Source organism: Homo sapiens, chromosome 3, assembly GCF_000001405.40.
Source record: "Homo sapiens chromosome 3, GRCh38.p14 Primary Assembly".
In the NCBI taxonomy this organism is placed as follows: domain Eukaryota; kingdom Metazoa; phylum Chordata; class Mammalia; order Primates; family Hominidae; genus Homo; species Homo sapiens.
Window position 1 is genome coordinate 75,079,164 of NC_000003.12, and position 72,089 is coordinate 75,151,252.

The window sequence follows — 72,089 nt, forward strand, 5'->3', positions numbered from 1 at the left end:
GTATTTGCATATAGTGTACACACATCCACCTGTGTGTTTGTATGTGTGTTTGTGTGTATTTTTTTACTCAGCAAATATTTATTGAGCTCCAATTATAGCTCAGGCATGTGGAATAACAACAGCAGACACATAAAAATTATATTTTGGATTATATTTTAGATAGTAGAAACCACAGTAAAATGGAAAAGATTTAGTTATTCATTCTGTCAGTGTTTATTAAGCCCTACTGTGTGCCAGGCATTTTGATGAATGTTGGGGATTTTTGATTGAATAAGCCGGCTTTTGCTCTTAAATTACTTGCAGACTACTGAGAGATATACAAGTAGACATAGAAATCAAATGCCAAGTGGCATATAGAGGGGTCTTTTCTTTTCTTTTCTTTTTTAGAATAGGGGCCTTTTAAAATTATTATTATATTTTAAGTTCTAGGGTACATGTGCACAACGTGCAGGTTTGTTCTTTTCAAAGTGCTGACAGTGTCTCTAATTCTGCCTGGGAGAATCAGGGAGGGCTTCACAGAGGAGTCTTCTGTATATTTTTAATCACTTCTAGGTTACTTGTAATACTTAATATGATATAAATGCTATGTAAATAGTTGTTATACTGTTTTGTTTCTTTATTTGTATTTTTTTAAATATTTGTGATTTGAGGTTGGTTGAATCCACGGGATGTATAACTTACTGATATGGAGGGCTAAGTGTATATTCTTATATAGCCAAAACTCATTCAGGGAGAAACTAAAAAAAATAGAATTAACTATTTAAAAAATTATCATGAAAGAAACATCAGGTTTGTTTTTTTTTAGGCAACTTTTACCAAATAGTCAGTGAGGAGATAATTCCAACTTTATACAATTCTTTTTTCAGAGAATCAAGATTTCCACTCTTTTAGGATGTTACGTTAGCCTTGATAAACAAAATCAATGTGACAAATAATTATAATAACAAAAAATTCTATATGGGGAAAACAAATTATCCAGAATCTAATTTTCAGCACAGATACAAAAGTTTTCAATAACTGAATTCAGAAATATATAAAGAGGGTATACATCTTGACCAATTTAAATTTTATCCAGTAATAGAAGGTTAATTCTGCATTATCTATTTCTCAAAATTCCATAATGAAAAAAGAAAAATAAGATAACCATATCAATAGATTTAAAAAAATTGAATGAAATTTAATGACCATTTATGATTAAAATATCTTTTATATAGTGAATTTAAACAAATTCTTACTAAAGTTATCCACAAAAAAGCATCATTTTCAAAGAGGAAGCATAAAGCATTCACATTAAACATCAAGATCAAGACAAAGATGCATATTACTAACATTTTCATTCACTGTAAAATGGAAGTTCTAGGCAGCACAAATGGTTAAGAAAAAAAAAAACAAGAAAAAACAAAATAAAATTCATATGGAACCACAAAAGCCAAATCAATCCAGAGAAAGTAGAACAGAGATGGAGGCATCATATTTCCTAATTTCAAGATATATTACAAAGCTAAAGTAAACAAGATGTTATAGTACTGACATACAGACTAATGGAACAGAATCGTGAGCCCAGGAACAAATCAATACACATACGGTCATCTGATCTTCATCAAGGGATCTAAGAATATCTAATAGGGAAATGATAGTCCCTTCAACAAATTGTGTTAGAAAAACTGGATATCCACATGCAAAAGAATGAAATTAGACACTTTATTTTACACCAGACATAAAAATCAACTCAAAATGCATCAAAGACATAAATATAAGACTGAAACTATAAACTTCATAGAAGAAAACACAAAGTCTTCATGACATTGGTCTTGGGAATGATTTCGTAATTCTGACACCAAAAGTTCAGGCAACAAAAGCAAAAATAATCAAGTGGGACTATATCACACTAAAAAGCTTATGCACAGCAAAGGTGACAATCAGCAGAGTGAAAAGGCAACCTATAAAATGGAAGAAAATATTTGCAAACCATATATCTGATTGGGGGTTAATATCCAAAATATATAAGGAAGTCCTACACAGCTCAATAGCACAAAAGCTAACAAGCCAATTGAAAAATGGGCTAAGGACTTGAACAAATATTTATCCAAATAAGACTTACAGAGTTATATGAAATAATGCCCAACATTACTAATGTCAGGGAAATGCAAATCAAAATCACAATGAGATATCACCTCACACTTGTCAAGATGGCTATTATAAAAAAGCAACAGAAGACAAGAGTTAGAGAGGACGTAGAGAGATTGGAACCCTATTTGCTCCACTCTTGGTAAAATGTAAAATAGTGGAGCCACTATGGAAAACAGTGTGGAGTTTCCTCAAAAATTAAAAATAGAACCATATAACCCAGCAATTCCATTTTCAGGTATTTATCCAAAATAATTAAAATCAGCACCTCAAAGAAGACTTAGTACTCTCATACTCATAACAGCACTATTTACAATAGCCAAGAAATTAAAACAATGTAAATGTCAGAAATGAATGGATTTTTTAAAAATGTGTTGTACACATATGCAATGGGATATTATTCAGCCTTGAAAAAGAAGGAAATTCTGCAATAAGTGATAACATGTATGAACCTTGAGGGCATTATGCTAAGTAGAATTAGCCAGTCACAGAAAGACAAATACTGCGTGATTTAACTGTAGGAAGTATTTAAACAGTCAAGTTCATAAAATCAAAGAATAGAATGGTGATTTCCAGGGGCTGGAGAAAAGGGGAAAATGGGATGTTACTAATGAAAGGGCATAAAATTTTAGTCAAGCAAGACAATAATCTCTAGTGATCTGCCATACAACATTGTACCTATGGTAAACAATACTGTCTTGTGCAGGTAAAAATTTGTTAGGAGGGTAGATCTGGTGTTAATTGTTCATACCACAATTTTTAAAAAATGTACTATAAAGCAAATACAAATAGTAGCCAACACTCTGGGATAAGATATGTGTGACTATGTATAAATACACAGATATGTGTGTGTATGTAAAATACACATGATATATATAATAAATATACATGCAAAATGAATCATGTATTTAAAAACTTCTCAGTTGGGCATAGTCACACGTGCTTGTATTCCCCTGCCCTACTTGTAAGGCTGAGGTGGGAGGATCTTTTGAGCCCAGGAGTTCATGGCTGCAGTTAGTTCTGATCATGCAACTACTCTCAGTCTGGGTGACAGAGCAAGACTTCATCTCTAAAAATCAATCAATAAGTAAGTAAAAATAAACAAATAAAAATTCTCTGACAAATCGAAAAGGAAGAAGATTTAAAAGCACACATAACAGACAACATGAATTACCAATAATGACTTAAACACATGGTTGATCTTATTAGTAATAACTGTAATGCAAATTAAAACAGCAATGTTACATTTTATATCCTCAAGATTGGCAAACATGCCAAAAGTTGTAAAATATGACAGTATTAGTATAGATAAAAATGAGGAACAAAGAACACTCATCCTCAAATTGTGCATATTCAAAATTTACTTGTCAAGCAATTTGAAATTATCCAGTAAAGCAATAATGCATGCACCCTCAGAGCCAGCAATTTCATTTCTTAGCATGAACACTGAGGAATCTCTTCTGTATGTGTACCAGAAAACATGCACAAGAACCTTCATAGATGTCTTTTTTGTAGTCCTTGTTTGAGAAATAATCCAAACATACATCTGCAGTAAAATTTTCATATAAACTGTGACATATTCACACAATGGAATACAGTATCACAATACAAGTGAATGAACACAGTCTACAGGCATCAACATGGATAGGTCTCACAAATTTAATTTCAATGAAAAGAAGCAAGTGGTAAAAATATGCATATATCGTGCTGTCTTCTATGTAAACTTCAAAAAATGTTTTGCGTAAATTGCAAACCTAAGCAATATATTTCAGTACGTATACTATATCAGTGACCCAATAATGTTTTAAAAGGAAAGAAAGTGATAGACACAAAATGTTGCAGTGTTTCTCTCTGTCATAGAAGGATGAGGTAGAGGAAAGCGAGTGGGGGAGGAGCAGAGTGGGCTTCAAAGTTGTTGATGCTTTATTTCTTAAATAAGGTGGTAAGGACATGAATGCGTGTTTTGGTCATTATTCTTTGAAGCATGCAAACACATACATCCTTTTTAATGAACAATTCATATCTTAGTAAGTAGTAAAAAAAGAAATTTGTTAAAGAATTCAAAGAAAATTATTATTCCTTTCTTCCTTCCCACCTGTCTTTCCTCTTCTTCATCCCAAAACTTCCTTCTTTGTCAAACAATGCATTCAAATCTTTTTCAGTCAACTAAAACTTTAAACCTCTCTAAAAAATCTACAGTAAATATGAAGACTTTTTACATTTATTGGACTCTAATAATTTTTTTGTTATTAAATGTGTCTTCTTCCTCCTGGGTGGCTGCCGTTAGTCGTGGAGAGTTAGGACAGGTTCCTTAGGCACTCCCTCTAGCAGGCTGCAGCCTGGATGCTAGTACTTCCCAATGGACTGCAATGGATGTGATGGACATATCAGCGCTGGTGGGGGTGACCCTTGCAGTCTCTGTGGCTGCATGTGAGCCTAGGTGACCTAGGGCTGGGTGGTAGAGGGAAAGCTATGTGGCAGCCTGCCAACTGGGGCCAAAGCTAAACAGCTAGGATTTAAAGCTTTAAATGGGAATAACAAGTAATGTTTACGATGAAACGAAAGTAAATAAGTCACCTCTAACCTCTCCCAGCTGTTTTCTCAGGAGAGTGTCCATATTAAATTTACATGCTCTCCCAACTGTGATTGCCCTTCAGTTACAAGAGCTTCAGTTCCAAGGGTTGAAAGTGGAGAATTCCCAGGTCTGAGAATAGCAAAGAGTTCATTCCTTTTAGGACATTCTCACTGATGTTCTTTCTCTTTTCAAACTCTATGAAGATGGAATCATCCTTCCTTCAGTACTAACAGTTTTTCTGTTTTGTGGTCAATGTGATTCACAAGAACCTCTAAAGTAACAAATGAAATAAGCCAGGGGCATGGAAAAGATAACTTTTATATCGGTCTGGGATTGGCTATGAGCTCTAATATTTTCACTGGAGGGAGTTTCATTTTCCAAAAGGAAAAAAAAATGGTCTGCGACTTGTGAGAAAAGCCTCATGACAACTGGTCAAGGTGGTCATACACATTTTAGAGAATGGAGGTTGTAGATGGAATTCTTGTTGATGAGAGCTGGGGAGATGGCCAATGTTACTGATGCATTTGCACGAGCCACATCAGTGATTCCATTAGGAGTTCTTGGAGACTGAGAAAGTGCTACTCTTTCTTCATACTTTTTAAATGAATGACTTAATCTCATGGGAATATTGGGTAGTTGCTAAGTATTCTAGGATCTACAGTTATGGTCAGTCTGCCATGCTTTAAAAGAAGAGGGGTTAGAGAACTTATAGGAAATGTTTCACAAGCTAGGTGATTCAGGTTTTGTGGTGTTTGCAACACTCGTGGTCATTGTGTCCCTGATTATTAATCTCTATAGTGGGACTTTGCCATGGACAGATAAATGTTCTTGTGTATATAACCATTGACTCTGTAATTGGAGCATTTTCAGTCTTCTGTGTGAAGGGCTTAGGCATTGCTATTAAAGAGTTGTCGCCTGGACTTTGACGTGCCCTGACATGATTTCGCTGCTGAGCTTTGTTGTCTGTGTGAGCCCACAGATTAATTACCTAAATAAGGCCCTGAATATATTCAACAATTTTATAGTGACTCCAATACATGAAGTATTTTTTACAACATTAGTTTTAACTTGTTCAGCTATTCTTTTTAAGCCATGTCAAGGTATGTCTGTTGATAATGTCATTGATACTTTGAGTGGCTTTTTATAATCATTGTGGGGATATTCTTGTTGCAAGCCTTTAGAGATGTCAGCTTTAATTTAGCAAGTCTGCCTCTGCCTATCCTAAAAGGCGAAAAAGAAAGGAATAGCAACCTCTCTAATATCTAAAGTTTTTAATAATAATGAAGAAGGCTTAACCTGTGGAATTGAACAACATACTGGTGAAAATAACTCCTGAATACATGGAAATCATGGAACTCAGGCAGCTTTTTAAGAAAAATCTAATTAAAAGGTTATCCCATAAAAAGTAGATGATTGTATTATTTTCATCTCATTGTCCATCCTATTAGATCTGGTTGGATATTGATTCTTACATGATGTTGAAAGCAAATCAAGGGCATACTTATTGATGCTATGAATACTATGAATATATGTGGTACCATTCAGAATTCTGAAAGACAGTCCCAAATGTTGGATTTCTGAAAGATAAAATCCCTCAAATCTCCTAACATCTAAAATTCTAAACATCACAGTCCAAAAGATTAAAATATGAATGTTGAAATCTTGAAAGTTGAATTCTGGAGAAAGGATGAGTGGGTTTGGAGTTATACAAGGTAGCTTCATCATATCAGTTTCACCATGTTAGGTGGAACTATTACTTTGTTATTTTCCTTATTGGAAATTAAGTATGATGGAGGGAGATGTATACAGGTGCCAAGTTGAGAAGATGTAAATTTGTGGACTTAATTTTAAGTGTCAACTTGACTGGATTAAGGAATACCTAGAAACCTTATATAGTATTATTTGGGGTGTGTCTGTGAGGGTGGGTCCGATGGAGATTAGTATGTGAGTCTGAGTGAAGTAAGTGGGAAAGATCTGCCCTCAATGTTTTGAGTGTTTCTGGGATCACAGAAGGAGAGAAAACACAGGCAAAACATACAAGAAATCTTCCCTGATAAATTATTCAATCATATGTGACTTCTGCCTATTCACGCATAGTGCCAGGCTTGCCCTCAAAAAATGCCCTTCAAGACAAATGTGGTGGCTTGCGCCTGTAGTCCTAGCTGCTCCAGAGGCTGAGGCAGGAGAATTGCTTGAGCCCAGATCAAGGCTGTAGTGTGCTACGGTTGCACCTGTGAATAGCCACTGCTCTTCATCCTCCAACCTGGGCCACATAGAGAGACCCTGTCTCTAAAAGAACAAGACAAACAAATACCCTTTGTCAGAGGATTAAAAAAAACTTTAAAGCTCAGAGACCTTCTGAAGCAAAGACATTTGATGATATAGAGGTTCCTCCAATGTTACAAAACACATCAAATGGCGACCTATTCTTGGTAAGGAATTAGACTGTTGAAGAAGGTAGACTTTGTATTTACCACTAAATCTAACTTAGAAAAGCTAGTGCATGCTGCATTCACTTTTGCTAATGGATGGCACTTTCAAAACTGTTGCTGTTTTTTTAAATCAACTATATAAGTGATATCTCTGTTGGATCGAGAAATTGTAGAACTTATCATCTCATTTACATATGAATGACTAGGAAAAATGTGAAGCACTTTATAAATGTTTGTTTGAAGATTTGGTGGACAGTGCAGAGGAAAATAGATTTCAGTTGAATTCCCAAATCATGATGACAGATGTGAAAGTAGGTTTGAGCTAGCTTCTAAAAGTGAATTTTGAACCAATCATCAGTAATTATGCTGCCTTCTTTAGGCAAATGTGATTTTAATTCATTAAAAGTTCCCAGAATTTCATCAGCTGGAAGAAATGCCAATGCAGAAAACTGATGCATTGTTACACTGAAGTATTCACTGTTGCCATATTGCATGGCCAATCCACTAATTCAAATTTTCCAACAAATGCATGGGGCTGAATGGAAAAAACAAAAAACAAACTTTATTGGTAACAACTTTTATGAACTACCTCCATATAATTGCCCATAATATATTTCTGTAATACATGTTCTCATATTTCAAATTTTTTATTTTTTTGTTTTTTTCCCACTATTTTAAATTGTCATCATTATTTTCTGTAGTTTGCAATGGTACGTATTTTGTCTTCGAATAATTTCTAATACTTGGGGTACAAATTGTTTAAAGACTTTTAGAGAGTTCTAATTTATCCCATGCGTTTTTTTTTTTTTTTTTTTTGCAAATTTGACTCTATAAAGGGAATGATCTTAACGTTTACTTTGTGTGTAAGCATTGTGTATCTATGTAAAAATATTGAAGATTCCTCAATAAATGAAGAGATGTCCTTTTGTAATTCCGCATTTATGAAAGATAGAATTTCTTGAGATCTCAGCTCTTTGGGTGACTGCATATGCAGCGGTGGCCCATTATGTTTTTTGATCCATCTCATCAAAAGACAATGACAGTATTTCAGATGATCACAGTTATAGAGCTAGGAGCACACAATTACCAACCACAGTGATATGTATTTATACCTCCTGCCTTTTGATCCATTTCTTTATGAATATGGTTTGACTACTCATAACTGTCATACCCGTGGGACTGACATTAGTATACCTGAGTGTTTATGCCAGCAAAAATATGTATATTATTATTGCCTTTTTTATGTGTCAAGTGGCCTATGACATATTCTGCTGTGTCTTTAAATGTCTCTCAAATAAATCTCCTTTTAAAAATTAAAATAAATGTCTTTGAAAGAATTTTTAAAATTATTTCTTTCCAGAATTATATTTTCAGGATTTTGATCATTTGGAATTGTGATTTTCAGGATTTTGGAACTTAGGGATTTTTATCCTTCAGGATTTTAACATTGGAGATTGTATCTTTCAGGATTATGGCCCAAACTCAAATATTTCTTGACAAGTTCTGGCCTGAAGTAGTTTTCACATATGCAACATTTGATTCATTGAACTTCTTCGGCTTTATTTTTTCAACAAGTATTAGAGTTTCCTGCTACCAAATCCACAGATCCACTTCTCAGTGATATCCTGACAAACTTTCTATCCCTGAAAATGTATACTCAATTTCTTATAGAACAACAATGTCATTATCACACCTAAGAAAGTTAATAACAATGTCTGGGCATTTTAAAATATTACTCAAAACACTGATCAGCTATAATGACAGATTAAAAGAGAAATAAATCTGCCAAAACAGCTGTAAATACACCTTGCCTCACAATTGCTGGATAATAATAATTTTATATTGAATAATATTTGTTACCTATATGTCACTGTTTTCCTGTCAAGTTTCTATTTTCACAAGAAGAAAATTTCTTTTTCTCTTTGGAAAGTAAAATCTATTTGGCTTTTACTCAAATGGCTATCAGAGTGTGTGCTACGGAGACAGGTGTGGGGTACTGGAGTGAGGAGAGAATGAGAATGCCACTGGACATGAGGATATGCCAATTACGATGATGAACAAGGTTTTTCTTAAAAGCTAGTTTGATATATTATTTTTATGTGGATCTTTTAACAATTGAAATATGTCAACGAATAATAGGATACAATTTTCTTTCATATCATATTTCACGTTTCGTCTTTTGCCATTTACATGTTGAAGGTCATAGACATGGTAAAGGGTTTTAAATGAAAATTAAAAGTATTTTCCTGCAGATCACTTAGGCTAGTGAAAATACTGCTTGTATTGCTTTTGGAAGCACTGATCAACTGAAATTCGAAGTACTTTATTACATTGTGATTTACAGTGCATTCTTTCTACAACCATTATTGCTCATGGTTATTTACTTTGCAGGTGATAATGTTCTTGGATGAAAGATGTTTGATTATAATTCGAATACCTCTTCTTTCAAATTTATATGCCAATCAAAATGCTTTATTAGTACAGGGTGTTATGTCAATCAGTCCTTCTTTCTGATTATTTTCAAATTTTAATATAAAAATTTTTACATAAATGCATTTGAATAAATATCCATATTTTAAAATCATAAATATTTTTATAACACCTCTGATTAATTTTTATATACATGTGAAGTATTTTCAACAAACTAACCTGAAATTGAAACATTTTTTAAAACTTTTAAAATGGCATTTTTTTCTAAATTATTGTCAATTTTAGACATCTGGCTCAAATAATTCACAAACTTTCTTTGCATGATAAATTTATTTTTACCTTAATTCCTTTTCAAGCTCTCAGGGCATGACTTACAACGCTTTTTAAAGTAACTCAGTTCATTTTCTAGACTCTTTTAGAAGTGCCCTTTAATTTTATGAAACGGGTCTTTCAGTATGGTACCTTCTTAATTAGAACACCAGTCATCACATAAAATATCACCTTTCTTCCCCCTCAGTGAAATCTTGAATTACAATGATTGCTTTGTGACTGCTGCAGTTTAAATACTTGCTGCTTCTACCAACAATTCCAAGACCCTTGTAGAGAGCGGAGAATTGATTTTACCACTGCATTTTCAGCATGTTCTCAATCGCAAATGATTGTTTCTTTCATAGATGATATTTAATATTATGATTCTATTATCGAATTACTAATTGGTTCCTAATTGATTCTTCTTCATCTTCTTGCCAACTCACCTCTCACAATGTTAACAGTCTTGTTTATTCTGGATTTTGGGAAAGTTCAGTTGAGATGTACAATATCACTTTTCTCAAAACTCAAATGTTAATTCTAGGAAAGTCTTAAAAGTAGATCATTACACTTGGTTTAATTCCTGAACATCTGGATATTCAATGTATATTCTTTAGAAGACACAATTAATGCTAAATGTAAGACATTTCATAATGTAGTTTTTATTTAGTTATAAAAAGTATCCAATATTTTCTATGGCATTTTTTAAAGAAAACCCAGTGAATCAGAATTTCCAAAAAGAGCATCAGTAAACCAGGTATACTGCCTCTCTTAAAATAAACTGCATGGATGTTTGAGTATTTAAATAAATTCTGACTTCTGGTCAGCAGGGCACAAAAATGTTGTGCTTCAGTCATGTCCTGAAGATCAAATATGAAATAAAACACATTTTGAGAAGACAGCTTGCAACAAAATATAAATAAAGTAGAACAAACCTTTCACTGGTGTAAAAACCAATGCAGTCACCACTTGAGCAAACATTTGGGCAAAAGACAGGTTTGTTCTATTTGAGGAAATTGGCCTAATGCCTCAGCTAGCAGAGCAAGTCACTAAGGAATTGAATACTGCCTTTGGCTGACATATCAAGCATTAAATAAAAAAAGAAACCGTCTAATCAAATTTAGCCGAACCCTTCTCTAGACGCTAAAAAATTTCATCTATTAAATCTGCTCTTCTTGAACACTTTAAAGATATTTCCTGAGAGAAAGCTGCATCCTGGGCTGAGGCTGAGTGCTTCAATATGGATCTGAGAGAGTTGATATGTATGCAAAAACCTCAAATGTTTCCTTATCTTTAGGACCGTCTACCATCTTGTTTCAGTTGCTTCTCCTTAAATCCACCAATTTTACATATTCATGGAATGGACTATATTCTATATATGTCATCTCGGGTGTCCCCACAACACTGTCACTATGCTGCTAGTATTGTTTCAAATATCCATGAACTTCCATCTATGTTATATACAAATAAAAAGCATAAGTGCTTTGAAGCAGTGGGAATGCCAAATCTGAAACCATCGCATGGCCCCAATTGTGTGTACTTGAAATTCAAGTTTGAAGGCCCAAAGTGGCCATCAAATCAGCACTCAATTTTTGTTAGGGCAGTAATCAACCTCAATGAGAATGTGACAAATCAATGCTGTAAGTCAGAAATAATCAAGCTCCAAATTCCTGGTACTCCAATGTTATGCAATTGATTTTCCCATACATTTTGTTTGTTTTTCTTTTTTAAACTCTATCTTTGCATGTAGCATAATTTCATTGAGCAAAGCTCTTTGCTACTAAGAACTTTACCTAGGGTTTAGGGCTAATGGGAAAGTAGGGTGGAAAGTGCCAAGGAATATGCACCCAAATTTGCACATATCCCTTTTCTTAGAGTAGAAATGGTAGTGTTATTAGAGCTTAGTTCTTGGGCACATACAGAGTAGATGAAGGTCCTCAGGTAATAATTTCTAATTTAACCACTCAATGTTCTTACAAGGACTCACCCCCTCACATATCCTTTCTGGTACCATTAAAAAAGTTTTCTTCATGCTCTACTCTATTTATTTGTTTCCAATGTATGTTGTAACAAATTACCACAATCTTAGTGACTTAAAATGACATACATTCATTCTTTCATAGCTCTAAAGGTCAAAAGTCTAGAATAACTTTTACTGGGCCTAGGGGAGTGTATTAGTTCATTCTCATGCTTCTATAGAGAAATATCTGAGACTGGGTAATTTATAAAGAAAAAGGTTTAACTGACTCAGTTCTGCATGGCTTGGGAGGCCTCAGGAAACTTACAATCGTAGCGGAAGGCACCTTTTCACAGGATGGGAGGAGAGAGAATGAGAGCTGAGTGAAGGGGGAAACCCCTTATAAAACCATTAGATGTCATGAGAACTCACTCACTATTAAGAGGACAGTATAGGGTAAACTACCCCCATGATTCAGTTGTCTCCACCTTGTCCTGCCCTTGACATGTGGGAATTATAACAATTCAAGGTGACATTCCGGTGGGGATACAGAGTCAAACCATATCAGAGAGAATCTATCTTTGTCTGTTCCAGCTCCTAAACTGCATTTCTTGACCCATAGATCCTTCCTCCATCTTCCTCCATTTCAAGATGCAGCAGTGCAGCATCTGGCTTTAGTCTTAATATTGACTTAATCTTCTGTAGTCAAATCTCTCTCTGATTATCTCTTTAAAAACAACTTTATTAATTTTATTTCATTGTGGTAAGTACGCTTAACATAAGATCTACCTTATTAATGCGTTTTTAAGTGTACAATACAGTATTGTTGGCTATAGTTACCATGTTGTATAGCAGATCTTTAGAACATATTCACCTTGCTTGATTAAAACTTTATGTCAATTGGTTTATAACACCCCACCACTCCCCCTGGTCCCTGGCAACCACCATTTCAGTCTTTGATTTTATTTTTATTTATTTATTTATTTTTTTTTTATTATACTTTAAGTTTTAGGGTACATGTGCACATTGTGCATGTTAGTTACATATGTATACATGTGCCGTGCTGGTGCGCTGCACCCACTAACTCGTCATCTAGCATTAGGTATATCTCCCAATGCTATCCCTCCCCCCTCCCCCCACCCCACACCCCACAACAGTCCCCAGAGTGTGATGTTCCCCTTCCTGTGTCCATGTGATCTCATTGTTCAATTGCCACCTATGAGTGAGAATATGCGGTGTTTGGTTTTTTGTTCTTGCGATAGTTTACTGAGAATGATGATTTCCAATTTCATCCATGTCCCTACAAAGGACATGAACTCATCATTTTTTATGGCTGCATAGTATTCCATGGTGTATATGTGCCACATTTTCTTAATCCAGTCTATCATTGTTGGACATTTGGGTTGGTTCCAAGTCTTTGCTATTGTGAATAATGCCGCAATAAACATACGTGTGCATGTGTCTTTATAGCAGCATGATTTATAGTCATTTGGGTATATACCCAGTAATGGGATGGCTGGGTCAAATGGTATTTCTAGTTCTAGATCCCTGAGGAATCGCCACACTGACTTCCACAATGGTTGAACTAGTTTACAGTCCCACCAACAGTGTCAAAGTGTTCCTGTTTCTCCACATCCTCTCCAGCATCTGTTGTTTCCTGACTTTTTAATGATTGCCATTCTAACTGGTGTGAGATGGTATCTCATAGTGGTTTTGATTTGCATTTCTCTGATGGCCAGTGATGATGAGCATCTTTTCATGTGTTTTTTGGCTGCATAAATGTCTTCTTTTGAGAAGTGTCTGTTCATGTCCTTCGCCCACTTTTTGATGGGGTTGTCTGTTTTTTTCTTGTAAATTTGTTTGAGTTCATTGTAGATTCTGGATATTAGCCCTTTGTCAGATGAGTAGGTTGCGAAAATTTTCTCCCATTTTGTAGGTTTCCTGTTCACTCTGATGGTAGTTTCTTTTGCTGTGCAGAAGCTCTTTAGTTTAATTAGATCCCATTTGTCAATTTTGGCTTTTGTTGCCATTGCTTTTGGTGTTTTAGACATGAAGTCCTTGCCCATGCCTATGTCCTGAATGGTAATGCCTAGGTTTTCTTCTAGGGTTTTTATGGTTTTAGGTCTAACGTTTAAATCTTTAATCCATCTTGAATTGATTTTTGTATAAGGTGTAAGGAAGGGATCCAGTTTCAGCTTTCTACATATGGCTCGCCAGTTTTCCCAGCACCATTTATTAAATAGGGAATCCTTTCCCCATTGCTTGTTTTTCTCAGGTTTGTCAAAGATCAGATAGTTGTAGGTATGCAGCGTTATTTCTGAGGGCTCTGTTCTGTTCCATTGATCTATATCTCTGTTTTGGTACCAGTACCATGCTGTTTTGGTTACTGTAGCCTTGTAGTATAGTTTGAAGTCAGGTAGTGTGATGCCTCCAGCTTTGTTCTTTTGGCTTAGGATTGACTTGGCGATGCGGGATCTTGTTTGGTTCCATATGAACTTTAAAGTAGTTTTTTCCAATTCTGTGAAGAAAGTCATTGGTAGCTTGATGGGGATGGCATTGAATCTGTAAATTACCTTGGGCAGTATGGCCATTTTCACGATATTGATTCTTCCTACCCATGAGCATGGAATGTTCTTCCATTTGTTTGTATCCTCTTTTATTTCTTTGAGCAGTGGTTTGTAGTTCTCCTTGAAGAGGTCCTTCACATCCCTTGTAAGTTGGATTCCTAGGTATTTTATTCTCTTTGAAGCAATTGTGAATGGGAGTTCACTCATGATTTGGCTCTCTGTTTGTGTGTTGTTGGTGTATAAGAATGCTTGTGATTTTTGCACATTGATTTTGTATCCTGAGACTTTGCTGAAGTTGCTTATCAGCTTAAGGAGATTTTGGGCTGAGACAATGGGGTTTTCTAGATATACAATCATGTCGTCTGCAAACAGGGACAATTTGACTTCCTCTTTTCCTAATTGAATACCCTTTATTTCCTTCTCCTGCCTAATTGCCCTGGCCAGAACTTCCAACACTATGTTGAATAGGAGTGGTGAAAGAGGGCATCCCTGTCTTGTGCCAGTTTTCAAAGGGAATGCTTCCAGTTTTTGCCCATTCAGTATGATATTGGCTGTGGATTTGTCATAGATAGTTCTTATTATTTTGAAATACGTCCCATCAATACCTAATTTATTGAGAGTTTTTAGCATGAAGAGTTGTTGAATTTTGTCAAAGGCTTTTTCTGCATCTATTAAGATAATCATGTGGTTTTTGTCTTTGGCTCTGTTTATATGCTGGATTACATTTATTGATTTGCGTATATTGAACCAGCCTTGCATCCCAGGGATGAAGCCCACTTGATCATGGTGGATAAGCTTTTTGATGTGCTGCTGGATTCGGTTTGCCAGTATTTTATTGAGGATTTTTGCATCAATGTTCATCAAGGATATTGGTCTAAAATTCTCTTTTTTGGTTGTGTCTCTGCCCGGCTTTGGTATCAGAATGATGCTGGCCTCATAAAATGAGTTAGGGAGGATTCCCTCTTTTTCTGTTGATTGGAATAGTTTCAGAAGGAATGGTACCAGTTCCTCCTGGTACCTCTGGTAGAATTCGGCTGTGAATCCATCTGGTCCTGGACTCTTTTTGGTTGGTAAACTATTGATTATTGCCACAATTTCAGAGCCTGTTATTGCTCTATTCAGAGATGGAACTTCTTCCTGGTTTAGTCTTTGGAGAGTGTATGTGTTGAGGAATTTATCCATTTCTTCTAGATTTCCCAGTTTATTTGCATAGAGGTGTTTGTAGTATTCTCTGATGGTAGTTTGTATTTCTGTGGCATCGGTGGTGATATCCCCTTTATCATTTTTTATTGTGTCTATTTGATTCTTCTCTCTTTTTTTCTTTATTAGTCTTGCTAGCAGTCTATCAATTTTGTTGATCCTTTCAAAAAACCAGCTCCTGGATTCATTGATTTTTTGAAGGGTTTTTTGTGTCTCTATTTCCTTCAGTTCTGCTCTGATTTTAGTTATTTCTTGCCTTCTGCTAGCTTTTGAATGTGTTTACTCTTGCTTTTCTAGTTCTTTTAATTGTGATGTTAGGGTGTCAATTTTGGATCTTTCCTGCTTTCTCTTGTGGGCATTTAGTGCTATAAATTTCCCTCTACACACTGCTTTGAATGCGTCCCAGAGATTCTGGTATGTCGTGTCTTTGTTCTCGTTGGTTTCAAAGAACATCTTTATTTCTGCCTTCATTTCGTTATGTACCCAGTAGTCATTCAGGAGCAGGTTGTTCAGTTTCCATGTAGTTGAGCGGTTTTGAGTGAGATTCTTAATCCTGAGTTCTAGTTTAATTGCACTGTGGTCTGAGAGATAGTTTGTTATAATTTCTGTTCTTTTACATTTGCTGAGGAGAGCTTTACTTCCAAGTATGTGGTCAATTTTGGAATAGGTGTGGTGTGGTGCTGAAAAAAATGTATATTCTGTTGATTTGGGGTGGAGAGTTCTGTAGATGTCTATTAGGTCCGCTTGGTGCAGAGCTGAGTTCAATTCCTGGGTATCCTTGTTGACTTTCTGTCTCGTTGATCTGTCTAATGTTGACGGTGGGGTCTTAAAGTCTCCCATTATTAATGTGTGGGAGTCTAAGTCTCTTTGTAGGTCACTCAGGACTTGCTTTATGAATCTGGGTGCTCCTGTATTGGGTGCATATATATTTAGGATAGTTAGCTCTTCTTGTTGAATTGATCCCTTTACCATTATGTAATGGCCTTCTTTGTCTCTTTTGATCTTTGTTGGTTTAAAGTCTGTTTTATCAGAGACTAGGATTGCAACCCCTGCCTTTTTTTGTTTTCCATTTGCTTGGTAGATCTTCCTCCATCCTTTTATTTTGAGCCTATGTGTGTCTCTGCACGTGAGATGGGTTTCCTGAATACAGCACACTGATGGGTCTTGACTCTTTATCCAATTTGCCAGTCTGTGTCTTTTAATTGGAGAATTTAGTCCATTTACATTTAAAGTTAATATTGTTATGTGGGAATGTGATCCTGTCATTATGATGTTAGCTGGTGATTTTGCTCGTTAGTTGACACAGTTTCTTCCTAGTCTCGATGGTCTTTACATTTTGGCATGATTTTGCAGCAGGTGGTACCAGTTGTTCCTTTCCATGTTTAGTGCTTCCTTCAGGAGCTCTTTTAGGGCAGGCCTGGTGGTGACAAAATCTCTCAGCATTTGCTTGTCTGTAAAGTATTTAATGTCTCCTTCACTTATGAAGCTTAGTTTGGCTGGATATGAAATTCTGGGTTGAAAATTCTTTTCTTTAAGAATGTTGAATATTGGCCCCCACTCTCTTCTGGCTTGTAGGGTTTCTGCCAAGAGATCTGCTGTTAGTCTGATGGGCTTCCCTTTGAGGGTAACCGGACCTTTCTCTCTGGCTGCCCTTAACATTTTTTCCTTCATTTCAACTTTGGTGAGTCTGACAATTATGTGTCTTGGAGTTGCTCTTCTCGAGGAGAATCTTTGTGGCGTTCTCTGTATTTCCTGAATCTGAATGTTGGCCTGCCTTGCTAGATTGGGGAAGTTCTCCTGGATAATATCCTGCAGAGTGTTTTCCAACTTGGTTCCATTCTCCCCATCACTTTCAGGTACACCAATCAGACGTAGATTTGGTCTTTTCACATAGTCCCATATTTCTTGGAGGCTTTGCTCATTTCTTTTTATTCTTTTTTCTCTAAACTTCCCTTCTCGCTTCATTTCATTCATTTCATCTTCCATTGCTGATATACCCTTTCTTCCAGTTGATCGCATCGGCTCCTGAGGCTTCTGCATTCTTCACGTAGTTCTCTAGCCTTGGTTTTCAGTTCCATCAGCTCCTTTAAGCACTTCTCTGTATTGGTTATTCTAGTTATACATTCTTCTAAATTTTTTTCAAAGTTTTCAAGTTCTTTGCCTTTGGTTTTAATGTCCTCCCGTAGCTCAGAGTAATTTGATCGTCTGAAGCCTTCTTTTCTCAGCTCGTCAAAGTCATTCTCCATCCAGCTTTGTTCCGTTGCTAGTGAGGAACTGTGTTCCTTTGGAGGAGGAGAGGTGCTCTGCGTTTTAGAGTTTCCAGTTTTTCTGTTCTGTTTTTTCCCCATCTTTGTGGTTTTATCTACTTTTGGTCTTTGATGATGGTGATGTACAGATGGGTTTTTGGTGTGGATGTCCTTTCTGTTTGTTAGTTTTCCTTCTAACAGCCAGGACCCTCAGCTGCAGGTCTGTTGGAATACCCTGTCTTGTGAGGTGTCAGTGTGCCCCTGCTGGAGGGTGCCTCCCAGTTAGGCTGCTCGGGGGTCAGGGGTCAGGGACCCACTTGAGGAGGCAGTCTGCCGGTTCTCAGATCTCCAGCTGCGTGCTGGGAGAACCACTGCTCTCTTCAAAGCTGTCAGACAGGGACATTTAAGTCTGCAGAGGTTACTGCTGTCTTTTTGTTTTTCTGTGCCGTGCCCCCAGAGGTGGAGCCTACAGTGGCAGGCAGGCCTCCTTGAGCTGTGGTGGGCTCCACCCAGTTCGAGCTTCCCAGCTGCTTTGTTTACCTAAGCAAGCCTGGGCAATGGTGGGCACCCCTCCCCCAGCCTCGCTGCCGCCTTGCAGTTTGATCTCAGACTGCTGGGCTTGCAGTGAGCGAGATTCCGTGGGCGTAGGACCCTCCGAGCCAGGTGTGGGATATAGTCTCGTGGTGCGCCGTTTTTTAAGCCAGTCTGAAAAGCGCAATATTCGGGTGGGAGTGATCCGATTTTCCAGGTGTGTCCGTCACCCCTTTCTTTGACTCGGAAAGGGAACTCCCTGACCCCTTGCGCTTCCCAGGTGAGGCAATGCCTCGTCCTGCTTGGGCTCGCGCACAGTGCATGCACCCACTGACCTGCGCCCACTGTCTGGCACTCCCTAGGGAGATGAACCTGGTACCTCAGATGGAAATGCAGAAATCACCTGTCTTCTGCGTTGCTCACGCTGGGAGCTGTAGACTGGAGCTGTTCCTATTCGGCCATCTTGGCTCCTCCTCCCAGTCTTTGATTTTATAAACTTGACTGATTTGTATACCACATTTAAGTGGAATCATGCAATATTTCTCTTTGGATTATTGGCTTAATTCACTTAGCACAATGTCCTCATCTTTCATTCATGTTGTCTCATATTACAGAATTTCCTTCTATTTTAAGACTGAATGTTACATGATACACACACACACACACACACACACACACACACACACATATACTATAATTTTCTTTTTCCATTCATCTGTTCGTGGATATTTAGATTTTTTCCCCCATCTTGGCTATTGGATATAGTGCCACTATGACATAGGAGTGCTAATATCTCTTTGAGATCCTGCTTTTAATTCTTTTAAATAAAGAATACCCAGAAGTGAGATTTCTGTGTCATGCAATAGTTCTATTATTAATTTTTTGAAGGACCTCCATACTGTTTTCCATAGTGGTATAAATGTTCCAATTTCTCAACATGGTCTCCAGTGCTTGTTTTCTTTGGGGTTTTAAAAAAATAGCCATCCTAACAGTTGTGAGGTAATATCTGGTTGTGATTTTTTAATTTTCCCTTTTTGTGGGTACATAGCAGGTGTATATTTTATGGAATACATGAGATATTTTGATAAAGGCTATAATGCATAACAATCACGTCACGGTAATGAGATATTTGTTACCTCAAGCATTTATCCTTTGTGTTACAAACGATCCAATTATACTCTTTTATTTTAAGATATACAGTAAATTAGTGTTGACTGTACTTACCCTGTTGTACTATCAAATACTAGATTTTATTCATTCTAGCTAACTGTACTTTTGAATCAATTATCATCCCCACTTCTCCCTGAGTCCCTTCCCAGCCTCTGGTAGCCATCATTATATTATCTGTCTCCATGTGTTCAATTGTTTTAATTTTTAGCTCACACAAGTAAGTGAGAAGAGGTGAAGTTTGTATTTCTGTGCCTGTCGTATTTTATTTAACATAATGTCCTTCCTCAAGTTCCATTATTGCTGCAAATGACAGGATCTCATTCTTTTTCATGACTGCATAGTACTCCATTGGGTTTTTGTGTTTATGCACACACTGTCTTTATCCAGTCATCTGTTGATAGACACTTAGGTTGCTTCCAACTCTTAGCTATTGTGAATACTACTACCACAAACATGGGAGTGCAGATATCTCTTCAATATGCTGATTTTGCTTCTTTTGGGTATATACCTAGCAGTGAGATTTCTGGGTCATATTTTAGTTCTATATTTAGTTTTTTGAGGAACCTCCAAACTATTCTCCATAGTGGCTATACTAATTTACATTCCCACCAACAATGTACGAGGGTTCCGTTTTCTCCACATCCTTGCTAGCGTTTATTATTACCTGTCTTTTGGATAAAAGCCATTTTAACTGGGATAAAATGGTATCTCACTGTAGTTTTGATTTGCATTTCTCTGATGATCAGTGATGTTGAGCACTTTTTTATATTACTGTTTGCCATTTGCATGTCTTCTTTTGAGAAATGTCTATTTAGATCTTTTGCCCATTTTTTAATCAAATTATTTGAGTTTTTCCTGTTGAGTTGTTTGAGCTCCTTATATATTCAGGTTATTAATCCTTTGTCAGATGGTTAGTTTGCATATATTTTTTTCCTATTGTGTGGTTTGACTCTTCACTTCGTTGATTGTTTCATTTGCTTTGCAGAAGATTTTAACTTGATCTGATCGCATTTGTCCATTTTTGCCTTGGTGGCCTGTGCTTGTGGGGAATTACTCAAGAAATTTTGTCCAGAGCAATGTCCTGGAGAGTTTTCCCAATGTTTTCTTTTAATAAATTCATAGACTGTGGTCTTAGATTTAAATCCTTAATCCATTTTGAGTTGATTTTTGTGTATGGCTAGAGATAGTGTTCTAATTTTATTCTTCTGCCTGTGGATATCCTATTTTCTCAGCACTGTCTTTTCCCCAGAGAAGAGACTGTCTTTTCCCAGTGTATGTTCTTGGCACATTTGTCAAAAATGAGTTCACTGTAGATATATGGATTTGTTTCTGGGTTTTCTGTTCTGTTCTATTGACCTCTGTATCTTTTTATGCTAGTACCATGCTGTTTTGTTTACTATTGCATAATTTGAAGTCAGGTAATGTGATTCCTCAAGTTCTTTCTTTTGGCTCAAGATACCTTTTGTTTTCTGGGCCTTTTGGGGTTATATAGAAATTTTAGAATGTTTTTTCCATTTATGTGAAAAATGTAATGGGTGTTTTGATAGAAATTGCATTAGATTTGTAGATTGTTTTTGGTAGCATGAATATTTTCACAATATTAATTATTCCAATCCATAAACATGGATTATCTTTCCATTTTCTTGTGTTCTCTTTAATTTATTGCATTAATATTTTATAGTTTTCATTGTAGAGAGCTTTCTTTCCTTAGGTTCAGTTTAGTGCTGGATATTTTATTTTGTCTATAGCTATTGTACATAGGATTACATTCTTGATTTTCAAATTGTGTGATGTTAACATATATTAATTTGTATATGTTTTTTAATCCTGCAACTTTACTGAATTTATCAGTTCTAATAGTTTTTTGGTGGAGTCTTTAGGTTTGTCCAATTATAAGATCATATTACCTGCAAACAAGTATAATTTGTCTTTTTCCTTTCCAATTTGGATGCCGTTTATTTCATTCTCTTGTTTGATTGCTCTAGCTATGGCTTCTAATAATACGTTGAATAACAGTGGTGAAAGTGGACATTCTTGTCTTACCCAAATGATACGGTTTGGGTTCGTGTCCCCGCACAAATATCATGTTGAATTGTAATCCCCAGTGTTGGAAAAGGGGCCTGGTGGAAGAAGGGACTGATTTCCCCCTTGCCATTCTCATGATAGTGAGTGATTTCTCACAAGATCTGGTTGTTTGTGAAAGTGTGTAGCACCTCCTACTTCTCTCTTTCTCCTTCTCTAGCCATGTAGGACATGCCTGCTTCCCTTTTGCCTTCCGCCATGATGGTAAGTTTCCTGAGGCTGCCCCAGTCAGGCTTCTTGTACAGCCTGTGGAACTATGAGTCAACCCATTTTCTTAATAAATTACCTAGTCTCGGGTAGTTCTTTATAGCAATGGGAGAACAGACTAATACACAGATCTTAGAGAAAAGGCTTTCAGGTTTTCCCCACTTACAATATTAGCTGTGGGTCTGTTATATACGGCTTTTATTATGTTGATGTATGTTCCTTCTATAACCTATTTTTTGAGGGTTTTTAGCTCATGGTGAATGCTGCCAGGCCTAGGTCTTCCCCTTCAAGGCAGTGACCTCCACTTCACCCCAGGGGAGGTACAGAAATGTCATCCAGAAGCCAAGCCCTGAAATTAGGGACCCCAGGAGCATGCTTGGTGCTCTACCTCACTGTGACCAAGCTGGTACCCAAGCTGCAAGACTAAATCCCCTTTACTCCTTCCACTCCTTTACTCAAGCAAAAGAAACCTCTCCCTGTAACCACAACAGCTGAGAATGTGCTGGGTCACACCTGAAACCACGGCCCACAGCAAGTACCACCTGGCCACCACGTGCTGATTATTCAAGGCCCAAGGTTTCTTTTATTCAGGAAGTGGTAAATCCTGACAAGGTGAGGTGATTACCTTCAAAACAATAGGTTGCTTTCTGGCCTTGGGTGTATCTAGAAATACCCTCTGGGAGCTAGGTCCTGGAATGAGGACTTCAGGACTCTGCCCGCTGCCCTATTCTACTGTGGCTGAGTAAGTTGTAAGACAAAGTTCGCTGTACTATTGTCCTTTCCTCATGCGGAAGGAGGGAGCCTCTCTTGGAACTGTGAGCTGCCTGCACTGCCCGCGGTTGGGGGAGGGGCGATGCAAGCACTCACTCACTTGGCTACTCCTGGCTAGTGTCTTGCTAGTTTGCGCGCACCCCAAATTCTCCGGCTCTGAGCCCAGCACAGCAGAGCACTTTAGCTGCTGCTTGTAGGGCTTGTTAGAACTCAGCTTCTGACTACTGGAATGGGTGATTTGCCTCTGTCTAGGGCTTTTCTAAATGCTCCCTCCATGGGCTCCAGCTAAGCTGTGCCCCATGTTGCTTTCTGCTGTGAGAGGCAGCAATTAGTTCCAATGCAAAGTGCCACAATCACTGCACTCTCCCTCACTGAAGTGCACAGATTTTCTCTGTGCCACATAGCCACTGCCAGGGGATAAAGGAGGGGTGGGGTTAGTAATTCAAGACTGTCTTTCCAATCCTTTTCAGTGCCTGTTTCCTTAATATAATGTTAAAACCAGGTACTGTGATCACTCACCTAATTTTTGGTTCTTATGAAAATGCTTTTTTGTGTGGATGGTTGTTCAATTTGGTGTTCCTGTGAGGGAGACGATTGCTGCAGGCTTCTATTTGGTCATCTTGCTCTGCCTCTTCCCTCTCATTGTGATTTTGACTTGCATTTCCCTGATGATTAGTGACATTGAGCATTGTTTATATACTTGAGACCATTTGTATATCTTCTTTGGGGAATGTTCGCTCAAATCTCTAGCCCATTTTTAAATTAGATTATTAGTTTTCTGTTATTCCCTTGTAGGAATTAAAAAAATACTTTGGAGACTAATCCTTTACCAGATATATGGTTTACAAATACTTTCTTCCATTTAATAGGCTAACTTTTCACTCTGCTTATTGTCTTCTTTGTTGTGTAGTAGCTTTTTAGTTTGATGTAATCTCATTAGTCTGTTTTTGCTTTTGTTGCCTGAGCTATCAATATCATATTCATGGAATTGTTGCCAAGATTAATGTCATGAAGTTTTTTCCCTGTGTTTACTTTGATAAATTTTACAATTTCAGATGTTACATTTATGTCATGAGTTTATTTTGAATTAATTTTTGTGTGTGGTATGAGAACACAGTACAACTTTTTTGCATGTGGATGTCCAGGTATTTTTGCATGCATATATTCCCAACACCATTTGTTAAAGAAATGATCTTTCCCCATTATGTATTATTGGCATTCTTATTGACGATCAGTTGAGCCTATATGCATTAATTTGTTTCTGGGCTATTTTGTTTCAATGGTTTATGTGTTTGTCTTTATGCCAATACTATACTGTTTTGATTACTTTAGCTTTATAACATATTTTGAAAATAGGAAGTGTGATGCCTCCAGTTTTTTTTTGAAAAAATCAATATTTATTTGGTATACAAAGTTACAGTTAGACAGGAAGAGTAATTCCTGTTGTTTTATTACACAATATTGTGACTATAGCACATAACAACATAGTGTATATTTCAAGATCGTTAGAAGATTTTGAATCTTATCACAAAGATGTGAAAATGATTTAAAGTGATGAATATGGTAATTACTCCACTTTGATCATTGTACAATGTATGCATGCATTGAAACATCACATCGTACTCCATATATATGTGCAATTATTATGTGTCAATTATAAATTTAAAGGTTAATTTAAAAAAATAAAATGCCTTGGAAAATGAATACAGAGATAGAAAGCAAACACCACGTAAAGATGTTCTTAAAAAGTAAATGAATGAATGAATAAAGAAACAGAAACTGCATGAGAGAGAAAAGAGATATTTGGCTATTTCTAGTCTTTTGTGGTTTCATATAAATTTCAGAATTGTCTTTTCTATTTCTGTAAAAAAATGCCATAGGGATTTTGAGGAGGATTTCATTGAATTTGTAAATAATTTTGGAAAGTATGAACATTTTAACAATGCTAAGCCTTCCAATCAATGAACACAGAATGTCTTTCCATTTGTGTTTTCCTTAATTTCTCTCATCAATGTTTTGTAGTTTTCTGCACATAAGTCTTTTGCTTTTTTAGTTGTTTTATTTTTAAGTGTTTTATTCATTATCATGCTACTGTAAATGGAATTGTTTTCTTAGTTCCCTTTCAGATAGTTTGTTCTTTGCGTGTAGAAATATTTCTGAGTTTTGTATGTTGACTTTGTATCCTAACTTTATTGAATTTCTTTATTAGGTCTAATAGTGTTTAAGTGGAGTTTTTAGGGTTTTCTATTTATGGTGTCATTTCATCTGCAAACAGAGATAATTCTACTTTTTCCTTTCAAAATTTGATTTATTTTGTTCCTTCTTTTTGCTTACTTGCTCTGGCTAAGACTTTCAGTAATATGTTGAATAAAAGTGGAAAGAGTGGGAATAATTGACTTTCTCCTGATTTTAGAGGAAAAGCTTTCAGTTTTTCACCAGAGTATGATGTTTATTACGGGCTTTTATCTATGGCCTTTGTTATATTGAGGTAGTTTTTACTATTCCTAGTTTGTTGAGGGTTTTAACAGTTTTAACAAATTGTTATTATTTAACAGTTTGTTAAATTTTGTCAAATGTTTTTTCTTCATCTGTTAAGACAATAATCTGTTTTTACCTTTTACTGTGTTAATGTGCTGCATTACATTGATTTTCATATGGTGAACCATCCTTGCATCCCAGGGATAATCCTACTTAGTCATAGTATATGACCCTTTTAATGTACTGTTGAATTTTGTTTGCTAGTATTTTTTGAGAATTTTCGCACGTACATTAGTCCTCCCTTACATGAGGTTTCACTTTCTGCGATTTCAGTTACCCATGGCCAACCATGGCCCAAAGATATTAATGGAAAATTCCAGATATAAGTAATTGATGAATTTTAACGTGTGTGTCATTCTGAGTAGTGTGATACCTGTGCCGACCTGCTCCATCCTACCTGGGACATCCATCATTCCTGTTTTCAAGGTAACCATGCAGTGTATGCTACTTGCCTGTTAGTTATCAATATTATCTGCTCCTGACATCCTAACATAAGGATCATCATGGCTCAGTGATCCAGGATCACCTCAATCAGATGTTCCTCCTTCTGACATATCATCAGAAGGTCAATAGTAGCCTAACACTAAGTCACAATGCCTACACCATTCACCTTACTCATCTCATCATGGAGGCATTTTATCATCTCACATCATCATAAGAAGGGTGAGAACAGAACAATAAGATGATTTGAGAGAGAGGCCACATTTATACAACGTTTAATATAGTACATTGTTATAACTGTTTTATTTTATTATTTGTTATTGTTGTTCATCTTCACCTCTTACTATACCTAATTTATAATTTAAACTTTATCACAGGTATGTATGTACAGGAAAAAAAATTATATATAAAAAAGAACTCTCTCTGTATAGTTCATTTATATATATAATGTCATACATAAAATGAACTGTATATATATATATATATGCATAGTCCAGAACTATCTGCAGTTTCACACAGGGACTCTTGGAATATATCCCTTGTGGATAAGGGGGAGGTACTATATATTGGTCAGGGATATCAGTCTGTAATTTTCTTTTGTTGTAGCGTTTTGTCTGGTTTAGTATCAGAACAATGCTGGTCTCACAAAATGAATTTGGAAGTGTTACCTCCTCTGTAATTCCTTTAAAGAATTTGAGAGGGCTTGGCATTAATTCTCTACATATTTGGTATAATTCACCGCTGAAGCCATCTGGTTCTGGGATTTTCTTTGCTGAAACGGTTTTGATTACTTATGTAACCTCCATGTTAGTTACAGGTCTGTCCAGATTTTCTTTTTCTTCATGATTCAGTCTTAGTCAATTGTATGTTTCTAGAGAACATTTCATTTTTTCTAGGATTTCCAGCTTATTGGCTTATGATTGTTCCTAGTACCTCTGCCTCCCTGTTATAAGAATGCTTGTGATAAAATTCAGGGCCCACTGAGGTAATACATGATAACCTCTTCATCATCAGATCCTTAGCTTAATCACATCTGCGAAGCAACTTTGATTTATAAGGTAACATTCATAGGTTCCAGAGATTAGGACTTGAGTACTTCAGGAGCCAGTTTTAAGCCTAAATACTCTACTATGCTTTTTGTTAAAAAAAAAGAAAAAAATTAAACTGAATGGAAGTGATAGAAATCCAGTTAGAGTTTTCTAAATCAAAAATGGAATTGATTACAAAGAGATGGGAAATGACAAATACTCACTGCCCTGGAAGGGACCTGGGGATAACTAGAATCAGAGAGATGAACAATGTCAGAGCACTTCATCTCTTCTTGTTTCTTTCTACACATCTTTATTTTTAAAAATAACCTCCCTCTCTGTCTCTCTCAACCACTGTCTCATCCTCTCTCTGTCACTATCTCTATCTCTAGCTCTCCGTAGAGTGGTTATCTCTGCTTCTCTGGCCCACAGGTTGCCAATTTTCCTGAGGTTTGCTCAATGGGGTAACGTGACTGCTGAGAAACTGACATACATGTCTATCAATCCAAAGTTCAGAAATTGCAGGAAAGAAGCTATTGTTTAGCTTAATACAAGTGATATTTCTTGGACTAATCAATTCCAGCATTAAGGAAGGGTCCCATTTAACAAAACTGGTCCTTCTTCAGCCATTTGGAAAGGCAAAGGAAGCATAAAGGGGCAGTAACTAGAAAAGTGGCAAGATAAGTTGCTGGGCAAACATTGTCATAGGTGTCCTCTGCAACTTTATTCCTGGGGAAAAAAAAGATCCTTTCTCATGCGGTTAGATGGGGTGGAGAAAATACTGTGCAATTGATAACAGGATTTCACATAAAATTATTCTTCAACTATCTAGAAAATAATCAAAATTATTATTTTTAATAAATGAGGATAGTAAGGTTTAGAAATGTTATTATATATAGCTTGTAAAAGTTGGCTAACATGAATTATCCAGCTCTAAGATTATTATTCCTTCCTTCAAGTAACTGCATTACAGTTGAAATAGTACTAGACTAAGAGTTAGAAGACCTGGGCTTATGTCTTGCCTCTGCGATTTATTAGGAACCATCTTTAAAAAGTTATTTAAGTGTCCATAGCTCAGTTTCTTTCCTCTAAAATGGGGATAAAAATTCCTAACCCAGAGGGTCATGTTTTCAAGTTTAAAAGGGATAATTTAAGTAAAAGTCCTTTCATAATTGCTATTTTATTTTTTTAAAACCTAAATAAATGTCAGATAACCTTTCTCTGATTATTTGTTGTCATTTCTCTCATTTGAACTATTTTTAGAAAGGATTAAAGTAGAGTTTGTTACTAAGGCTAGTATTCACTAAGAATTGAAATCTGATGAAAAGTTTCAGTTTGACTGTCGATGATCAAGATATGTCCTCCTACTTATTGGATTATAAAAGATAACATTTTCCAGGAATAGGAACCACTCCTAGAGGTTGAGGTGGCAGGGAACATTCTCAAAGATCCCAACTTCTGGATGAAATCCAGAAGAATCTCCTTGATTCGACCTGTGTATACTTTATACTATCCTTAAATGAAATTTTTTCAATGATTTTTTTCTTGCCAGAAGGGAAAATCAGCCTCTCTGTGTAATAGAACCATTGGCAGCAATGATTTGAGAGCAAAATGGTATGTGGGGAATAAGAAGGCAAGAGTCAGCATCTGAAGTATTATGATAAAAAGATAATGTAGGTAATGTTTTATTAACAATACCAAAATGCATGACTCTTCATTTAATGGAAATTTTAAACCAGCATGGGGATATTTCTCTACAAAATAAACATTAGCCACACTGCTTACTGAAGATACTTCCCTCTGCTCTCTTTGTAGCATGTGTACTTTGGATATATAAACTGAGAAGTTTAAGAATAACCTTGAATGTGGGACTAATTAATATACTTTAGGCTGGGTGTGCTTGTGGGAAATATTTTATAAAATTATAAAAGTTAAAATTACTGAAAGACATGAAAATTTATCCCCCAGGGTTGAAAGTAAGTACCACAACTAGTAGCTTTTAAAAAGCTTTTTGTTACATGTTTCCTTTGAATTCTCTCTATATATTCAAATAACATTATTATTATTATTATTATTTTTCTCATAAAGGCAACTATAATTGCTGTTTCATTAAACCTGCCAGCTATGTTTTCTTGTCCGGTGAAGTTGTGTCAGTTTAAATCACATGCATTCTTTCCACAGGAAAAAAATAAATAAAAGTTTAAAAGTTTTCTAAAGTGATTACTTAAATTGTTAAATAAAAGTAATAAGAAAAAAATCCAATCAATATTAATAAACGTATGTATTAGTCAATTATAGCACTGCTATAAAGAAATACTTGTGGCCAGGCATGGTGGCTCATGTCTGTAATCCAAACACTTTGGGAGGCCGATGCGGGCAGATCACTTGAGGTCAGGAGTTCAAGACCAGCTCGACCAACATGGCAAAACCCCGTCTCTACTAAAAATATGAAAAAGAAAAAATTAGGCTGGTGTGCTGGCACATGCCTGTAGTCTCAGCTAGGCTAAGGCATGAGAATTGCTTGAACCTGGGAGGTAGAGGTTGTAGTGAGCAGAGATCATGCCATTGTACTCCCTTCTGGGCGACAGAGTGAGATTGTGTCCAAAGAAGAAGGAGGAGAAGGAGAAGCCCAAGGAGAGAGAAGGGGAAGGGGAAGGGGAAGGGGAAGGGGACACTTGAAACTGGGTAATTTATAAAGAAAAGAGATTTAGTTGGCTTATGGTTGTGCAATCTATACAGGCCTCAGGAAACTTACAATCATTGTGGAAGGGGAAGCAGGCACATCTTACATGGCCACAGCAGGAGGAAGAGAGAGAAGGGGAGGTGCTACACACTTTTAAACAACCAGATCTTATGAGAACTCACTAACTAACAGGCGAACAGCAAAGGGGAAATCTGCCCCAATGATCCAATTACCTCCAACATTAGGGATTACAATTTGACATGAGATTTGGATGGGGACACAAATCCAAACCATATTAATGTATAAATTTTTAAAAGACAAAACTTAAAATATTGAAGGTACTTAATAATTTTACAAACTCATAATATTGAGAAAAAGCTTGGGCTCATTTACACATTTTAAAATATCTGGCTGGAAAAAAATAAAATAAGTTAACATTTAAAATGTTAATTACCTCTATATTTGGCATCTTGAAAAATAGTATATTTAAACAACTGACTTGCTTATTCATTTTTCATTCAATTGGTTTGTTCTGTTGTAGACACTAAATTTTTGTAAAAGAAAATATTTTAAAATATATTAATGCAATGAGGTAGCCCTCATATACTACTGATGGGAATGTCGAATCCTTTGATTTATCATATCAACTTTTAAGAATCACTTGTGGAGCTTTTAATTCCAGACCAAATGAAAAAAGTGCATTCCACCGCATTCCTCTTGCTGACTGTGGCTAAAAATCTTGACAAAATACATAAGGCAAATCTGAGGAGACTCAAGGAGGTGAAGAGAAGGATGCCAACTGGCCTCAGGACTTGAGCAATTAGCAAGTAGTGAGTTTCCTGGGATTTTTTTTATGCCTCCAGTATATCTCAGTCTGGGTGCTAGAAAAGCTTGCCGCCCAGAAACCCTAAAGGATGTGCAGCCAGTGCAACAAGAAAAGTCTCCACTCTCTCACCAAGGATCAAAAAAAAAAAAAAAAAAGAGTAGAGCTGAAGAGCAGAACCTTTTGACTAAATCCACCCTACTCCAGGCGAACACCAGAAAGAAAGCAATGGCCCTGCCCATTCACACAGTGGGTGCTGTAGAGACCATAGGGCAGAGCCTTATCAACAATCCCTGCCCTAGCCTTTCTGTACCATATTGAAGGAAACCTTTTTGCAGTTTCTCTGTCCTTATCTTAACTAGACTACTATTTATCCCATCCAATGAGAATTTCTTTTGATACCTATGTTTTTCATTGCTCTAAGTGTTTATTAAACAGACCTGGTCTTTTTAAATAATGTCTTTTAAAATGAACAATATTTATTTTTTTCTTTTTGAAATATCCTGTTAAATGAATGTTAGGTACTTTATAATTTTTGTCTGTGAGCTTGTCTTCAGCCAGAAGTAATCTTTTGTGTTTGTGTTCCTCATGGCTGGGGTATGAAAGCAAGCATACCTATGACATTCTCTCAGAATGTCATTTATTTTAGTTTTTATTTCCTGGCCATTAGAGTTCAGGCAGATCACCTGGATCTAATAAAAATTTAGCTGATTTAAGATTGTTGGGTTTCATGGGAAACCCTGCAGCTTCTCCTTTGTGGCAGGCTCTGAAGTCTAGTATTTGTCTTCTCAGCATGTTGAACTGCTGAAATTTTACCTTTGCTTTTAAATAGCTATTTTCTTCTGGTTTAGTTTTCTTTCTTCTTTTCTTTTCTTTTTGCTTTATGTTGGTGAATATTTGCATGAAATATATTTCTATCATATTGCTCTCAACCTTTCTGTGCATTTATATTGAAGGTGTTTCTCAGAAGCTGTATGGCTAGAGTTTTTTCTAGCATAATATGGTATTTTTCTCTAATGCATAATATGATCATATTTATCTCCTTAGTTTTAATTTTACCATGCAATATTATCTTCAAATGCAAACTACATGTCACATAATTATGTTATAAAGCAAAAATGAATACCTCTAAGCCCATCACACAATGAAGTACCAGAACATCACCTAATACATTTGAAACTATTTTTATGCCCTTTCCTGATCCCATCTCTTTGCCGCTCCTCACTCTTTTATTTCTTCAGTAATGGCATATATGGAATATTTAACTGAGTTATGGCACTAGACATCTCTTATATTTAAAAGCAGTCTGAGAAATTTCAATTCTGTCTTAGCATATTAGTTAGGATAATGTTTCAAATTTTTACATGAAGGCTTTCCATGAGAAATTTCCAAAAATTTCTCAAAATGGTTTTGTATTTCCCTTTACATTGTTAAGGTACCATCTACTTAGAAATTAAAAGGAAATAAATAATTTATAAATGTTTCCAAGGTACACCACAAAAAGAAGTTTTTTATAAGCTCTTTAGATAGTATATTTTAAGCCATTCATGATATTAATATGAATAGAGCAATTTTTAAAAAGATACATATTCCAGCTTGGTTAAGACATGAGTAGTATTCTCTCAGCCATTTTTTTTAAACTCTAGCAGTTGCCGTGGCAACCAGCTGCACTCAGGTATAACCTGACAGCACCACCCCTAGCTGTATTTAGTATTTTTCTTGCTTTCTACCCTGGGTGTTTTCTATTGCTTCTTACAGTGATGTCAGTAAGAAAACCACTCAACTATTCTGAAGTGTTCAAAATCAGGCAGTATGAGGTAGTTAGTGCTCCCTGGGATAACTCTTGACCAATGGGGTCTAGAAACTAGTGGATAAATACTTTATTCCTTCCCTTGGATGGACAATTCTAAGGTGAATTTTAAATGAATCACCGAGGTATCTCCACTGGGAACGAGCCCGGTTGCACGCTGTAGTTCGATATGCAAACTTATATTGCCTCTCACTCATTCCCAGTTTTACTTTTCCATCTCCCCTGTCCTTTTCCTTGGGATCACTTCCCCAAACAAGCAATCATCACATGATCCCTTGTCTCTGGTTCTGCTTTTATGGGGACCATAGTGGAACTTAGGCCAAGACACAGCTCATATGAATCATTTTCATAGTCTCCTAAATATTTTAAATACAAGTACATTGCTTTGACAAATTTGAAAATGTATGGTTAGTAACTACCGGGGATGGCTTGAATCTTTATAATGAAATAAGTTGCTGTAGCAGTTGTCTAAATAGTAATTAATCTATTTGTGTATGTGTGTGTTCTAGCATTGTCTTAATGCAAGGTAGTCAATAAAACTATATCAAATTTGTAAAAGTGCAATATTTTCATTAAGCTAATATTTATTGAAAAATTACTCTCTGCTCTGCTGTGTCAAGTATGGAAGTTAAATATATCAAAGACATGGCCACCACCTTCGAATTTTATTACTTAATGGGAAACACTTGCCAATCAGCCAGGGATTCTAATCCAGTGTGATAGGTATCCTCATGATGATATGGGATGTTATGGGATCACTGAGGAAACATACACATGGGTATTAGACAGGGTTTATGAAAGAAAAGGATACTTTGGTGAAGTTATAAAAGGAAATGATAATAATAAGAGCACGTATTTATTCAGAGTTTGCTAAGTGCTGGTAGGTGATAATAATTTACCTGCATTATTTGGTTTACTAACAACAACCTGATATATGGCATCTATTAACATCCCCATTGGCAGGTGTAGAGAGACTTAGTTCAAAGGCTTTCCCAAATATGAGTAAGAATTAGCTGAGCAGAGAAAGAGGAATGGAATGACAAATACAGGAAGAGACTATAAAAAAGATATAAAAGCTTGAGAAAACGTGCTACTGAGGGGAACCTAATGTAGTCTGTTCTTAAGGTTATACCCCGGGGGTATACCAGGAGTGGAGGAAGAGGGAAAACCAGGATCCAGATCATAAATGGTCATGTATATAATATTAAGTAGCTTGAAAGAAATGGAAATCTTCTGAAAGATATTGAGCAGGATATTACCTGATCTGATTTGTGTTTTAGGGGAAAAAAATCACCCTTTAATGAATTACAAAGACGCAAGACAAGATTCCATAAGACACAGTTATTTGTGTGTTTTTTTCCCATGTATTAACCTATTTTCGCTCAGTCCCAGACCTATACTCTATCTGTTTCTTTGTGATACTGGACTTAGGATGCTGAAAACTATAATTCTTTTTTTTTTTTTTCCAGCTGGTTCCCTGTTAGGTTTTCCAGTAGAGAAACAGAGTCTGACATGCAGGAAGAGTTAAAAGTGGCTTGTTACCTCCTGCTTTGTTCCTTTTAGTGTTGTCTTCTCAGCAATGGACCTTCACCCTGGCAGAAACAGTTTGTTACAGTCTCTAGCTTGTGTCATTGCTTTCAGAAACCAGGCTTCTCATGATGAAGACTGAAATTAAGGCAGAGGCAGCAGATGCTCTATGTCAATTTTCTATGAAGAAATTATATAAATCTCTTTTCTTGTAAGTTATTAAGAAAGATAATTAAATTTTTAGAAATCCAATAGCCAGTAATGCAACCTGAATGAAGTTTATAACATCTTAGTCATTGGACATATAGGTAAGCTATTTTACAAATTCGTTTACTCACATATACATTCATTCATTTAAAATGATTTGTTGGCCGGGTGCAGTGGCTCACACCTGCAATCCCAGCACTTTGGGAGGCCAAGGCAGGTGGATCACCTGAGGTCAGGAGTTCAAAACCAGCCTGGCCAGTATGGTGAAACCCTGTCTCTACTAAAAATACAAAAATTAGCCAGGCGTGGTGGCAGGTGCCTGTAATCCCAGCTAATTGGGAAGCGCAGGCAGAGGAATCACTTCAACCTGGGAGGCGGAAGATGCGTTGAGCTGATATTGTGCCATTGCACTCCAGCCTGGGCAACAGAGTGAGACTCCATCTCAAAAAAATAAAACAAATAAAATAAAATAAAATAAAATGATTTGTTGCAGCCTTCAATGTGCCAGAGCACTTAGGTTGTGTGGATACAGCCGTTAATAGACAGAAAATAGTCCTTCTCTTGTGCAGCTTATGTTTCAATGCACAGAAAGGCAAAGAAACCAATAAGCAAATTTATAAATAAAATAATATACTCCCATATAGGAAAAAATGTTATGACAATAATGAAAGAGGGAAATAGGATAAACTGTGTATCAGATGGGAAAGTGTTTGGCTGCAAGCTACAAAATAAATGCAATTAAATCATAAGGATATTTATGGTTTACTTTATAAGACATTGGTAGGTAATTAGCCTCGGGGATGTTCTGAGAGCTTAGCAATGCCATCAGATTCAAGCTATTGCTAACTTTTAGCTTCATCCTTTTTGTGTGTGTTAGCCACTGGTTCTCATACATGTTCACTTCTGGCTACACAATGGCTCCCATACCTGTAAACAACACATTCTCATGCAGGATGTAAAGAAGAAATAAAAAGGCAGAGGCAAAAATCTAGGTGAGAGTCTTTGCTTGGGTGGTTGAACCAACAGGACTGGTTGAAGGATAAGCTATATCTGTGTGTTTGTGTTTGTACTGTGTGTGTGTCTGTTTTGTTTAAAAATGAGTATACATAAATATATTCAGAATTCTTTCTTGATTTTCAGATGATTTTAATAATTTTAGTGTATTTTTGCAAAAATAAAAAACAAAACAAAAAACAAAATAGCATTAGCCTGACACTTGATTCTTTTCCTCTAAAAGACTATGAAATAGCTGTTGAATCATAGAAGATTAAAGGTGTTAATAATCCTCCAAAGATATGATTACTATACTGCTAGTGGTGACATTCGACTTTATATGTGTGCTGAAGAAATTGGCAAAACCCCAAGTCTGACAATTCACTTCCATATGTGAGCTCTCCACTGTAAGAGGTATGGCTATCCCCAGCAAAATGACCTTTTGGTCCTGATTATCTGGATAACCTTGAGTTTGTAGATGAATAGTTTTTCAGCATACTGTCTTTCTGGAAATGGGTATAATTAAACTTGTCACTCAAGAGTACCGTATGATTTAATCACTCAATATTAAGTAAAGCTCTTTGAGATCTTTAAGCAAAGGATCCTATGCAATTGCAGAATATCATTACAAAGATACAACTTTAGCATCTTGCTGATCTCTGAGAAATTATATACAGAGACCATTTCTAATAACCAGAGAAAGCGACCCTGTAAATTGTAGTATTTATAAAGCATTTCAATATACATTAAATAAATTTTAAGGGCATTTAATTAAGTTATAAATTGGGCCATTAATAAAAATACCATTTAACAATTTGTCTCTGGCAATGGATAGCATTAAAGCTCTTTAGATAGGTTGTTTATTTAGAAATAGCATCATATGCACATTTCATTTAATAGTGATTCATTCCACAATAATATTTGGAAAATTTGAAACATGTCAATCTTCTACATCTTTTGGAGTGAATTCATTGTCTTGTACCTCCAAATAAATCTCTATTTTTATTTATTGGTACACATATGTAGGGATTCTAAACATATATCTGTAAATCTCACAATTGAAACATTTAAAGCCAAAGGCTATAGTTTATTTTAATAAAATATTAGAATAGTCTAGCAAATATTTATTTCTTGAAGTACTTGAGAGAAACCTCACCAGGGATAGAAAACCCTACCCAAGATCAAAGACTGTGGGGGAAAGGAAAGAAAACACTGGTGAATGGCAATGATTCCTTACTTCTTCCCTAAACCACATGGCTTCCCTGTATGCTAACAGCATTCATAATGATTTCCGCAGGCTTTGAAAGCTTAATAAGAGTACAACCATATTTTATGTCTATGGTGAGTAAGTAGCTTTATGTACACAGATGATTACAAATGTATCATTTCTAACCTCTATTTCAAGAGAAAAATATAACTTTTTTCCTGGCAATTTGAAGAGCTGTGTTGTATAGTGAATTACAATAAAAAGTTGAAGTACAAAAACATATCTCTTACTAATGCTTCCATGAACCATGCTGTTTCTCAGTGAGTGTTTGACATTTTTGTATCTATGGTACATAGATATTCTACAAGGCTAGACACTGGGGAAAAATATACTCAGTAGGTGTTGCACATATATTCTCTAGTCTGTTTATAAAGAGAAGTGACATAGTAATATTATATCTTGCTGTAGTAATAAAAACACATTTACACATTTACATCAGAACTGTTCAGGATAATGGTCATCACTTGTGTATATCAGCCCTGACACTTTTGTCAATTTATTTATATTGGAGACTTTGATAGATGGAATAGGGCATTAGTTCTCATTATTCATTCAATTTTTGCTCAAAGACATTTAAAATCACATCATGTGCCAGCAATATCTATGTCCTGAGGATTCTGAAAGTTATACACCTCAGCTCAGTGAGTTTGTAGTCATATGGAAAGAAAGGTAATTGATCAATTATGCCCCATAATTTGAATAAATAATCAAGAAAATGAGAACAAAATATTAGAAATTTCAAAAAATTAAAAGGAAAAAATGCAGTCACATCTGTCCCTGTATTTTTCGAAAACAAGAATGTCTATTCAGCAAAAATAGGAAAAAAAATCAGCTATAATCTTATCACTAGACCAAAACTATGTTGACCTGAGTAGATATTTCAAAAAATATAAAATCTTATCAAATTTGGGGCTATTTCTTATTCTTCATATCAAATCTTGCAAAATTCTAATTATTGGCTTGCATTTGGCACACGGACATATTTTGTTTCTTCCACACTTTGTTGAATAGCAATAAAATGTTTTTTAAAAATTCCTTGTCAACAAAATTCTCATAAAAGTTAAAACTTCTAACTATACTTCTCAGACAATTCCAAACCTATATTTCCTATGGCAACAATCTGCTGGAGTTGATCAATATCCACAGCAGATTCCCACTGCCCCGCATGCCTCCCTGTTATCTCCCTAACCTGGTTCACTCCACTCACTGACATTCTCTATGTAGGCCTTGGAGATGCCTGTGTTTGGGACCTCCAGTTTATAGAAAACTGCCAGTTGTTTCCAGATGTTCTCTCTGTTGCACTCTATCTATGCTGGAGAATTATACATTTCAATTTTTATTCAGGTGTTTTGATGTCCTAACAATTGTTACCGTGTATTGGGCATTATCTATGTCAGGGGGTCAATAAATGTTATCCATTAAGGAACAGATAGTAAACATTTTACTATCTGTTTTGGCTTTGTGGGTCATTGGGCCTCTGTCACAACTAGTCAACTCTGTGAAAGAAACTATAAACAAATCGTAAATGATGGGTGCAGTTGTGTTCCTAATTAAACTTTACTGAATGGATGCTGAAATTTGAATTTCATATAATTTTCACATGTCACAAAAATCTCATCCTTTTATCTCTTTCCAATCATTTTCAAATGTAAAAGCCATTTTGTTATAGACTGAATGTGTCCTCCCAAAATTCATATGTTGAATCCTTAACTCCCAATGTAACTGTATTGGGAGACAGGGCTTTTAGGAGTTAATTAAGATTAAATTAGGTCATAGGGTGTAGTGCTAATTTGATAGTATTGGTGGATTTGTAAGAAGAAAGAGAGAGATTCCTTTCTGTAAGCTAGGAAGAAAGACCTCACTAGGACCCAATCAGCTAGCAGCTTGATCTTCTCACCTCCAGAACTGTAAGAACATAATCATCTGTTGTTTAAGCCACCCAGTCTATGGTACTTTGTTATGGCAGTTAGCATGAGTGGACTAAGACATTCTTTGCTTGCAGACCATACAGAACAGGTGGTAGGCTGAATTTGGCCTGTGGGCTTTAGTTTCCCAAGCCCTTGTCTAGGTGCCAGTATTCTATTTGCTATTCCTCATAATCTTAGTAATAATATATATATTTTTTTCATTTTACAGTGAGAAAGGTAGAACTTAACTAATACTGTAAATTTAGTCAATGTTGAGCCACATCTGAGAGAGAGAAACTGGGTCTTTTTTCTCCTGAAAACTGTGAGTTTTTAGGTCAGAACACAGTGGATACCTTTAAGAATAAATTATGCAGCCAGTTAAATTGTTACATATCGGTTAAAAGATAGTATGAACTAAAAGTCCTTACTAATAATGTCTAAATCTCCATTCTCTTCCATTCTTTGCTTTCCAGGTAGCATTCTGATGTGTTTAGTTGTTTCCCAGAAGCATAGAAAGAAAAGCTCTTTTAAATCAAGAGTTTTTCTATATTTCTTCTTGGCAAACTTGGCCATGGTAGAATGACTTGCTAAAAAGATAGCCCAGGCATGCTGCTGGGTTTGAATTCTCTGTAGAAATGACTGCTTATTTTTAATTATTTCAGCCCATTTGTAATGTGTATGAGTGTGCATTGTTTACATATGGAGAACTTAATCCTTCAGAGGTAGTAGTTTTAACAGTGGGAGTAGGAACGGGAATTAGTGGACCTGCAACTTCCCTATCCTATTACCAATACTTGTTCAAGGATTTTATGGAAACCTTGGAAGACATTGCCCAAGTATCATCAACATACAAAATCGGATTATTTGGCAGCAGTTGCTTTACACAATAGAAGGGGACTGGATCTCCTACTAATGAAAAAAGTGGCTTATATCTTTTTCTAGAAACATTAAAATGCTCTTTTTTTTTGTTTGTTTTTTTGGTTTTTTTTTTTTTGTCAACCAATCCAGATTAGTAAGGAATGCCACCCAGAAATTAGATGTCTGGGCCTCCAAAATACAACAACAGCTGTCTGAGCCATGGGGCTCCTGGAGAAGGGCACTAATTTGGGTTTCATGGCTCCTTCCCTTGGCTGGCCCATTATTAATGATTATACTTGCCTTGGTTTTTGGACTGTTTGTTAAGTCTTACCCAAATTCATTTCCTCTTACCTAGAGACCATCAAGCTTCAGATGATTATGTGACATGGTTTCTAGCCAGTTCCAGGTGAAGACACCACCCCAGGCCATCAAGAAGCTACCCTGTCACCACTGGACAGAGCAAGGAGAGAGTTCCGTGAGCCCCAGTGGGTAGGGACTGCACCCCAAATTCAAGTCAGCATAAAGCAGTTACAGAAAAAAAGACCATCAGTCCCTATGCCTCCCATAAAGATATATGAGAATCTTGTCTCTCAGGGGGGACATGAGGCAGGACAAGAATGTCTGGAGGCAGGAAGCCTAAGGCCAATTCCCACTGACTTCCTGGAGCTCAATCCAAAGGAAAACCCCACTGGATTAGTCCATTTTCATGCTGCTGATAAAGACATACCTGAGACTGGGCAATTTACAAAAGAAAGCGATTTAATGGACATACAGTTCCACGTGGCTGGGAAGGCCTCACAATCATGGTGGAAGGTGAAAGGCATTTCTCACATAGTGGCAGACAAGAGAAGAGAGCTTGTGCAGCGAAACTCCTGCTTTTAAAACCATCAGATCTTGTGAGACTCGTTCACTATCATGAGAACAGCACAGGAGGGAACCACCTCCATAATTCAATCACCTTCCACCAGGATCCTCCTATGATGCATGGGAATTACAGGAGTTGCAATTCAAGTTGAGATTTGGGTGGGGACACAGCTAAACCACACCATCAATCTCTCCATAACAAAAGGATCAGAAACTACTCCTTTTATACTGCGTTGCAGATGAAAAATGGAAAGTACCTCTGAATGGTTCCCTCCCACAATCAGTCAGACTAGTCACAGGCCAAGTCTTCTTTTACATTGGGTGTAACCAAGTAACCAAAGGGAAACTTTTAGAGGGTATTGAAACCCCAGAAAATGTTTCAAGGGGTGCTCTTTGCCACTTGCTCAATCCTGCTCCCACTCTGTTGCAGTGTAATTTCATTTCAATAAATTTGTGCTTTCATTGCTTTTTTCTTTCATTGCTTTGTTTGTTCATTTTGTCAAACTCTTTGTTCAAAACGCCAAGAACATGGATGACTCATCGTCAAGACCCTCCACCGGTTAACTGTCTTAGTCATAACCTTCATGATTCCTTCAATGCTGAAATCTTCCAATACAACTCAATTAAGAATCCATCTCACATGATGCTCAGGAAAAGCACTAAACAAAACCCATACTCTTTACTGTGGAGCCCATCACCAATATCATGACAAAGAAAACAATTGTTTCTAATATTCCTTTGTCCACAGTGTATCAGGAAAGGATAATAGACATGAGCCAAGCTTTCTCACTTACTACTCCAGAGCCAACACCAAGTAACCACTGTTTGGAAGAAAAAAGTAGAATTATTTTTGAAGTTTTCTGTTTTATCATGAATCAAACCAGCTGGCCTGTTTATTTCTCATAGATAATCCAAAGAAATCAACAACCCACTTCAGCAGTGTCAGCTGTGCTTTTTTAACAGTTATAGAGGGTGGAGTTTCCCTTTTATCCCTTCTCCCTGAACACTGAACACCTCTGCTTCTCATGAAAGGGGAGAACTTTTGCTAATTGCCAAGTTGCCTGGATTAGCCAGTCCCCAAAAGGAGTCAATAGTTTTGCAACAAATGATTGTATTTCTTTTTTAAAAATATTCCTTTTTTTTAAAAATTATTATTATACTTTAAGTTTTAGGGAACATGTGCACATTGTGCAGGTTAGTTACATATGTATACATGTACCATGCTGGTGTGCTGCACCCACTAACTCGTCATCTAGCATTAGGTATATCTCCCAATGCTATCTCTCCCCCTGCCACCCCACAACAGTCCCCAGAGTGTGATGTTCCCCTTCCTGTGTCCATGTGATCTCATTGTTCAATTCCCACCTATGAGTGAGAATATGCGGTGTTTGGTTTTTTGTTCTTGCGATAGTTTACTGAGAATGATGGTTTCCAATTTCATCCATGTCCCTACAAAGGACATGAACTCATCATTTTTTATGGCTGCATAGTATTCCATGGTGTATATGTGCCACATTTTCTTAATCCAGTCTATCATTGTTGGACATTTGGGTTGGTTCCAAGTCTTTGCTATTGTGAATAATGCCGCAATAAACATACGTGTGCATGTGTCTTTATAGCAGCATGATTTATAGTCATTTGGGTATATACCCAGTAATGGGATGGCTGGGTCAAATGGTATTTCTAGTTCTAGATCCCTGAGGAATCGCCACACTGACTTCCACAATGGTTGAACTAGTTTACAGTCCCACCAACAGTGTAAAAGTGTTCCTATTTCTCCACATCCTCTCCAGCACCTGTTGTTTCCTGACTTTTTAATGATTGCCATTCTAACTGGTGTGAGATGGTATCTCATTGTGGTTTTGATTTGCATTTCTCTGATGGCCAGTGATGGTGAGCATCTTTTCATGTGTTTTTTGGCTGCATAAATGTCTTCTTTTGAGAAGTGTCTGTTCATGTCCTTCGCCCACTTTTTGATGGGGTTGTTTGTTTTTTTCTTGTAAATTTGTGTGAGTTCATTGTAGATTCTGGATATTAGCCCTTTGTCAGATGAGTAGGTTGCAAAAATTTTCTCCCATTTTGTAGGTTGCCTGTTCACTCTGATGGTAGTTTCTTTTGCTGTGCAGAAGCTCTTTAGTTTAATTAGATCCCATTTGTCAATTTTGTCTTTTGTTGCCATTGCTTTTGGTGTTTTAGATATGAAGTCCTTGCCCATGCCTATGTCCTGAATGGTAATGCCTAAGTTTTCTTCTAGGGTTTTTATGGTTTTAGGTCTAACGTTTAAGTCTTTAATCCATCTTGAATTGATTTTTGTATAAGGTGTGAGGAAGGGATCCAGTTTCAGCTTTCTACATATGGCTAGCCAGTTTTCCCAGCACCATTTATTAAATAGGGAATCATTTCCCCATTGCTTGTTTTTCTCAGGTTTGTCAAAGATCAGATAGTTGTAGATATGGGGCGTTATTTCTGAGGGCTCTGTTCTGTTCCATTGATCTATATTTCTGTTTTGGTACCAGTATCATGCTGTTTTGGTTACTGTAGCCTTGTAGTATAGTTTGAAGTCAGGTAGTGTGATGCCTCCAGCTTTGTTCTTTTGGCTTAGGATTGACTTGGCGATGTGGGCTCTTTTTTGATTCCATATGAACTTTAAAGTAGTTTTTTCCTATTCTGTGAAGAAAGTCATTGGTAGCTTGATGGGGATGGCATTGAATCTGTAAATTACCTTGGGCAGTATGGCCATTTTCATGATATTGATTCTTCCTACCCATGAGCATGGAATGTTCTTCCATTTGTTTGTATCCTCTTTTATTTCCTTGAGCAGCAGTTTGTAGTTCTCCTTGAAGAGGTCCTTCACATCCCTTGTAAGTTGGATTTGTAGGTATTTTATTCTCTTTGAAGCAATTGTGAATGGGAGTTCACTCATGATTTAGCTCTCTGTTTGTCTGTTGTTGGTGTATAGGAATGCTTGTGATTTTTGCACATTGATTTTGTATCCTGAGACTTTGCTGAAGTTGCTTATCAGCTTAAGGAGATTTTGGGCTGAGACAATGGGGTTTTCTAGATATACAATCATGTCATCTGCAAACAGGGACAATTTGACTTCCTCTTTTCCTAATTGAATACCCTTTATTTCCTTCTCCTGCCTAATTGCCCTGGCCAGAACTTCCAACACTATGTTGAATAGGAGTGGTGAGAGAGGGCATCCCTGTCTTGTGCCAGTTTTCAAAGGGAATGCTTCCAGTTTTTGCCCATTCAGTATGATATTGGCTGTGGGTTTGTCATAGATAGCTCTTATTATTTTGAAATATGTTCCATCAATACCTAATTTGTTGAGAGTTTTTAGCATGAAAGGTTGTTGAATTTTGTCAAAGGCCTTTTCTGCATCTATTGAGATAATCATGTGGTTTTTGTCTTTGGCTCTGTTTATATGCTGGATTACATTTATTGATTTGCATATATTGAACCAGCCTTGCATCCCAGGGATGAAGCCCACTTGATCATGGTGGATAAGCTTTTTGATGTGCTGCTGGATTCGGTTTGCCAGTATTTTATTGAGGATTTTTGCATCAATGTTCATCAAGGATATTGGTCTAAAATCCTCTTTTTTGGTTGTGTCTCTGCCCAGCTTTGGTATCAGAATGATGCTGGCCTCATAAAATGAGTTAGGGAGGATTCCCTCTTTTTCTATTCATTGGAATAGTTTCAGAAGGAATGGTACCAGTTCCTCCTTGCACCTCTGATAGAATTCGGCTGTGAATCCATCTGGTCCTGGACTCTTTTTGGTTGGTAAGCTATTGATTATTGCCACAATTTCAGCTCCTGTTATTGGTCTATTCAGAGATTCAACTTCTTCCTGGTTTAGTCTTGGGATAGTGTATGTGTCGAGGAATTTATCCATTTCTTCTAGATTTTCTAGGTTATTTGCATAGAGGTGTTTGTAGTATTCTCTGATGGTAGTTTGTATTTCTGTGGGATCGGTGGTGATATCCCCTTTATCATTTTTTATTGCATCTATTTGATTCTTCTCTCTTTTTTTCTTTATTAGTCTTGATAGCAGTCTATCAATTTTGTTGATCCTTTCAAAAAACCAGCTCCTGGATTCATTAATTTTTTGAAGGGTTTTTTGTGTCTCTATTTCCTTCAGTTCTGCTCTGATTTTAGTTATTTCTTGCCTTCTGCTAGCTTTTGAATGTGTTTGCTCTTGCTTTTCTAGTTCTTTTAATTGTGATGTTAGGGTGTCAATTTTGGATCTTTCCTGCTTTCTCTTGTGGGCATTTAGTGCTATAAATTTCCCTCTACACAGTGCTTTGAATGCGTCCCAGAGATTCTGGTATGTCGTGTCTTTGTTCTCGTTGGTTTCAAAGAACATCTTTATTTCTGCCTTCATTTCGTTATGTACCCAGTAGTCATTCAGGAGCAGGTTGTTCAGTTTCCATGTAGTTGAGCGGTTTTGAGTGAGATTCTTAATCCTGAGTTCTAGTTTGATTGCACTGTAGTCTGAGAGATAGTTTGTTATAATTTCTGTTCTTTTACATTTGCTGAGGAGAGCTTTACTTCCAAGTATGTGGTCAATTTTGGAATAGGTGTGGTGTGGTGCTGAGAAAAATGTATATTCTGTTGATTTGGGGTGGAGAGTTCTGTAGATGTCTATTAGGTCCGCTTGGTGCAGAGCTGAGTTCAATTCCTGGGTATCCTTGTTGACTTTCTGTCTCATTGATCTGTCTAATGTTGACAGTGGGGTGTTAAAGTCTCCCATTATTAATGTGTGGAAGTCTAAGTCTCTTTGTAGGTCACTCAGGACTTGCTTTATGAATCTGGGTGCTCCTATATTGGGTGCATATATATTTAGGATAGTTAGCTCTTCTTGTTGAATTGATCCCTTTACCATTATGTAATGGCCTTCTTTGTCTCTTTTGATCTTTGTTGGTTTAAAGTCTGTTTTATCAGAGACTAGGATTGCAACCCCTGCCTTTTTTTGTTTTCCATTTGCTTGGTAGATCTTCCTCCATCCTTTTATTTTGAGCCTATGTGTGTCTCTGCATGTGAGATGGGTCTCCTGAATACAGCAATCTGATGGGTCTTGACTCTTTATCCAATTTGCCAGTCTGTGTCTTTTAATTGGAGCATTTAGTCCATTTACATTTAAAATTAATAGTTTTATGTGTGAATTTGATCCTGTCATTATGATGTTAGCTGGTTATTTTGCTCATTAGTTGATGCAGTTTCTTTCTAGTCTCGATGGTCTTTACATTTTGGCATGATTTTGCAGCGGCTGGTACCGGTTTTTCCTTTTCATGTTTAGCACTTCCTTCAGGAGCTCTTTTAGGCCAGGCCTGGTGGTGACAAAATCTCTCAGCATTTGCTTGTCTGTAAAGTATTTTATTTCTCCTTCACTTATGAAGCTTAGTTTGGCTGGATATGAAATTCTGGGTTGAAAATTCTTTTCTTTAAGAATGTTGAATATTGGCCCCCACTCTCTTCTGGCTTGTAGGGTTTCAACCGAGAGATCTGCTGTTAGTCTAATGGGCTTCCCTTTGAGGGTAACCCGACCTTTCTCTCTGGCTGCCCTTAACATTTTTTCCTTCATTTCAACTTTGGTGAATCTGACAATTATGTGTCTTGGAGTTGCTCTTCTCGAGGAGTACCTTTGTGGCATTCTCTGTATTTCCTGAATCTGAACGTTGGCCTGCCCTGCTAGATTGGTGAAATTCTCCTGGATAATATCCTGCAGAGTGTTTTCCAACTTGGTTCCATTCTCCCCATCACTTTCAGGTACACCAATCAGACGTAGATTTGGTCTTTTCACATAGTCCCATATTTCTTGGAGGCTTTACTCATTTCTTTTTACTCTTTTTTCTCTAAACTTTCCTTCTCACTTCATTTCATTCATTTCATCTTCTATTGCTGATACCCTTTCTTCCAGTTGATCGCATCAGCTCCTGAGGCTTCTGCATTCTTCATGTAGTTCTCTAGCCTTGGTTTTCAGCTCCATCAGCTCCTTTAAGCACTTCTCTGTATTGGTTATTCTAGTTATACATTCTTCTAAATTTTTTTCAAAGTTTTCAACTTCTTTGCCTTTGGTTTGAATGTCCTCCCATAGCTCAGAGTAATTTGATCGTCTGAAGCCTTCTTCTCTCAGCTCGTCAAAGTCATTCTCCATGCAGCTTTGTTCCATTGCTGGTGAGCAGCTGCATTCCTTTGGAGGAGGAGAGGTGCTCTGCGTTTTAGAGTTTCCAGTTTTTCTGTTCTGTTTTTTCCCCATCTTTGTGGTTTTATCTACTTTTGGTCTTTGATGATGGTGATGTACAGATGGGTTTTTGGTGTGGATGTCCTTTCTGTTTGTTAGTTTTCCTTCTAACAGCCAGGACCCTCAGCTGCAGGTCTGTTGGAATACCCCGCCTTGTGAGGTGTCAGTGTGCCCCTGCTGGAGGGTGCCTCCCAGTTAGGCTGCTCGGAGGTCAGGGGTCAGGGACCCACTTGAGGAGGCAGTCTGCCGGTTCTCAGATCTCCAGCTGCGTGCTGGGAGAACCACTGCTCTCTTCAAAGCTGTCAGACAGGGACATTTAAGTCTGCAGAGGTTACTGCTGTCTTTTTGTTTTTCTGTGCCCTGACCCCAGAGGTGGAGCCTACAGTGGCAGGCAGGCCTCCTTGAGCTGTGGTGGGCTCCACCCAGTTCGAGCTTCCCAGCTGCTTTGTTTACCTAAGCAAGCCTGGGCAATGGCGGGCGCCCCTCCCCCAGCCTTGCTGCCACCTTGCAGTTTGATCTCAGACTGCTGGGCTTGCAGTGAGCGAGATTCCGTGGGCGTAGGACCCTCCGAGCCAGGTGTGGGATATAGTCTCGTGGTGCGCCGTTTTTTAAGCCGGTCTGAAAAGCGCAATATTCGGGTGGGAGTGATCTGATTTTCCAGGTGCATCCGTCACCCCTTTCTTTGACTCGGAAAGGGAACTCCCTGACCCCTTGCGCTTCCCAGGTGAGGCAATGCCTCGCCCTGCTTCGACTTGCGCATGGTGCGCGCACCCACTGACCTGCGCCCACTGTCTGGCACTCCCTAGTGAGATGAACCCAGTACCTCAGGAAGAAATGCAGAAATCACCCTTCTTCTGTGTCGCTCAGGCTGGGAGCTGTAGACCAGAGCTGTTCCTATTTGGCCATCTTGGCTCCTCCCCCTAAAAAATATTCTTAAAATGCTTCATAAAGAATAATCGGATAGCCTCTTAAGAGTAGAACTCTATCTGTGGGTTCACGTCATTCTTGACTCAAAGAAGTAAATGGAAAAGCTGCTTTCAATAAGACACTTGAAATTTATTTACACTAAAGCTTCTCAGATTTATATTAAGTCAGGGTTTGAGTGATAGAAGGTGGTTTTCAATGTAAAGTGATTGAAAAATTGGTCAGAACTTGTAAATCATTTCATAGCAACATATCTGTGTTGTTAGGCAGAATGTTTGTCCAGGTTTGTGTAATGAGACTGCTTTTCCCGTAGCAAGTCTAACAATGTGTTGGAAAGGCCCAGAAAAGGAAAAGATTATTCTCAACCTGCCATAAGACTTTTATTTCCAATAGGAGTTTAATAAACACTGGAAGCAGAAAAATCACTCACTAGCAGCTCAAGGATATCTACAGTGTCTGCCCTGATATTTGTACTCATAGCTGAATAACAGCTGGTAATGAAGTGGCAAGAAATGATGGCTAATGAGTTATAATATCAATGCCCAGTAATGCAAAGTTAAGCATAAGCTATGGTGCAATGAGGTCAGGAAACACAGGTAGAGAATGGGGCCAAAATGGATGGATTTCCTAGATAGAGTGTTAATGAAAGTAAAATAATAAATACATAAAAACAAGATATAGTTGAGTGTGTATGATAGAATCCCCCTTATATATAAATAATACACACAATATTTTGTTTCTATTTTATGCTAACACAGTCATGCATCACACAATTACATTTCATTCAATGATGAACCACATATACAATGCTTGTCCCACAAGATTATAATGGAACTGAAAAATGTCTATTGCCAAGTGACACTGTAGCTGTTGCAATGTCTTAGTGCAGTGCATTAATCATGTCTTTGTGGTGATACTGCTGTAAACAAATCCACTGCACTGCCAATCCTGTAAAAGTATACTGCATACAATTATGTACAGTACATAATACTTGATAATAATAATGATACTATGTTTCTGGTTTATGTATTTACTATATCTTAAATACTATTGCATTTAGATTAATAGAGTTATTTTAGAATGTTTTCTCTCCATTTATTTAAAAAAAAAGTTAAATGAAAAACAACCCTAGGCAGATCCTTCAGGAGGTATTCCAAAGGAAGACATTGTTACCACAGATGACAACTCCATAGGTGTTATTGACCTTAAAGACCTTCCAATGGGACCAGATGTGGCGGTGGAAGATGGTGATATTAACCATCTTGATTCTGTGTAGACCTAGGCTAATATGTGTCTTTATGTCTTGATTTATAACAAAAATGTTTAAAAAGTAAAAAAAAAAGTTTATGTAGGAGAAAGATTATAGAATAAGCATACAAAGAAAGAAAATATTTTTGTGCAGCTCCACAATGTGTTTGGGTCTTTAGCTAAATGCTATTACAAAACCATCTAAAAGTTTAAAAAAATTTAAAGTTCAGAGATAAAAAAGTTACAATAAGCTAAGATTAATTTATTATTTAAAAAAGACAATTAAAAATAAATTCAGTGTAGCCTAAGTGTACAGTATCTAGAAAGGCTATAATAGCGTATGATAATGTCCTCCACCTCACATTCACTCCCTACTCACTGACTCACCCAGAGCAACTTATAGTACTGCAAGCTCCATTTGTAGTAAGTTCCCTATACAAGTGTGCTATATTTTAACTTTATATCATATTTTTACTGTACCTTTTCTATGTTAGATATGTTTAAAAACACAAATATTTACTATTATTTTGCAATTGCCTATAGTATTCAGTACAGTCACATGCTGTACAGGTTTGTTGCCTAGGAGCAATAGATTCTGCCGTATAGCCTAGGTGTGTAGTAGGCTATCCCACCTAGGTTTGTGTAAGTACACTCTATTATGTTCACATAATAATGAAATTGTCTAATGATGAGTTTCTCAGAATGTATCCTCATTGTTAAGTAACATATGACTGTATATGTAAATGAATTTATGTATATTTAATTATATGATATAATTATATATTTAATAAATATCTGTTCCATAATATAATTAATAAAATTAACATATTTAATTATATAAAATGCATATTTACAATTTAATTATATGAATACTGTAGACTAGTTTTTATATATAGTATACATTGCAGTTTATTGTTATTTTTTGGATTTTTATTTTTCAGTTGATACATAATAATTGCACATACTTATTGGAAGCTGGTTTTTCTTTAGGAATGGGAATGGAGGAGTGTCTGTGTGAGTCTATAGGGGCTCTGCTTTGGGCAAGCAAGTTAGGATGGGATGGAGTGGAAAGAGTTGGAGGATTTTACTATTTTTATTTCATAGGTTTATGTATAATTTGATTTTTACCTCAAACATGGATTAATTTTGTAATAAAAATCACTCAAAATATTTAAAAATACAAAAAAATAGTCACTGCTGATACGCAGTTCTTAACGTAATTACTAGGAGAAAGGGAAGCACCACCTAAATCTAGGTAATCTTGGAGCATCAGCAGGAGACATTGAGAAGCACCATTTGTCCACATTCACACCAGTCTCAGAGAAATGCTCTCCATGCCCAGAAAACCACTGTTTCTAAACGATGGTTTGAGAAATGTGTTAAATAATCATTATGTACTTTTTAACCTGTATAAACATCTTGAAAATTATCTCCCTTTTCTAACTGTACATTTCAAATGCTCTTGGATATATTGAGTTCTAAAAATGAAACTTAAATTCCTAACGTGTGAGAAAAAATGTTCAATGTGTTGGGAAAATGTTCAAGTTTGAATTAAGTAAAATTCCTGAGGTGTTTATTTTTATTGTTTTTATTTGCTGGATAATTGTCTTTTCCATTTTTATGCATGTGGGTATATAAGGATAAAAATGCATTCAAACTGTTAAATTTAAAATTAAATATTAATGACTTCAACAAAGGTAATGGCAAACTCTAGTGAAAAACATCCTTTGTGATTGTAGATTAGAGTGCCTTAAATTGACTATAAATTCTAAATCATAATCTCCCATTCCTATGGCTATAATCGGTATAGAGAATATTAAAGGGTCTCCCAGTGATTGTTGTTAAATTATTGAATCATAGTTTTTCTCAGCTTAATAATTAAAAATATTTCAAATTCAAACTTAGTTTTGTAGATACTAAGTATTAAACCATTTGGTGATAACTAGACCTTGCTTAGCTACATTAAAAAAATTGACTTAGTCATTTTAGTTATGACGGTGAGGTGTAATTTATCAAAAGCACAATGAGAGGTTATCAAACTCTCATTTCAGTAAAAGATAGAGGAACATTACCCTCAAGAGATAAATCTTTCATTAAACTTTACAAAGACCTTAAGCAGTCTCTGCCCCATTTATCATTTCTAGTCTTTCAGAATGTACCAGCTGCCTGTGTTTAGACTGCAGCACAGGGCAGACAGCCAAAAGGGGGTTGATAGCTGGTGAACAGATGAAACTTCTGTTCCATATTTTACATGTTCATTCACCTTAGAAAATTATTTTAAAACCAGCCATGTTTTGGGCTAAATTTTGGTATTGTACAAAACTATAGAGTACATGTTAGTATTATTTTTTGAAATACGGTGAAAATTTCTTTATCATCAAAATATATTTTTTAGAAAAAATAAAATACAATTTCTCCTACATTTTCATAAAGTAATTATCTTGCTTGATGTTAGCATTCTGACTCATGTAAAATGTTATTTTCTTAAGAGTACTCTTAAGGACAATAATTATGTGATCATCTCAACATATGCACAAAAGGTGTTTGAAAAAAATTCAAGATGCTTTTATGATAAAACTTTCAAAATATTATGTATAGAAGGAATTTACCTCAACATAATAAATGATATACATGAAATGCCCACAGCTAGCATCGTACTTGATAGTGAAAATCTTTCAGCTTTTCTCCTAAGATCAAGAACAGGACAAGGGTACCCACTTTTACCATTTCTATTCAACATTATACTGGACCTTCAAGCCAGAGCAATTAGATAAGAAAAAGAAACAAAAGACATTCAGATTGGAAAGGAAGAAGTAAAACAGTCTTTTTTTATAGATAACACTATCTTATACACAGAATACCTTAAAGACTCTACCAAAAGCTGTTGCCTAATAAATGAATTCAGTAGAGTTGCAGGATGCAAAATCAACATATAAAAATCAGTGGGAATTTTATACTACAACAATGAACTATGTAACAAAGAATTAAGAAAACAATCCCATTTATGTTAGCATCAGAAATAACAAAATATTTAGGAATAAATTTAACCAAGGAGATGAGCGATCTCTGTACTGAAAACTAGAAAATACTGATGAAAAAAATTGAAGACACAAACAAATGAAAAGATATCCTGTACTCATGGATTGGGAGGCTTAATATTGGTGCAATGTTTGTACTTCCCAAAATAATTCAAAATTTAAGGCAATCCCTATGAAAATCTCAATGACTTTTTTACAGAAAAAACAATTTTGAAATTAATATGGAATCGCAAAAGACCATAAATAGCCAAACCGATCATGAGAAAGCACAAAAATGAAGGCATCACAGTTCCTGATTTTAAAGTATATTTCAAAGCTACAGTAATCAAAACTCTGTAACACTGGCATAAAGACAATATAGACCAATGGGATAGAGTTCAGAGCCCCAAAATAAATCTACATATCTATGGTTCACCAATTTAAAAAAATGTGCCACGAATACACAATGAGGAAAAGACAGTCTTTTCAATATATCATTCTGGAAAAACTAAGTATCTATATGGAGAAGAATTAAATCAAACCCTTATTTTACACCAAAATATATAAGAAACTCATACAACTAAATAGCGAAAACACAAATATACAATTAAAAAATGGACAAAAGACCTGAAGAGGCATTTTTTTCAAAGAAGACATACAAATGGCCAATTTGTGTATGAAAAGATGTTTAACATCATAGTCAGCAGAAAAATGCAAGTCAAAACCACAATGAGATATCATATCACAACTGTTAGCAATTATAAAATTATAATTTTATAAAAGATTATTTAAAAAGGCAAAAGATAACAAGCCTTGGCAAGGATGTAGAGAAAGGGAACCCTTATACACAGTTGGTGGGAATGTAAATTGGTACAAGCATCATGGGAAAAAATATGGAGTTTTATCGAAAAAAATAAGAATTAAACTACCATATGACCCAGCAATACCACTTCTGGCTATATATCCAAAGAAAATAAAATCGCTATCTCAAAGAGATAGTTTCATTCTCATGTTGATTGCAACATTATTCACAATAGCCAAGATATGATAATAAGCTAAGCGTCTGTCAACAGATGGCACACACACAAAATGGAATATTATTTAGTCTTAAAAAAAGAAAAAAACGGCGCACCGTGCGCGAGCCGAAGCAGGGCGAGGCATTGCCTCACCTGGGAAGCGCAAGGGGTCAGGGAGTTCCCTTTCCGAGTCAAAGAAAGGGGTGACGGACGCACCTGGAAAATCGGGTCACTCCCACCCGAATATTGCGCTTTTCAGACCGGCTTAAAAAACAGCTGCTGAATAAACTATTTATTGTTTCTTACTCCTTTGATTTGTATGTAATTAATTTTGGAGCTTATTTAATTTAATAAAGCGCCAAACATTTAATAATTAAAAAAAAAAAAAGAAAAGAAAAAAACTTCTACTATTTGTAACAACATGAATAAACCTGGAGGTCATTATGCTGGGTGAAATAAGCCAAACACAGAAAGAGAAATACTTTTTAATCTCCTCTGTGTGGAATCTAAAAAAAAAAGTTGAACTCACAGGAACAGAGAATAGAATGGTAGTTACCAAGGACTGTGGGGTAGGGGAAATGGGGAGATATTGGTAAAAGGGTACAAATTTTCAGTTATAAGGTAAATTCTGGAGACCTAAGTACAGCATGGGAACTACAGTTAATGCATTGAATACTTGAAATTTATGAAGAGAGATCTCAAGTGTTCCCACTACACACATATACATACACACACACACACACACACACACACACACACACACACACGTTACAACATGAGGTGGTGAATATCTTAATTAGCTTGACTGTGGTAATTATTTCATAATGTATACGTATATTAAAAAAATGATACTTCAATAAAGCTGGAGGGAGTAAAGAATAGAAATAAAACCACAACAAAACACAATAGAATGGAAAATAAATTGTGGTAAATTCACCAATAAATTACATACTCATTGCACATAGCAATGAGAATGACCAAACTAGAACTACACCGCAAAATATCGATAAATCCCACAAATACAATGTTGTGGGGAAAAATATAGACCAAAAAAAGAGTATTGTGATTCCATTTACACAATGTTGGAAACCAACAAGATTAACGTATGGTGTAAGAAGTAAGGATAGGCTGGGTGTGGTGACTCATGCCTGTAATCCCAGCACCTTGAGAGACTGAGGCAGACAGATCACTTGAGGCCAGGAGTTTGAGACAAGCCTGGCCAACATGGTGAAACTCTATTTCTACTAAAAATACAAAAATTATCTGGATGTAGTGGCGCACGCCTTTAATCCTAGCTACTCAGGAGGCTGAGGCAGAAGATTCGCTTGAATCCGGGAGGCAGAGGTTTCAGTGAGCTGAGATTGCACCACTGCACTCTAGCCTGGGTGACAGAGTGAATGAGATTCTCTCTCAAAGAGAAAAAAAGAAGTAAGGATATTGGTTACATTTGGTATAGGTAGTCCCTGAAAAAGGGCATCATGGGAATTTCTGGGTGCTGGTAATGATCTGTTTTTTAATTTGTTAGTTACATGGTGAATCCACTGTGTTGTGAAAATTCATCAAGATGTATACTAATAATTTAGGCACTTTTCTTTATGAAGGTATTATCTTCATTTTTAAAAAAACTTTAAGCACCACAAGAAAATGCTACTACATACCTAAAAGAGAAAGAAGGAAAATCGAAGGCACAAAAGGCTGACAAGATATTAAAGGATGCATTACATGTCCTTGTCTGACTCATATTCATTAGTTTAAGACTTCATTTCAAAAACCAGAGGGAGAAACTATAGATATTTCTTTAAGGGAGGTTTTTAACTCCTCTTAATCCAATTAATTTAAATAGTTAAATTTAATTTCAAGTGAAGGGACTTGCTTTAAAAAATAACCTCATGATCTGATAAAGAAAAAGTATAATAAATAGCTAAATTCCTATTCCAGTAGAACTTTTTAAAATGGTTTCATTGGACATAGGGCTTCAGAAATCAGGCCAAGAGTGGTGGCTCATGCCTGTAATCCCAGCACTTTGGGTCCCAAGGAGGGAGAATCACTTGAAGCAAGGAGTTTGAGATCAGCCTGGGTGAGACAGTGAGACCTCATCTTTTCAAAAAATAAAAACAGAAACATTAGCCAGGCGTGGTGGTGCACACCTGTAGTCTTAGCTACTTGGGAGACAGACAGGAGGTTGAGGCTGTAATTTGCCATCATCACACCACTGTACTCCAGCCTGAGAAATAGAGCAAGACTCTGTCTCAAAACAAACAAACAATAAAAAAGAAATAACTAAAAAATGCAAATAAAGTTACCTAAGTCTGTGAAGACTGTAATTGTTTTAACTTTGCCTGTATTTTTTTCCCAATAATTTAGGGATAAATAGTTGGGGTCGTATTTCTGTTTTAGTAATATCTGTACCACTTTAAGTGTCACTTGCATTGTTTTTGTTTTGTCTCTTAACCATATCCTTTCAGCTGATCATTCTTGTTCCCCACCTCCTATTACAAAGCTGCCAATAACCTGAGATAATAAAACAAATATTTAGTAGGAATTGATATGCGTGCACAGAGATGGCCCATAAATCTATACTTTGAAATTCAGCAGTAAACAACCCTCAGTGACACCACATTTTCAGTTGTATTTAACTGAAATCATTAAAATATTATTTAAATAATTTAAAAAACAAGAAATATTGCCCTGAGTGCAAAGGGGAGAATGGTGTGAAAACCCATAATGATGCTGTTCTAGAGATTTGGTAATAAACTAATGGAAGGATATTGAGGATGGTGAAAAGAAACTCCTGTGACTAGACCCAGTTGAATGTATTGTGACCAACTCATTCAGGTTTGTCCCCAGAGGTCCTCATTTTATCTGAAACTCATGTTTCAGGAAATCCTTTAGTCATGGTGATCAGTGAAGGGCTGACCACTTGAGCTGAATGTTGGCAAGGAAGAAGATGCTTTACTCTTTAGTATATGTCTTGAGAGACACGTTGAATGGCAATGGTATTTCATGAAACAGCAGTAATAGGCACAGTAGCAAATATATGCAAGGGGTGGGTAACAGGTAGCCACATGTTTACGTTTTGGTAATATTAAATTGGAGATAACTATGAGACATCCAACTGGAGATGGCCACTAGAGAGCTAGACATATGTGTCCAAAGGTCAAAAGAGTCCCTTAGTTGGAGGTCAGTTTAAAAAAACATCAAGAAGAGGGTTGTGGAAGCCATGGTGGTAGATTAGATCAATTAGTGGGAGTATAGAGAGAGTGGACTCAAGTAGAACCCTGGAAAATAACAAAAAACATATCTTTCTTTCCTTTTGTGATATAACTACAAGTTGGGAGGTTATATATTTCAGATATATGGTTCTCCTGCCTTATACTGTAGCATTAAATATAAACCAAAATATTATATTTTATTAGAGTTTGCATTATCTGTCATAATTTCTGTAATTAGCAGTCTGATATCTGGAATCAGGGTTTTTATTTTTTTTTTATTTTTTATTTTTTATTTATTTATTTATTTATTTTTTTGAGACGGAGTCTTGCTCTGTCGCCCAGGTTGGAGTGCAGTGGCGCGATCTCGGCTCACTGCAAGCTCCGCCTCCCGGGTTCACGCCATTCTCCTGTCTCAGCCTCCCGAGTAGCTGGGACTACAGGCGCCCGCTACCACGCCCGGCTAATTTTTTGTATTTTTAGTAGAGACGGGGTTTCACCGTGTTAGCCAGGATGGTCTCGATCTCCTGACCTCGTGATCCGCCCGCCTCAGCCTCCCAAAGTGCTGGGATTACAGGCGTGAGCCACCGCGCCTGGCCGGAATCAGGGTTTTTAAAGCACAATAAATGTTATAATAATTCATAACCTACTTAATGTTTGGTGTATATGTAAAATATATACCAAATCTCTAAAACATGAGTGAGATTTTGGTATATATTTTAAGGTGATAAATTGTGTAGGAGGAACTAGTTAAAGGAAAAAGGTTTTGCTTTTCTAGGGCCGATAAGTTGTGGTAAAGTAACTAGGAAATATATGGAGGGAAATAATAGAAGATAAGAATTATTTTAATAAGGTCTATTTATGAAGACTCATCCTGGCATCAGTTCCTTGTATGTGGTGATAAGAGTGCTCTCCTCTTCCTAGTATGGGGAGGGGAACTTTGTCAAGGGAAATGCATGCCCTGGCTTAAGATAGTGGGAGGGTAGAAAGCTCTTCCTGTATCTGCCGTTTCTCAATTGCTTTTGCAACTCAAAATAATCAATATGCCAAAGCAGCATATTTTGATCTCCTTGAATAGCTTACTGCTCTTGCCCTGCTCTCAATCGTATTTAGAGTTAAAACCAAAGTGTAAAAATAGAACTTTTTAATACTCTACAGCCAAGGATTTTTTGGCTTTGTCTCATTTTCCAACATTTCTTTTTCCACGTTCTTTCCATGCCCACTGTTTTAGATCTTCTCTAAATAAAGTGAAGTCTACAGAAGGTAAGTGGCCCTTATGTGGTACTTATCTTTCTGCAAATAAACACAGTGACTTACAAGTTTTTTAACATCACCAAACTTCAAAAAATTACAAATGCAGTAAAAGCTTGTGTTGTTAAACTAATAAGAAAATATGTAGGTCAACAATCTATCTCTCCCAACCCTACTCCTGGTCTGCTTCATTAGGTAACCAATATTAGCTGTTTCACACATTTAATTCTACCTGTCTCTATGTTTATATATATATGTTTATGTCTCTTTTTAAAATATATCTAAAATAAGATCACACTATATGCTTTATTCTAAAACATGCTTTTTTCACTAAACAATATATCATGAAAATCCCCCCATTCAAAATATACAGATATAACCCATTCTTCTTATAGCTACATAATCTTCTACCACTTTTTATTCAACTATTTCCTATTAATAAGCTTTTACATTAGCTCTACATTTTTTGCTATATATATATATATAAATACTGTAATAATATGAACATGTCTTGATACTCTATTCTATTTCTGAAAGAGAGATTCTCTAAAATAATGAGGAGATAGGCCACTTCTCCTACTGTCCCCTGTCTCCAAATAAAAGGAGGAAGTAAAAACAGAAAAATAACAGACTGATCAACGCCACTGGCCAGGCCTGTAGGTTAACGATTAACCCCACCCTAACCGCTTGTGCTATCTATAGATCACAGACAATGGTATGGAGAAATACTTGCCTTGCTCACCACCCCCACCTAGGCACATACCCTATGCTCGCTCAATCTATCATGACCCTTTCACGTGGACCCCTTAGAGTTGTAAGCCCTTAAAAGGGCCAGGAACTCTTTCTTCCGGGAGCTTGGTTCTTGAGAGGCAAGTCTTGCTGACACTCCCAGCTGAATAAAGCCTCTTCCTTCTTTAACCCAGTGTCTAAGAGGTTTTGTCTATGGTTTGTCCTGCTGCATTTCATGGTTCCCTGACCAGGAAGTGAGGTGATTAACAGTCGGTCGAGGCAGCCCCTTAGGCAGATTAGGCCTGCCCCATGGAGCATCCCTGTGGGGGACCCCAGCTGGCTTGGGCAACGCAGATCCTGAGAGCGCTCCCGGGTGGACATTCGCCCTGGTAGAACTCCTTGTCAGAGTGGTGCACGGCAGGCCCCTGCTGAGGATCACTGCAGTGGCTGAACACCAGGATAGAACTGGTGCTTGGAGTCTGTACATCTGGAATACGGTAGGACCAGTCCACTCCATTTGAGTGGAAGTGTGTCCTAATCACCCACGGTGTGCCATTATTGGCACTTTGGTCTCAGTTTTCATTTTGATTTGGCTTGGCTTGTTTAAAAAAAGGAAAGTGAAAGTGAGTGAATGCTTGTGTTTGAGACGGGCACCGGATGGACAGTGGTCACTGTCTGAAGTGTGTGTAGAGCCCCAAGCTGCAGTTCCATAGGATACTCATACAGCTAAGTGGCAGTTCATGCTGCCACCTGGTACCAGCCTGCCTAAGCTAAGATGATCTGAGATTCCCGTGAGGGAAGTGGCCAGTGGCAGGCAGGGCGAGTGAGTGACTCCTTTACCCTTTCCCTTCTTGTGTCGTGAGCGTCGTTTTTGTCTCGGTGCGGGGAAATGGATGAGATGCAAAGTAAGCCCACTCCATTATGGACTGTGTTAAAGAATTTCCAAAAACATTTTAATGGAGATTATGGGGTTACTATGACCCCAGGAAGACTTAGGACCTTGTGTGAGATAGATTGGCCACATTAGAAGTGGGTTGGCCATCAGAAGGAAGCCTACACAGTCCCTAGTCTCAAAGTTATGGCAGAAGGTAACTGGTAAGCCAGGACTCCCAGGCCAGTTTCCGTAGACACTTGGCTACAGCTGGTTTTAGACTCGCCACAGTGGTTAAGAGGACAGGCAGCAGCAGTACTAGTGGCAAAAGGACAGAGAGCCAAGGAAGAATCCCGCTCCACCCGCCGAGAGAAGTCGGCTCCTAAAGTCCTGTCCGACCCAACATTAGAGGATTCATGGCAACAAACAGCACCAGTGCCCACCCGCCCCTTCACCAAGAAGGAAGGCCTCCCACCCGAGCTTCCACAAGGCCTACATACCCCTAGACCACCCAGAGTAGAAAAGAAAGGATGCAAGACCTTGGAAGAAACCTCGCCCTTGGCAGCCCGTTTGAGGCCTAGAACTGGGATACAAAAGCCCCTGAAAGAGCAACAGTATACTGGGGTAGACGAGGATGGCCATATGGTGGAAATGTGTGCCTTTGTGTACCAACCCTTCACCTCTGCCAGTCTCCTCAATTGGAAAAACAATACGTCATCCTATACTGAAAAGCCTCAAGCTATAATTGATTTGCTCCAAACTATTACCCAGACCCACAACCCTACTTGGGTTGATTGCCACCAGTTGCTCATGTACCTATTTAACTCAGATGAAAGGTGAAGGGTGCTCCAGGCAGCAACTAAGTGGCTAGAGGAACATGTTCTGGCTGATTACCCAAACCCCCAAGAGTATGTGAGGATCCAATTACCAGGAACAGACCCCCAGTGGGACCCAAATGAAAGACAGGGTATGCAAAGGCTAAACCGGTACAGGGAAGCCCTTCTGGAAGGCTTAAAAAAGAGACCTCAAAGGCCACAAATGTTAACAAAGTCATTCAAGGAAAAGATAGAGTCTGGCACAATTCTATGAGAGACTATGTGAGGCCTATCGTACATATACTCCCTCTGATCCCGATAGCCCTGAAAATCAGCGCATGATTAACATGACTTTGGTTAGTCAAAGTGCAGAACACATTAGAAGAAAACTACAGAAACAGGCTGGGTTTGCAGGTATGAATACTTCACAGTTATTGGAGATAGCCAACCAGGTGTTTGTGAATAGAGATGCGGTAAGCCACAGAGAGAACCACAGAGAGAGCAAATGCCAAGCCCAGTGAAACGCCGACCTGCTAGCTGCAGCTATTAGAGGGGTTCCCCCGAAGGAGCAAGAGAAGGGGGGCCTGGGGAAAAATACCCAGTCTGGCCATCCATGCTTGCAGCGTAACCAGTGTGCTTACTGTAAGGAAATAGGACATTGGAAGGACAAGTGCCCACAGTTGAAAGGGAAACAAGGTGGCTCTGAGCAGGAGGCCTCAGACAAGGACGAAGGGGCCTTGTTCAATCTGGCAGAAGGGTTACTGGACTGAGGGGGACCGAGCTCATGTGACCCCAAAGAGCCCATGGTCAGGATGACAGTCGGGGGCAAGGACATTGAGTTTCTTGTCAATACTGTTGCTGAACATTCAGTATTAACCATCCCGGTCACCCCCTTATCCAAAAAAACTATTGATATAATCGGAGCCCCAGGGGTTTCGGCAAAGCAAACTTTCTGTTTGCCCCAGACCTGCACTGTGTGGGGCATGAAGCGATTCACCAGTTCCTGTACATGGCTGACTGCCCCTTGCCTTTACTGGGCAAGGGACCTACTTAGCAAGCGGAGAGCCACTATCTCTTTTACAAAGCATGGCTCTTTACAGCTAAAGTTACCTGGAATGGGAGTCATTGTGTTTCTTACGGTTCCTTGGGAGGAGGAATGGAGACTCTTCTTAACTGAGCCAGGCCAAGAGATAGGACCAGCTCTGGCTAAGCGGTGGCCAAGGGTGTGGGTGGAAGACAACCCTCCAGGTTTGGCAATCAACCAGGCCCCTGTACTTAGAAGCTAAGCCTGGGGCCCAGCCATTCAGGCAAAAGCAGTACCAGGTCCCCAGAGAAACCATTGAGGGCATCCAGGTCCATCTCAAGCACCTGAGGGCCTTTGGAATTATAGTCCCATGTCAGTCCCCTCCTACCTGTTCCCAAGCCAGGGACCAGGGACTACAGGCCAGTACAGGATTTGTGCTTGGTCAACCAAGCTACAGTGACTTTGCACCCAACGGTACCTAACCCATACACATTGTTGGGGTTGCTGCCAGCTGAGGACAGCTGGTTCACCTGCTTTGACCTAAAAGACTCTTTCTTTAGTATCAAACTAGCCCCTGAGAGCCAAAAACTGTTTGCCTTTCAGTGGGAGGATCTGGGGTCAGGTGTCACCACTCAGTACACTTGGACCCAGCTCCCCCAAGGGTTCAAGAACTCCCCCACCATCTTTGGGGAGGTGCTGGCTTGAGACCTCCAGAAGTTTCCCACCAGAGACCTAGGCTGCGTGCTGCTCCATTAGGTCAACGACCTCTGCTGGGACACCCCACGGCAGTCGGGTGTGCCAAGGGAATGAATACCCTGCTCCAGCACCTAGAAGACTGTGGGTATAAGGTGTCCAAGAAGAAAGCTCAGATTGCAGACAGCAGGTACGTTATCTGGGATTTACTATCCGACAGGGAGAGCGCAGCCTGGGATCAGAAAGAAAGCAAGTCATCTGCAACCTGTCAGAGCCTAAGACCAGAAGGCAGGTAAGAGAATTCTTAGGAGCTCCAGGGTTCTGCAAGTTGCAGATCTCAAAGTTTGCAGTATTGGCTAAGCCCCTGTACAGAGACACAAAGCGGGGAGACAAGGAACCTTTTGAATGGGAGTCCCAACAGCAATGAGCTTTTCATGAGTTAAAAGAGAAGCTCTTGTTGGCCTCAGCCCTGGGGCTACCTGACCTAACAAAACCTTTTACACTGTATGTGTCAGAAAGAGAAAAAATGGCAGTTGGAGTTTTAACCCAGATGATGGGGCTCTGGCCAAGACCGATAGCCTACCTCTCCAAACAGCTAGATGGAGTTTCTAAGGTTGGCCCCCATGCTTAAGAGCCTTGGCAGCAACTGCCCTGTTAGTACAAGAGGCAGATAAGCTAACTGTTGGGCAAAACCTAAACATAAAGGCCCCCCATGCTGTGGTAACACTAATGAACATCAAAGGACATCATTGGTTAACGAATGCTAGACTAACTAGGAACCAAAGCTTGCTCTGTGACAATTCCCGCATAACCATTGAAGTTTGCAACACCCTGAACCCTGTCACCTTGCTCCTGATATCAGAGAGCCCAGTTGAACATAACTGTGTAGAGGTATTGGACTCAGTTTATTCTAGCAGGCCCAACCTCCGAGACCATCCTTGGACATCACTAGACTGGGAGCTATACATGGAAGGGAGCAGCTTCGTCAACCCAAGGAGAGAGGTGTGCTGGATATGCAGAGGTAACCCTGGACGGTGTCATTGAAGCCAAATTGTTGCCCCAGGGTACTTTAGCCCAGAAGGCAGAACTCATTGCTTTAATTCAGGCCTTAGAGCTAAGTGAAGGTAAGACTAAACATTTACACTGACTCTAGGTGTGCCTTTTTAACTCTTCAAGTGCATGGGGCATTATACAAGGAAAAAGGCCTATTGAACTCTGGGGGACAAGATGTAAAGTATCAGCAAGAGATCCTGCAACTATTAGAGGCAGTGTGGAAGCCCCAAAAGGTGGCAGTCATGCACTGCAGTAGACACCAGTGAGATTCTACCTTGATTGCCTTGGGGAACTCCCAAGCTGACTCAGAGGCTCAAAAAGCAACATCCACACCCTACCGGGCATCAGTCACAGCATCCCCTGCTCCCTCAGGAACCTGACCTTGTACATACTTATTCTAAAGAAGAGAAGTACTTTCTCCAGGCAGAGGGAGGGCAGATGATAGAAGAGGGATGGATCCAGTAATTGGACAGAAGAATAGCTGTGCCACAACTGCTAGGAGCCACCGTCGTACTGGCTGTGCATGAGACCACCCTCCTAGGCCAAGAGTCACTTGAAAAGTTGTTAGGCCAGTATTTCTAAATCTCGCATCTGTCAGCCCTTGCCAAAACAGTGGCGCAGCCATATGTTACCTGCTGGCAGCACGATGCTAGGCAAGGTCCAACCATTCTGCCCATCATACAAGCTTATGGAGCAGCCCCCTTGGAAGATCTCCGAGTAGACTTCACCAAGATGCCCAAATGTGGAGGTAAAAAGTATTTGCTAGTTCTAGTGTGTACGTACTCTGGGTGGGTGGAGGCCTATCCAACATGAACTGAGAAAACTCGTGAAGTAACCCATGTGCTTCTCCAAGATCTCATGCCTAGGTTTGGACTGCACTTACGAATCAGCTTGGACAATGGGCCGGCGTTTGTGGCTGACTTGGTACAGAAGACAGCTAAGGTATTGGGGATCACATGGAAACTACATACCGCCTACCAACCACAAAGTTCCGGAAAGGGAGCAGATGAATCAGACTACCAAAACATAATTTAGTGAAAGTGTGTCAAGAAACAGGGTTAAGGTGGGTACAAGCTCTCCCTGTGGTATTGTTTAAGATTAGATGTACCCCTTCTAAAAGAACAGGCTATTCTCCTTATGAAATATTATATCATAGGCCCCCTCCCATACTATGGGGACTCCCAGGTACTCCTCGAGACCTAGGTGAAATTGAGTTACAGAGACAGCTACAGGCTTCAGGGAAAATTACACAAACAATTTCAGCCTGAGTAAATGAGAGATGCCCCATCAGCTTATTCTCCCCAGTTCACCCTTTCTCCCCAGGGTGTGGATCAAGGATTAGAACGTAACCCCCTTGTGGCCATGGTGGAAAGGACCCCAGACTGTCGTCTTGACCACAGCCATAAAGGTAGAGGGAATCCCAGCCTGGATCCACCACAGCCACGTTAAACCTGCAGCACCTGAGACCTGGGAGGTAAGACCAAGCCCGGACAACGCCTGCAAAGTGACTCTGAAGAAGACGACAAGCCCTGCTGCAGTCACACCCGGAAGCTGACTGGTCCACACACGGCCGAAGCATGAGGAAACTCATCTTGGGACTCCTTTTCCTTAAACTTTGGACTTATAGAGTAAGGACTTCAACTGACCTTCCTCAGACTGAGGACAATTCCCAGCATATATATCAAGTCACTGAGATAGGACAAAAGGTTGCTGTAGTCCATTATTTTATAGTTATTATGAGTGTACCGGGACTCTAAGAGGAACTTGTTTGTATAATGCTACTCTATACAAGGTATGTAGCCCAGGAAGTGACCAGCCTGATGTGTGCTCTAACCCATCTGAGCCTCCTATGACTACCATTTTTGAAATAAGATTGAGGACTGGGAGCTGGGGAAAAGCTGATATGAGTAGAGTAGTAACTAGAATAGAAGAGAAAGGAGTCCCCAAACAAATTTTCTTAAAATTTGATGCCTGTGCAGCAATCAACAGTGACCTGTATGGAAATAGAATAAGATGTAGCTCTCTAGATTGGGAAAGGGGCTATATAGTAGAAAATAAGTATGTTTGTCATGAATTAGGACTATGTACTGATGAATGTAGTTACTGGTCCTGTGTTATTTAGGCCACCTGGAAAAAAATATGAGAAGGACCCTGTCCTCCTTCAAAAAGGAAAGAGTAACTCTTCATGCACTTGTGGTTACTGTAACCTATTAGAACTACTAATTACCAATCCCCTTGATCCCCATTGGAAAACAGGAGAGTATGTAAATTTAGGAATCAATGGAACTGGACTGGATCCCTGAGTAAATATTTTAGTCCAAGGGGAGGTCCACAGGCTCTCTCCCAAACCAGTGTTTCAGACATTTTATGATGAGCTGAATCTGCCAGCACCAGAGCTTCCACAAAAAAGAAAAGAACTTGTTTCTCCATTTAGCAGAAAATGTAGCTCATTTCCTCAATGTTACTTCCTGTTACATATGTGGGGGAACCACTATGGGAGACCGATGGCCTTGGGAAGCCCGAGAATTGGTGCCTACTGATCCAGTTCCTGACATAATTCCAGTCCAGAAGACTTCTGGGTCTTGAAAACCTCTATTACTGAACAATACTGCATAGCTAGGGAATGAAAAGACTTCACCATCCCTGTAGGAAGGCTCAATTGTCTAGGACAGAGGTCTAGGACAGAGGCTGTATAACGGCACAACAGGGACAGTCACCTGGTGGGGTCTAAACCATACTGAAAAGTATGTAAATTTCCTTCATTACATTCCTTCAGTAAATTTCCTAAATTACAGATTGCTTGGCCCATCCACAATCTCATCGAGACTGGACGGCTCCTACTGGACTATACTGGATATGTAGGCACAGAGTCTACACTCAGTTACCTGATCAATGGCCAGGTAGTTGTGTCATTGGCACCAGTAAGCCATCCGTTTTCCTACTGCCCGTTAGAACAGGTGAGCTCTTAGGTTTCCCTGTCTATGTCTCCCGAGAAAAGAGGAGCATAGCTATAGGAAATTGGAAAGGTGATGAGTGGCCCCCCCCCGAAAGGATCACACAGTACTATAGGCCTGCCACATGGGCACAAGATGGCTTGTGGGGATACTGAGCCCCTATCTACATGCTCAACTGGATCATACTGTTACAGGCCATCTTAGAAATAATCACTAAAGAAACTGGCAGAGCTTTGACTCTTTTAGCCCAGCAGAAACCCCAAATGAGAAATGCCATCTAGCAGAATAGATTGGCCTTAGACTATTTGCTGGCAGCTGAAGGAGGAGTCTGTGGAAAATTCAACTTGACCAATTGCTGTCTGCAAATAGATGGTCAAGGACAAGTAGTCGAAAATATAGTTAGAGACATGACAAAGCTGGCACATGTACCCATGCAGGTTTGGCATGGGTTTGATCCTTGATCCCTGTTTGGAAAATAGTTTCCAGCTCTAGGAGGATTTAAAACTTTTATAATAGGAATAATAATAGTGTTAGGAACATGCATGTTACTCCCCTGTATGTTACCCATATTTCTACCACCTTAGTTCATCAAAAGACCTCAGCACAAGTATATTACATGAATCACTATCGATATGTCTCACAGGAAGATCTAGATAGTGAGGATGAGAATGAGAACTCCCACTAGTGTGTGAGGTTCTCAAAGAGGGGTATTAGGAGACAAGCCATTTCTCCTACTGTCCCCTGTATCCAAAGAAAAGGAGGAAGTAAAAACTGAAAAATAACAGACTGATCAGTGCCACTGGCCAGGCCTGTAGGTTAAAGATTAACCCCACCCTAACTGCTTGTGCTATCTATAGATCACAGATAATGGTATGGAGAAATACTTGCCTTGCTCACCACCCCCACCTAGTCATGTACCACATGCTTGCTCAATATATCGTGACCCTTTCACGTGAACCCCTTAGAGTTGTAAGCGGGAACTCTTTTTTTGGGGAGTTCAGTTCTTGAGACACAAGTCTGCCAACACTCCTGGCCAAATAAAGCCTCTTCCTTCTTTAACCCGGTGTCTGAGGGCATTTGTCTGTGGCTCGTCCTGCTACAATGGACCTTCTGGTTTAGAGAGTCTGTATATGTTGAACTTTAATGGATTTTTCCAATTTTCTAGTAGGTTACTTTCCAATAAGATTGTATCAATTAATGCTCTCATGAGCAATGTATGAATAAAGTGACCATTTCTTTTGAGAAGTTTAATTTCAAAGAAAGAAAGCCACAACACAATCATTTTTCTTAGCATTTGGAAACTCATGGTAAGGATGATTACTGCTTACTATCACCACCACTACTGTTTAACGCTAAAACCATTGATTCTAAAAAACTACTACTGTTACTGTATTGATACAAAATCAGGAGCTATCATTTATCGCACAACTTTTATGAAACAGCCATTCCTACAGTGTCTTTATTAGCAGTATTTTGTTTATTTCTAGATATTAATCTCTGTTAGGTTGGTGAAGAATCTGAGCGTTAGAATACTTGAATGGTACACATAAGATCACTCAGCCTGTAACTCCTGCCACTTCCAACTGAAGCCAAACACACTATTCTGAAATTCTTTGAAAGACAGGACATCAAGTTGACGGCTCCAGCCCAAAGCTGCACATACATACATGTGTGCATGGATGCACACACACAAAGAGCCGTCTAAAACTTAATGATTGGAGGAAATTGTGTCTTTTGTTCTTCATTTAAAATCATTTACTAGTAAGTAGATAGGAAAGCCATTTTGCTTGTTCTACTTCGAATATTATTCCCAGATTCATTGTCTTCCTTCTTTATATCATCATCACCTGATGCTTTAAGTTTAATGCTCCATGAATGACTTCTTCTATAAAGGCAAAAATAAATACATTTCTTTTTCTACAGATTACATATACTTTTCTATATGTAATCATATGAGCTTTGCAAGTTGTTAAACCTCAGGAATATACATGAGTGCCTGGTTGTTGAAATATCTGAATTAACACTTCTAGCATAGAAGCTTAAATTTAATAAAACCTAAACAAATACACTAGTTTGGACCAAATAATTATTTTGATGCAGAACAAAAACGTTGAGCCAATATGTGACCTTCCTTAGTGAATCTAGGACAAGTGGAGGAACGTTGGAGCCAAATAATCAAGATTACCAAACAATCAAGATTATGTTGGGTAAGACAAAATTGTAAAAAGAAAGAAAAGAAAAGAAAGAAAGAAAAAGAAAGAAAGAAAGAAAGAAAGAAAGAAAGAAAGAAAGAAAGAAAGAAAGAAAAAGGAAGAAAGAAAAAAGAACCAAGGTAACTATTAAATTCTTCATGAGATGAAGTAAGATAGACACAAAAACCAAAACATGATGTATTCTTAAATATGAGAAGCAGGAAATCTTGTCTAAAGAATAGAATCTAAAACCCAGAAGAGACAGACAGGTAGCTCCCTAGACAGAGCTAAAAATTGCAGAGCTCTTTCCAAATTTGGACAAACTATGACTTGTTTCCAAGAGCTATATCAGTAGAAGATGGCCTGTCATTGTACTTGGGTGTTTCAATGCAGGGAAGTTTGTCTTGATTTTAATTCCATATCATATCAGAGGCAAGGATGACAGTATAGGGTTAGAGGCTTACCACTGACCAAGAAATTTCTGTATTTGGAATAACTAGAGACACCAAAACCTAAACAAAAGTTGATATCCCCAAGTCCTTGATAAAGTCCTTAAAAGGTTAGAATTTCTTAAATTTGTCATTTGATCAAGACCCTGAAAATATGTTTATGTAAAATGAATTGTAACACAGGTACTTGTCAACATAATCTCCCCCATGAAACTAAACTTTAAAGAATTCCTTCTTTTCTTGAGTACAAAAGTACTCAAAGTACTTTTGTAATTCTGTTTTGACATATCTTATTTTGCCACATTATAACACTATTTAAGATGCAAGAGATGCCACATTCTTTATTCTTCAAAATAGTGTTGTGTTTAGCTGTCAGGAGCCCTTCACTCTTTTCTATGCAAAATCCAATATGTGTCATTTTCCATGGTTCTCCACCTGTCCCATGCACACTTACATTGGACTCTGCATACCGCCTGAGCAATTGTTACATGTAGACTGAAAATTTTGGCCTCTGGAAAGATTCTCATTCCTCCATGTCCTCATTTCTTAGTCAGTTTGTGCTTCTAAACAGTATGCCATGACTGGGTAGCTTTTAAACAACAGAAAAGTATTCCTCACAGTTCTGGAGGCTGGAAGTCCAAGATCAAGGTGGCATCATGATAGGGTCCTGGTGAGGAACCTCTTTCAGTTGCAGTCAGCTGATTTCTCATTGTAGCCTCATATGGTGGAAAGAGAGCTAGAGAGTTATCTGAAGTCACGTTTATAAGTGCTATTCATAAGGGTTGCATAATTATCTTCTAAAGGCCCTATCTTCTAATACTACCATATTGGAGCTTAGAATTTCAGCATATGAATTTTGTGGGGACAAAGCTCCTTGTGATTGGAAAATCCAAGCATATACTGTGGTTTGATCTGTTCACAATTCTTACAATGATTGATTTCTACCCATATACTCTTATTGGATGATCTTTCTTGAATGTACCATTAAAGGTCTATAGTTGAGAGGACATTGATCAGAGCAGCTTAACCCTACATAGCTAAAACGCAAAAGAATGATAACATTCCCCCAGGAACCAGTGATTTACAAATCCACAAAGGCAGTGCAACCTGGTTACCTTTCCTATGAGTAGAAAAAAGGAAAAAGCCCATGTAATTTTTCTGCTGCTGAGTCTGTTGCAGTAAAGAAACAAACCACAGAATTATTTCTGCATTAAATTATTATCATCCATGCTTGCCATAATTCAGGACTAACCCTATTGTTCTTTACAAAGATGGACTATCTGTGCTCACAGTAACTATCTAAACAGTTTTTTTTTTTTTTTTGAGATGGAGTTTCGCTCTTGTTGCCTAGACTGGAGTGCAATGGCATGATCTCAGCTCACTGTAACCTCCATCTCCCAGGTTCAAGTGATCCACCCGCCTCGGCCTCCCGAAGTGCCGGGAATACAGGCGTGAGCCACTAAGCCTGGCCCTAAACATTTTTTAGAAAGTATCAACTGAGATGTTAACTTTTCCCTCAACATTTCCCCCTTATATTTGATGTTTGTGTACCACCCAAAATGCTTCTGATGGATGTGAATTAGGGATGTTTTGCTCTTTTATTCTTGATTATATTTTCCAGAGATCCACTTTTGTCAATTTATGGCTTAAGAAATAAAGTCTTAGATGTATGATTGCCACCTCTTTCTATTTTCATTATTTAAAAATGGTTTTTTGATGTTTATAGCTCTCTTTTGAAACCCTTTCTTTAATATCAGTTTAACCTTCTGTGGCAGAACTGATAATGGAGTTTTTGAGATGATGATTTGGCCACTGCCTATATGTTTTAATCTATACTATTTCATTTTTTATTAAAATATTATTTAATTATTTACTACAATATTGAGAAATATTCTGTTTTGATTAATGCAAATAGTCTGCTATGCTGAATGGAAATTTGTTTTGAAAAATTTATTTTAGTTATTAACATTTACAGTTTCTATTTTTTTAATGTATTGAGAGTATCATTCTGGCTAAATATATAAAAATTATATAAATAGTTCAATGAAAATATAAATGGAGATTTTAAAAGATGAGTATCAGCTAAAGATTTCTATATGATTTGGCTCCATTATGCTGATCAGAATTCACCAAATCCTCTGTGTTTTAAAATTTATGTATTCTTGTATAAGGTAAACTAATGATAATGTGTTAAAATGAGCCTATAAAATTAGACTTATGTTGGTTTGTCTTAAAATTTATTAATATGACTCCTTGCCATATAACCATGTAAATTAGCCTTGTTTAGTGGATTACCACTATCTAAGAGCAATGACTGTCAAATTCTAACATGACAAACCGTCAATATTTGTGCAGTGATTCAGCTTCGGTCCCTTTTGTCAAATACAATTCATGGATCATATAACTTTTTTTCCATAGTTCCAATCACAGCCTTGCAATCCTTCTCATACACCCCTTCATGCAACTATAATCATTCAACTGGAGTTACTCAGGAAATAGATTCCATTTTCCATACTTGTTTCATTTGGTATCCTCTAATGTGCCCAACATGTTGCTTCCAACCTTGTGGATACACAGCCTTTGTTTAATAAATTGCACCGAAGTGAAACAAACAACATAAGCTCAATAAAATTGCACAAACATTATAATTTCAAAAGAATGTAGATGTTCAGTGTTCATATATATATATATATTTAAATCAAATAATGAGAAGCTTATGCAGTTTAAATATAAATTCATCACTTGCAACCACATATAAATAAAATAAATTTTATTGCAAATATCCCGTATAGCACCTGAACCAAGGAAAAAAGATCGAAGTGAGCTATGTAAAGTCTGTTACCCAGGGCATAGTCAAAGGTCTAGAAGAATGAGAAAAGAATATCAGTTACCCTGCCTGTGCGGTCCTTAATTTAATGTTCTATTCAGAACTTGAAACAGACTAGACTTAACACAAATTGAAATTCAAGCTTAAGGAAGCATGGAACAGCAACAACTTCATTTCCTTTCTTCAAAAAAAAGAAAATTCAGTTCTCTTTCTCCATCGTTGCTGCCACTGACTTCTGTAGAATATCCCTCTCCATCCCTTTTTGTGTATTGTATATATGTGCTTGAGTATTTTGAATAAATATATAATACTACATCTAAAAATTAAAGATTATCAGCATTACAAAATAACATGTCTATTGAACCTATAAAAATTAAAGTTTTTATAGGTTTATTTTATAGCATTTATGTTCTGCATACCACTCTTTTAAATTGCTGTGTTTAATTAAAACAGTATTATTTATCTTTTGATTTTTATTCATTATTTTGTTTTTATTTAATATATATATTTATTTTTTATTAACGACCTCCATTGATTTAGTATGTTTCTTTGTGCCAAGCAATGCATTTAATATAAGAATTTTTTTCATTCATTTATTTACTAACTCATATATTAAATCAACAGATGTTTTATTAGTGGCAACTCTTTCAGACTTTTGTGATACAGTGGAGATTAAGATAGTGTAAGAGCTTTGCTCTTATAGCATTTATATTCTAGTGGGATAATAAAAATACATACTGGAATAATATCTGATAGAGAAGGGACTATGAGGAAACTGAGCAGGATAAAGTGTAGGTGGATGAGACGGGGGTGGGGGATGACCAGGTGGCCAGGAAAAGCCTCTCTGGACTCTAAGGGTAGGTGAGAGCATGTGATGAGCAGAAAAGCAAAGCATCTAAGCCTAGAGAACAGCAGCAGGAACTTGGCTTAGAGGTTGTAAGCAGCAGAGATCAGACAATTGTGATAAAATGTGGTGACAGGGGACTGGATGTAGAATAAAATAAAGTTGGAGAATAAACAGGGGCAAAATAATCTGAGGCTATGAAGACCATGGTTACATGTTTCAATTTATATCCTTGTGCAGTGGGGAGCCATTTGAAGGGGAGTTGCGTAATTTGAATTTCATTTGAAAATGATCATTTAAGGGAACAAGGGCAGAAGGAGAGAGATCAAATAGGAGGCTATTGTTATGGTCTAGACCTAGGGTAATGCTTTTGACTAAGGTCAAAGGAATGAAGGTGATAAAATAAATCAAATAACTTTTGGGTTATTTTAAAGGTAGAGTTAATAGTATTTGAGTGTGTTAGGGATAAAGAGAAATCAAAGAGCTGACAGGATTTAAATATGAACCATAGAGAGGAATTAAAGGCAACAACAAAGATTTTGGATTAGGCATTTGTAGGAACAGAAGTTGCCTTTTACTGAGATGAGAAAGACAGAAAAGAAAAAGTAGGCTTTGGGGGGATATCAAGAGTGTGTTTTTAGGAAGATAAACTTTGATATGTCAAGTTGGCTCTTGTGTATATGAGTCTTGAGTTGAAGGGAAAGGTCAGGGATGGACTTATAAATTTGAGTATCAGTTTATTAATGTCACTTAGAACTTGGATGCTGGATGAGATCACCTGGCAAGCAGAGAAACAAAAGAGAGGAGGTCAGAGGACTAAGCCCTATAGCTCTACTGTTTTTAGAAGTTGGGAAAATGAGAATAGACAGCACAGGAAATAAAGAAGGATAAACTAGACAAAAAGGGAATTAACCAAGAGAGACTGGGTCCCAAAACATAAGTGAAGAAGAGCGTGATCCCTGTCAAATGCTGCTAAGTGGTAGAGTAGGAGTAGGATGAGGTAGTCATTAGATTTCACAATTTGCAGTTCTTGATGACCTTTAAAAAGGCTATTTCATTTGAATAATTACTGGAGTGATCCTAAAACAGACAGGACAAATGGAGTTGAAAACTGTGGTACTGAGCATTATTTTGAAGATTTTTGCTACAAAGAACAGTATTGACGTTCTATGATTG

The 72,089-nt window shown here is 37.6% G+C and overlaps 1 long non-coding RNA gene and 1 pseudogene across 1 annotated transcript, besides 3 other annotated features; both read left to right on the forward strand.

The window, feature by feature from the left end:
• On the forward strand, positions 4,458–6,098 carry NIPA2P2 (NIPA2 pseudogene 2; annotated as a pseudogene).
• Positions 46,329–46,483: a silencer, noted in NCBI's record as "fragment chr3:75174643-75174797 (GRCh37/hg19 assembly coordinates)". NCBI's record gives its function as "represses an EF-1alpha promoter that drives an FKBP-Casp9 reporter gene in an ReSE screen in K562 erythroleukemia cells {active_cell/tissue: K562}" and the evidence as "EXISTENCE:reporter gene assay evidence [ECO:0000049][PMID:32094911]".
• Positions 46,329–46,922: a biological region, named in NCBI's record as "NANOG-H3K27ac-H3K4me1 hESC enhancer GRCh37_chr3:75174663-75175236".
• Positions 46,349–46,922: an enhancer, noted in NCBI's record as "NANOG-H3K27ac-H3K4me1 hESC enhancer chr3:75174663-75175236 (GRCh37/hg19 assembly coordinates)". NCBI's record gives its function as "activates a minimal SCP1, AML or CMV promoter by ChIP-STARR-seq in primed H9 embryonic stem cells {active_cell/tissue: H9 hESC(primed)}" and the evidence as "EXISTENCE:reporter gene assay evidence [ECO:0000049][PMID:30033119]".
• On the forward strand, positions 60,405–65,661 carry LOC107986099 (uncharacterized). Its single transcript, XR_001740759.1, has 3 exons — positions 60,405–60,886; positions 61,509–62,710; positions 62,971–65,661. It is a non-coding gene; the product is annotated as an uncharacterized LOC107986099 (long non-coding RNA).
• The last annotated feature ends 6,428 nt before the right edge of the window (positions 65,662–72,089 follow it).